The sequence below is a fragment of the Bos grunniens genome, chromosome X, assembly GCF_055505025.1.
Source record: "Bos grunniens cultivar Pamir isolate PY7600 chromosome X, Bosgru_T2T1.0, whole genome shotgun sequence".
NCBI lineage: Eukaryota > Metazoa > Chordata > Mammalia > Artiodactyla > Bovidae > Bos > Bos grunniens.
In genome coordinates, this window is record NC_141194.1 from 78,286,409 (window position 1) to 78,358,497 (window position 72,089).

General features: G+C 38.6%; 1 pseudogene; it reads right to left on the reverse strand.

Annotated features, from left to right (window-relative positions):
• Window positions 1-1,056: 1,056 nt before the first annotated feature.
• On the reverse strand, window positions 1,057-35,710 carry LOC147340739 (protein FAM168A-like; annotated as a pseudogene).
• Between the last annotated feature and the right edge of the window lie 36,379 nt (window positions 35,711-72,089).

Below are 72,089 nucleotides of genomic sequence, written 5' to 3' on the forward strand. Positions count from 1 at the left end.
ATGCCTTGGGAAAGGAAAGAAGAAGAGAGAGGATGTGCCTGGTCAAGTAGGAGGGGGAGTGGAATTGGGAGGGCAGCACCTCAGAGGGGGAGAGTGGGGAGAGGCAGGAGATTAGAAAAAGCAGCTTTTACAAAAGCCAAAATTAAAAACCGAAACCATTAAAGATGCACAAAATGACACTTACACTTCTGTTGTCTCCTCTTGCAAATAGAAGTGGTATTGCTCCAGAACCTGTGTAGGATTTGAGCTCAGTTCAGTTCAGTTCAGTCACTCAGTCATGTCCAACTCTTTGTGACCCCATGAATCACAGCATGCCAGGCCTCCTTGTCCATCACCAATTCCCAGAGTTCACTCAAATTCATGTCCATCGAGTCGGTGATGCCATCCAGCCATCTCATCCCCTGTCGTTCCCTTCTCCTCCTGTCCCCAATCCCTCCCAGGGTCTTTTCCAATGAGTCAACTCTTCGCATGAGGTGGCCAAAGTATTGGAGTTTCAGCTTCACCATCAGTCCTTCCAATGAACACCCAGGACTGATCTCCTTTAGGACAGACTGGTTGGATCTCCTTGCAGTCCAAGGGACTCTCAAGAGTCTTCTCCAACACCACAGTTCAAAAGCATCAATTCTTCGGCACTCAGCTTTCTTCACAGTCCAACTCTCATATCCATACATGACCACTGGAAAAACCATAGCCTTGACTAGACGGACCTTTGTTGGTAAAGTAATATCTCTGCTTTTCAATATGCTATCTAGGTTGGTCATAACTTTCCTTCCAAGGAGTAAGCATCTTTTAATTTCATGGCTGCAGTCACCATCTGCAGTGATTTTGGAGCCCCCCAAAATAAAGTCTGACACTGTTTCCACTGTTTCCCCATCTATTTCCCATGAAGTGATGGGACCAGATGCCATGATGTTCATTTTCTGAATGTTGAGCTTTAAGCCAACTTTTCACTCTCCTCTTTCACCTTCTTCAAGAGGCATTTTAGTTCCTCTTCACTTTCTGCCATAAGTAGCTGCATACAAATGTGTGACTCCAGATTTGGATGGGCTGCAGGCTTCACCAGTGTGGGGCATATATATAGCTGTATGCAAGGATCCCTTGTTCTCTGTATGTTGGCATGAAGACAGGGTATGCCCCAATCGCTGTGTGCTGTGATGCAGTCAGCAGGGTACATGTTGACATCATCACGGTGGTGCCAGCCACCATGCCCATGGCCATGACATTGGTATTGGGAGGGTTTACTGGTGTCTGGTAGATGGCAGAGTGAGTACTGTTAGGCTGGATGACCATGATGTAGTGGATGACATAAGCCTGGGCAGCATACACCAGCTTTGTGTCCTAGGCTCCCAGGACATACAGATTCTGCTAGGGGTAGGCACTTATGATTGGATGCATGACCATCTGATAGGGATTGGGTGAAGAGGAGTAGGGGGATCAGGGCAGTATTACTCTGGGTTGGTGGGACCTTGTATGGTGTCCCCTCTGTATATCTGAAAGCTGCAGAGGATGTTTGGTAAGTTTGGCTCTCGGTCCTGGTGTCCACTGGGAGGTAGAAATAGGTACCTTCAGTGGCACAGGAAGATGAGTTCTCTAGCCAGGTCTATTTCATCAGCAGAGTTGCTGGAGCATAAGGGGAGCTAGTGGCAGGGTACAGGCTGGGATTGTAAGCAGGGGCTGCAATTGGATAGGCTGTGGGATAACTTGTGTAAGCCATGTTCTTTGGGTTGCCATAAGGAGCCACAGGACTGCAAGGGACTATAAACAGGGTTCACGGTGGATGACTGAGAATTCAGCAAGCAGATGCAGGCGAAAATGGCAGCAGCAGCTGAGGTGACAATGCCTTTGTCTTCTCTGAAGGCTATGGAGGTGATGCTCTCACTCCCTCACCAGTGTCCAGTAAGGTGATGAATGGTGCACAGGGACTGGGAGCCTCCTCCTCCTCAGTGACTGAGACCTGAATCCTCTGCAGTAGCTGCTTAGGAGCCCAACATGTGCTGGGAGGGCCAGAGACCTTTTAAACTTACAAAGAGATGCTGTTGTCCACCCATTGAAAATTACTATTATAAATAAATCATAAATCTGGGAATAGAGAATACTATAAAGTTCTACTTATAGTAATCAAAGAGGAAAATGGGAAAGTTGTGGTTCATTTTCTGCATTCTTAATCACATCTGTTTCATTTCCTAAGCACTTACACTGTTCATAGCCAGCTGTTATTTGAAAAGGTATTGGCACACTAATACAAAAATGTAACTGATTGACAGTAAATTTCCTCTCAGAGTATTTGATGTTAACAGAGAATACTCTCTTAAAACTAATAATTTTTAAAATTTTATTTATTTTAATTGGAGGCTAATTACATTAAAAATATTGTGGTGGTTTTTGCCATACATCAACGTGAATCAGCCATGGGTGAAAAGTAATTTTGATGTCAAATTTTTAGCACCGTGGGGAAAAAGTGAAATTTTAGGCAAACAGGCCTTTTGGGGGCCCTTCTTAATAGTTATATGAGGGAATTCCTTTCCTCCATATCTCCCATTCTGTTGATATGTCTTTTTTTCACATCTTAGTGAAGTGTCTTATGGTATGTAGATATAGTCTTGGCACTTAAGTGATATTTTTTAACTATAAAAGAAGATGTAATGGCTTAATGGAGAGGGCGATGGCACCCCACTCCAGTACTCTTGCCTGGAAAATCCCATGGATGGAGGAGCCCAGTAGGCTGCAGTCCATGGGGTCGCTCAGAGTCAGACAGGACCGAGCGACTTCACTTTCATTTTTCACCTTCATGCATTGGAGAAGGAAATGGCAACCCACTCCAGTATTCTTGCCTGGAGAATCCCAGGGAGAGGGGAGCCTGGTTGGCTGCCGTCTATGGGGTCCCATAGAGTCGGACATGACTAAAGCAACTTAGCAGCAGCAGCAATGGCTTAATAAACATTCAAAGAATAAAGAAAAGAGGCAATTACCTTTTCTCAGTTCAGTTCAGTTCAGTCACTCAGATGTGTCCGACTCTTTGCGAACCCATGAATCACAGCAGGCCAGGCCTCCCTGTCCATCACCAACTCCCGGAGTTCACTCAGACTCACGTCCATCGAGTCAGTGATGCCATCCAGCCATCTCATCCTCTATCTTACCCTTCTCCTCCTGCCGCCAATCCCTCCCAGAATCAGAGCCTTTTCCAATCAGTCAACTCTTCGCATGAGGTGGTCAAAGTACTGGAGTTTCAGCTTTAGCATCATTCCTTCCAAAAAAATCCCAAGGCTAATCTCCTTCAGAATGGACTGGTTGAATTTCCTTGCAGTCCAAGGGACTCTCAAGAGTCTTCTCCAACACCACAGTTCAAAAGCATCAATTCTTCAGTGCTCAGCCTTCTTCACAGTCCAAATCTCACATCCATACATGACCACTGGAAAAACTATAGCCTTGACTAGACAGACCTTTGTTGGCAAAGTAATGTCTCTGCTTTTCAATATGCTATCTAGGTTGGTCATAACTTTCCTTCCAAGGAGTAAGCGCCTTTTAATTTCATAGCTGCAGTCACCATCTGCAGTGATTTTGGAGCCCCAAAAAATAAAGTCTGACACTGTTTCCACTGTTTCCCCATCTATTTCCCATGAAGTGATGGGACAAGATGCGATGATCTTCGTTTTCTGAATGTTGAGCTTTAAGCCAACTTTTTCACTCTCCTCTTTCACCTTCACCAAGAGGCTTTTTAGTTCCTCTTCACTTTCTTCCATAAGGGTGGTGTCATCTGCATATCTGAGTTTATTGATATTTCTCCTGGCAATATTGATTCCAGCTTGTGCTTCTTCTAGCCCAGCATTTCTCATGATGTACTCTGCATATAAGTTAAATAAGCAGGGTGACAATGTACAGCCTTGACATACTCCTTTTCCTATTTGGAACCAGTCTGTTGTTCCATGTCCAGTTCTAACTGTTGCTTCCTGACCTGCATACAAATTTCTCAAGAGGCAGGACAGGTGGTCTGGTATTCCCATCTCTTTCAGAATTTTCCACAGTTTATTGTGATCCACACAGTCAAAGGCTTTGGCATAGTCAATAAGGCAGAAATAGATGTATTTCTGGAACTCTCTTGCTTTTCCCATGATCCAGCAGATGTTGGCAATTTGATCTCTGGTTCCTCTCCCTTTTTTAAAACCAGCTTGAATAATTGGAAGTTTATGGTTCACGTATTGCTGAAGCCTGGCTTGGAGAAATTTGAGCATTACTTTACAAGCGTGTGAGATGAGTGCAATTGTGCGGTAGTTTGAGCATTCTTTGGCATTGCCTTTCTTGGGGATTGGAATAAAAACTCATCTTTTCCAGTCCTGTGGCCACTGCTGAGTTTTCCAAATGTGCTGGCATATTGAGTGCAGCACTTTCACAGCATCATCTTTCAGGATTTGAAATAGCTCGACTGGAATTCCATCACATCCACTAGCTTTGTTCATAGTGAGGCTTTCTAAGGCCCACTTTACTTCAAATTCCAGGATGTCTGGCTCTATGTCAGTGATAACACCATCGTAATTCTCTGGGTCGTGAGGATCTTTTTTGTACAGTTCTTCTGTGTATTTCTGCCACCTCTTCTTAATATCCTCTGCTTCATTTAGGTCCATACCATTTCTCTCCTTTATTGAGCCCATCTTTGCATGAAATGTTCCCTTGGTATCTCTAATTTTCTTGAAGAGATCTCTAGTCTTTCCCATTCTGTTGTTTTCCTCTACTTCTTTGCATTGACCACTGAGGAAGGCTTTCTTTTTTCTTTTTTTTATAATTAATTTCATTTTATTTTTTAACTTTACATAATTGTACTAGTTTTGCCAAATATCAAAATGAATCTACCACAGGTATACATGTGTTCCCCATCCTGAACCCTCCTCCCTCCTCCCTCCCCATACCATCCCTCTGGGTCGTCCCAGTGCACCAGCCCCAAGCATCCAGTATTGTGCATTGAACCTGGACTGGCATCTCGTTTCATACATGATATTTTACATGTTTCAATGCCATTCTCCCAAATCTTCCCACCCTCTCCCTCTCCCACAGAGTCCATAAGACTGTTCTACACATCAGTGTCTCTTTTGCTGTCTTGTATACAGGGTTATCGTTACCATCTTTCTAAATTCCATATATATGTGTTAGTATACTGTATTGGTGTTTTTCCTTCTGGCTTACTTCACTCTGTATAATAGGCTCCAGTTTCATCCACCTCATTAGAACTGATTCAAATGTATTCTTTTTAATGGCTGAGTAATACTCTATTGTGTATATGTACCACAGCTTTCTTATCCATTCATCTGCTGATGGACATCTAGGTTGCTTCCATGTCTTGGCTATTATAAACAGTGCTGCGATGAAGATTGAGGTACACGTGTCTCTTTCCCTTCTGGTTTCCTCAGTGTGTATGCCCAGCAGTGGGATTGCTGGATCATAAGGCAGTTCTATTTCCAGTTTTCTAAGGAATCTCCACACTGTTTTCCATAGTGGCTGTACTAGTTTGCATTCCCACCAACAGTGTAAGAGGCTTCCCTTTTCTCCACACCCTCTCCAGCATTTATTATTTGTAGACTTTTGGATCGCAGCCATTCTGAACTGGTGTGAAATGGTACCTCATAGTGGTTTTGATTTGCATTTCTCTGATAATGAGTGATGTTGAGCATCTTTTCATGTGTTTGTTAGCCATCTGTATGTCTTCTTTGGAGAAATGTCTATTTAGATCTTTGGCCCATTTTTTGATTGGGTCATTTATTTTTCTGGAGTTGAGCTGTAGGTGTTGCTTGTATATTTTTGAGATTAGTTGTTTGTCGGTTGCTTCATTTGCTATTATTTTCTCCCATTCTGAAGGCTGTCTTTTCACCTTGCTAATAGTTTCCTTTGATGTGCAGAAGCTTTTAAGTTTAATTAGGTCCCATTTGTTTATTTTTGCTTTTATTTCCAATATTCTTGGAGGTGGGTCATAGAGGATCCTGCTGTGATGTATGTCAGAGAGTGTTTTGCCTATGTTCTCCTCTAGGAGGAAGGCTTTCTTATCTCTTTTTGCTATTCTTTGGAACTCGGCATTCATATGCTTATATCTTTCCTCTTCTCCTTTGCTTTTCACTTCTCTTCTTTTCACAGCTATTTGTAAGGCCTTCCCAGACAGCCATTTTGCTTTTTTGCATTTCTTTTCAATGGGGATGGTCTTGGTCCCTGTCTCCTGTGCAATGTCATGAACCTCAGTTCATCAGGCACTCTATCTATCAGATCTAGTCCCTTAAATCTATTTCTCACTTCCACTGTATAATCATAAGGGATTTGATTTGGGTAATACCTGAATGGTCTAGTGGTTTTCCCTACTTTCTTCAATTTCAGTCTGAATTTGAAAATGAGTTCATGGTCTCAGCCAGAGTCAGTTCCTGGTCTTGTTTTTGCTGACTGTATAGAGCTTCTCCATCTTTGGCTGCAAAGAATATAATCAATCTGATTTTGATGTTGACCATCTGGTGATGTCCATGTGTAGAGTCTTCTCTTGTGTTGTTGGAAGAGGGTGTTTGTTATGACCAGTGCATTTTCTTGGCAAAACTCTATTAGTCTTTGCCCTGCTTCATTCCGTATTCCAAGGCCAAATTTGCCTGTTACTCCAAGTGTTTCTTGACTTCCTACTTTTGCCTTCCAGTCCCCTATAATGAAAAGGACATCTATTTTGGGTGTTAGTTCTAAAAGATCTTGTAGGTCTTCATAGAACTGTTCAACTTCAACTTCTTCAGCATTACTGGTTGGGGCACAGACTTGGATTACTGTGATATTGAATGGTTTGTCTTGGAAATCAACAGAGATTATTCTGTCCTTTTTGAGATTGCATCCAAGTACTGCATTTGAAACTCTTTTTTTTGACCATGATGGCTACTCCATTTCTTCTGAGGGATTCCTGCCCGCAGTAGTAGATATAATGGTCATCTGAGTTAAATTCACCCATTCCAGTCTATTTTAGTTCACTGATTCCTAGAATGTCGATGTTCATTCTTGCCATCTCTTGTTTGACCACTTCCAATTTGCCTTGATTCATGAACCTGACATTCCAGGTTCCTATGCAATATTGTTCTTTACAGCATCAGACCTTGCTTCTATTACCAGTCACATCCACAACTGGGTATTGTTTTTGCTTTGGCTCCATCCCTTCATTCTTTCTGGAGTTATTTCTCCACTGATCTCTGGTAGCATATTGGGCACCTGGGGAGTTCCTCTTTCAGTATCCTTTCATTTTGCCTTTTCATACTGTTCATGGTGTTCTCAAAGCAAGAATAGTGAAGTGGTTTGCCATTCCCTTCTCCAGTGGACCACATTCTGTCAGACCTCTCCACCATGACCTGCCTGTCTTGGGTGGCTCCATGAGCATGGCTTAGTTTCATTGAGTTAGACAAGGCTGTGGTCCTAGTGTGATTAGATTGACTAGTTTTCTGTGAGTATGTTTTCAGTGTGCCTGCCCTCTGAAGCCCTCTTGCAACACTTACCATCTTACTTGGGTTTCTCTTACCTTGGATGTGGGGTATCTCTTCACAGCTGCTCCAGCAAAGTGCAGCCACTGCTCCTTATCTTGGACGACAGTTATCTCCTCACCACCGCCCCTTCTGACCTTGAACGTGGAATAGCTCCTCTACGCTCTCCTGTACCCGTGCAGCAATTGCTCCTTGGAGGTGGGGTAGCTCCCCTCGGCCGTTCCTGTGCCATCGCAGCCTGGCACTCTCGGTTGCTGCCCCTGACCTCGGACGTGGCCTAACTCCTCTTGGCTGCTTCCACTTGGGCATGGGGTCCTCCTGGTTTCTGCCCCTGACCTCAGACGTTGGGTAGCCGCCCGCGCTAAATGTGCCAGTCGCAGCCACCCGCAATACCTTTTCTAAATATAGACAATTAAGAAAATTTCCAGGTGTTCTTTTATGTATTGCAAAATAGGAAAATAATTGCTTTATCTAAAACATTATTAAGTAATGCTGCTGCTACTGCTGCTAAGTCGCTTCAGTCGTGTCCAGCTCTGTGCAACCCCATAGACAGCAGCCCACCAGGCTCTCCCGTCCCTGGGATTTTCCAGGCTAGAACACTGGAGTGGGTTGCCATTTTCTTCTCCAATGCATGAAAGTGAAAGTGAAGTCGCTCAGTCGTGTCCGACTCTTTGTGACCCCATGGCTGCAGCCTACCAGGTTCCTTTGCCCATGGGATTTTCCCGGCAAGAGTACTGGAGTGGGGTGCCATTGCCTTCTTCTGTTAAGTAATAAAATTATTCAATAAGCACTTATTTAAAATTTCTTTTCTGCGTTACATTACAGTTTAGGTTCTATAGTATAACTTTAACGTATAAAAGAGTATCCATACTCTCAGAAAACTTACAATTAACATGTGACAACAAAAATAACACAAATAAAGCAATTAGAGAACAAGTAATGTGAAACCAATAAGCACATGAAAATACATATTATTCATTTTTCCTGTCTCAAAAGTATTTCTTGTTTCTTCAACCTGGAACATTCTTAGACCAGTTGGTCACATTGTTTAGTATTGTCTGACTCTCCATCTATTCTTAATGCCTGCAATCAAACTGTAATACTTTGCCTTTTTTTCCTTCATAGTGTTCATCATTATCTGAAATTATTTCATTTATTCACTTATTTCCTGTCTTTATTGCCCAAAATGTAAGATTCACTGAAAGAAATGCCTTTCTCATTCTTTACCATATATATATATATATATATATATATATATATATAATCACAGCATGCCAGGCCTCCCTGACCATCACCAACTCCCAGAGTCCAACCAAACCCATGTCCATTGTGTCAGTGATGCTATCCAACCATCTCATCCTCTGTCACCTCCTTCTCCTCTGGCCCTCAATCTTTCCCAGCATCAGGGTCTTTTCAAATGAGTCAGCTCTTTGCATCAGGTGGCCAAAGTATTGGAGTTTCAGCTTCAGCATCAGTCCTTCCAAAGAACACCCAGGACTGATCTTCTTTAGGATGGACTGGTTGGATCTCCTTGAAGTCCAAGGGACTCCCAAGAGTCTTCTCCAACACCACAGTTCAAAAGCATCAATTCTTCAGTTCTCAGCTTTCTTTATAGTCCAACTCTCACATCCATACATGACCACTGGAAAAACCATAGCCTCGACTAGACGGACCTTTGTTGGCAAAGTAATGTCTCTGCTTTTTAATATGCTGTCTATTTTGGTCAAAACTTTCCTTCCAAGGAGCGTTTTTTAATTTCATGGATGCAATTACCAACCGCAGTGATTCTGAAGCCCAGAAAAATAAAGTCAGCCACTGTTTCCACTGTTTCCCCATCTATTTGCCATGAAGTGATGGGACAAGATGCCATGGTCTTAGTTTTCTGAATGCTGAGCTTTAAGCCAACTTTTTCACTCTTATCTTTCACTTTCGTTAAAAGGCTTTTTAGTTCTTCTTCACTTTCTGCCATAAGGGTGGTGTCATCTGCATATCTGAAGTTATTGATATTTCTCCTGGCAATCTTGATTCCAGCTTGTGCTTCCTCCAGTCCAGTGTTTCTCATGATGTACTCTGCATATAATTTAAATAAGCAGGGTGACAATATACAAGCTTGACCAACTCCTTTTCCTATTTGGAACCAGTCTGTTGTTCCATGTCCAGTGCTAACTGTTGCTTCCTGACCTGTATGCAGGTTTCTCAACAGGAAGGTCAGGTGGTCTGGTATTCCCATCTCTTTCAGAATTTTCCAGTTTATTGTGATCCACAGAGTCAAAGGCTTTGTCATCGTCAGTAAAGCAGAAATAGATGTTTTTTTTCTGGAATTCTCTTGCTTATTCAATGATCCAGCCTATGTTGGCAATTTGATCTCTGGTTCCTCTGTCTTTTCTAAAACCAGCTTGAACATATGGAAGTTCACGGTGCATGTATTGTTGAAGCCTGACTTGGAGAATTTTGAGCATTACTTTACTGGTGTGTGAAATGAGTGCAGTAGTGTGGTAGTTTGAGCATTCTTTGGCATTGCCTTTCTTTGGGATTGGAATGAAAACTGACCTTTTCCAGTCCTGTGGCCACTGCTGAGTTTTCCAAATTTGCTGACATATTGAATGCATCACTTTCACAGCATCATCTTTCAGCAATTGAAATAGCTCAAGTGGAATTCCATCCCCTCCACTAGCTTTGTTTGTAGTGATGCTTCCTAAGGCCCACCTAACTTCACATTCCAGGATGTCTGGCTCTAGATGAGTGTGAGTGATCACACCTTTGTGATTATCTGGGTCATGAAGATCTTTTTTGGTACTTCTTCTGTGTATTCTTGCCACCTCTTAATATCTTCTGCTTCTGTTAGGTCCATACCATTTTTGTCCTGTATTGAGTCCATCTTTGCATGAAACGTTCCCTTGATATCTCTCATGTTCTTGAAGAGCTCTCTAGTCTTTTCCATTCTGTTGTTTTCCTCTATTTCTTTGCATTAATCACTGAGGAAGGCTTTCTTGTCTCTCCTTTCTATTCTTTGGAACTCTGCATTCAATTGGGTATATATTTTATTTTCTCCATTGCTTTTTGCTTCTCTTCTTTTCACAGATATTTGTAAGGCCTCCTTGGAGAGTCATTTTGCTTTTTTTCATTTCTTTTTCTTGGGGATGGTCTTGCTCCCTGTCTCCTGTACAATGTCACGAACCTCCATCCATAGTTCATCAGGCAGTCTATCAGATCTTGTCCCTTAAATATATTTCTCACTTCCACTGTATAATCATAAGGGATTTGATTTAGATATATAAGTATTAATCAAGATCATAATTATATTAATTATATCTCTAGAACTGACTTATTTTATAACTAAAATCTGTGTCCTCTAAACAGTGTCCACACTCTGAAGGGGACAACAGAGGATAAAGTGGTTGGATTGCATCACTGACTCAATAGTCATGAGTTTGAGCAAGCTCCAGGAGATGGTGAAGGACAGGAAAGCCTGGTATGCTGCAGTCCATAGGGTTTCAAAGAGTTGGACACGACTATTTGACTGAACAATAACAACAACCACCAGTATCTGTGACCATGACCCCCAAATTCCAGTCCCTGGCAACTGCTATTCTACTGTTAATACAAATTCAACTTTTTAAGATTCTACATAATAATGAGATTATACAATATCTCTCTTTATCTGTATGACTTATTTCACATAGCATAATGCCCTCAAGGTTCATTCATATTGCCACAAATGGATAAGGCAATGGCTTATAATTACATACACAAATTGGTAACAATTCAAAAGCTACTGTTTCACCATGCTAGGGGTCAAGTAAACATTTGTGACTGGGAAACAGATTAACCTCCCTAAAACTAACATTTTTTTTTCCTTCATATATTTTATCATTGAGTTTCCTAAGAAGTCTCTAAAATGTAGTTCTACTACACTTGAATTTAAGCAGTTTTTGAAGCACTCACACTGCTTCCTTCTGAATATGTGAAGGTCAGCTCTAAGCAAACACTGTAAGCCTCTTTTTATAAAGTATTAACAAAGTTTCTAGATGAAATTGCATTCTTTTACTCCATATTTAGATAGATGAATACATGTCTTATAATACAATCAAAAACTACTTATTTATGTAAAAGTTAAAAAAGTTAAAAAACAGTTGCTGAACTTCCAGATCAAAACTTTTCATATAGCCATCAAACTCCTTAAATATTTTTTTTAAGATTTAGACTTTAGATACCAGTTTTATAAATGTGAATTTCTTGCCTATTTGCTTTTCTTTGTTTCTTCTCCTTTGTAAACATATGCCCAGTTTCCCAGCAGCTTCAAACACATATGGTTGCCTTATTGTGACAGAAGCAAAAATGTTACATTAATGTTTAACAGTATTAAAAATTCTCTTTGGCAGCAGTGGCATATGTTACTAGTTAATTGTTGCACTGGAAGCTACCTTGCTGTTTTAAAACATGGACTCATTTTACATGCTTTCTTCACAGCAGAACAAAATGTCAAATTTGTTGGGGTAAGTTTTAAATTCAGTTTAACAAAACTTAGTCACTAAGAAGATAATTTTTTCATATTATCTGCATGCCTAAATAAGAGTGGATGTCAATGTTATTTCTGGTTAAAAGAAAGCCTTAATTTGCCTTGTATTGAAACAAACTTATGTGAATGGCACAGTGTGCCCCAGAGATAGTCAGTGATTTCAGTATCTTTTATATATAATTTTACACAATTGACACTATGAGTATAGTAGCTTGCTGTATACTGGAAGTAATTTCAGAGTGAAAAATAAAATACTCTAACCTTTATAAAGAAATATTAGCAAAGTGTCTTTAATACCTTCTCAGCAACAACTATTTGACAATATTGACTAAGAAAATTCTATGACCCATAGAGTCAGTTAATTAACACTGTGCTGAATAATATCATCTTTTGGAAGTCTCTATTCTCCTGTGAATTTTTATGATTATTAGTGCTTATCAAGTGAGATACTGTTCATTCAGTGAAATATTTCACAAAATATAAGGAAAACTTTTGAAAGTTCAAATTTTAATTTTAATAAGTTTTGTTTTAACAATCTAAATCTTTATTTCTTTCCATGGTTCACCAAGTTTTATGTGGAAAAATTTTAGTTGCCCTTCTGTTGATATTAGATACCAACTATCAGTCTAGTTTTTCAATATCTTAAGAAAGCAGAAGATAATTTATAAAAAATATCACCAAGATGGAGTAGCATGGTAATCTTTATACCTATAAACACTACAAAACCAAACAAAATAATACCATGAATGCCCTGGACTACTTTCTGGAGAAAGTTGCCAGTATACTACACAGGGAGGAAAAACCAGACCAAGACTGACAATTCATCTGAGATGAAGGTAAGGATTGGGGAATATCTGTAAGCCAAAATATCTAGAGTTCACAGTATTGAGAAAATAGGCATGTACATAAAGAGAAATCTAGAGATCTATAGACATTATTTGTTAAGTATTCAGTTGAATACTGACCAATGAACATGTGTAAGGAAACTACCCAAGGCCAAGAAAAAAAAAAAAAAAAACACTTAAAAGAATTAGAGAAAATTCTGCATGGAGCTCACCCAAGTCTTAAAATAGTTTCTGTTACCACTAATTAAGAGTGGAAAGGCTTATAATTCAGGGGACATCAGGTGAAGTACTATGAAGGGTCATTAACTAGTTGTAGAGAAGATCAGTTACATACAGAGGGACAAAGATAAGATGACAACAAATTGTTCATCAAAAACTGTATGTGAATGAATAGAGATGGCAAAGTATAAAGATCCTGTGTTTACCTTCTCTCACAGACATACAAAAATCACAACTACTTGGAGAACAACCACTGAAAAAATATAGGAAACCACCAAAAATATATTTTACAGCTAAATACATAAATAAGGGATTACAAGAAAATGGGTAGGAAGGTGAACTCACATTATAGTCAAGTCCTGTACTACTGGGTGGACAGCACTTCAGTCAGACAATTCAGTTGCTTAATTGTGTCTGACTCTTTGTGACTCCATGGACTGCAGCATGCCAGGCTTCCCTGTCCATCACCAACTCCCGGAGCTTGCTCAAACTCATGTCCATCAAGTCGCTGATGCCATCCAGCCATCTCATCCTCTGTCGTCCGCTTCTTCCCCTGCCTTCAATGTTTCCCAGCATCACGGTCTTTTATGAGGAGTCAGTTTTTCATATCAGATGGCCAAAGTATTGGAGTTTCAGCTTCAGCTTCAGTCCATCCAATGACTATTCAGGACTGATTTCCTTTAGGATTGACACGTTTGATCTCCTTGCAGTCCAGGGAACTCTCAAGAGTGTTCTCCAACATCATAGTTCAAAAGCATCTATTTTCAGGACTCAACTTTCTTTATAGTCCAACTCTCACATCCATACATGACTACTGGACTTCTCTGGTGGCTCAGACGGTAAAGCGTCTGCCTACAATGTGGGAAACCTGGGTTTGATCCCTGGATTGGGAAGACCCCCTGGAGAAAGAAATGACACCCCACCCCAGTATTCTTGCCTGGAAAATCCCATGGATGTAGTAGCCTGGTAGGCTACAATCCACGAGGTCACAAAGAGATGAACACAACTGAGCAATCTCACTTTCACTTTTTCACTTTCTTTGACTAGATGGACTTCTGTCAGCAGAGTAATGTCTCTTCTTTTGAATATGCTGTCTAGGTTGATCATAGCTTTTCTTCCAGGAAGAAAGCATGGACAGAACACAAACTGGAAAATGATTGCATTACAGAGGCTTTTCCAAAGGATTGAGAGATCTGAGCCCTGGATGTCTTGCACAGGGAAGATGAGTCACCAGGGCATCTAGCTTTTTTTTTTTTTTTAATATAAATTTATTTATTTTAGCTTTGAATGTGTGCAGCACTTATATTGAGAGACCCAGAAGAGTAGGGGAAATATGGGTTTAACTCTTAAAGTGAGCATATAAAATCTCACATGCCCTGGAACCCAGAGTACAAGCAGTAATTTGAGAGAAGTCTAGGTAAGATCTACTTACTGTTATTGGAGAGTCTTCAGAAAGACAGGAGGCAGCTGCAGCTCACCATCGTAATATACACACTAGTGGAAGTCATTTTAGGGATATCTTTCTACCATGTGGACACTAGTGCTGACAAGCACCATTGTGGAATCCTCCCTCTTGCTCATTAGCACCAAGACATGGACCTACCCAATAGACTGTAGGTGCCAGTGCTGGGACGCATCAAGTCAGACAACTAACTGACCAGAGACACAATCCCACCCATCTGTAGATAGGTTGCCTTAAGACCTACAGAGCCCACAACCATGCCTGGGCATGACCCTACCCACTGGAGGGACCAGGATCCAGTTACAACAACTAGTGGATGGGCACCAGCTCCAGAATTCTCTGGGTCCTGGCCCTCCTTGCAAGGAGGCTACTTTTGCCTTTGGACCAGTCTTTCCATGGAAGGACAGATATCAGATATCAAGAAAGCCACAATCCAATAGCTTGCAGATGCAGTCTACCTGGGACTATCTGAACTCTGACCCTGTCTATAACACGTTTCAAGACACCACAGACCATGTCCTTAAATGTTCCAGGAACCTCCAGTACATTGATCCAACACCCACTCTTGGATCTCTGGGTCTTATAGCCAGATTCCAGAATACAACTCTATCCACCAGTAAACTATCACTAACCCCAGCATGAGGCTGCACTCACAAGTGCATAATCAACAGCCTTAGAATATTCTGGACCATGACTCTGCCTACTAGTGAGCTGGTATAATCTCCAAAGACCATGGGTTCTGCAGTCAGCTGACTTTTCCCAGTCCTACTAACAGGTAGATTTCAGCCTCCATACAAGTCAGGGCCTGGCAAGCAACTGGAACAGAGAACAACTCAGACCTCCACAGAGTGAGTTCACCAAAACAGAAGGACCTCCCACAGCCCTCACAGGGAGAATCCCTAACACATATAACTCAGATGATAACAGGTGAGTGTGCTGCTGGGGTGCACAGGACATATCCTACAACAGATCACTTCTCCAAGGTCAGGAAATATTTCTAACCAACTAGATGCATAAAAAAAAGAAAACAGCAGCTTAGGCAAAATGATGCAACAGAGGAACATATTCCAGTTAAGTGTCTGGAGATAGGCAATCCATCCAAGAAGGAGTTAAAGGTAGTGATTGTGAAGAGTATCAAAGAGAGAAGAATGGGTGTACAGAGCAAGAAGTTAGAAGTTGTTAAAAAATAGTTAGAAAATACAAACAACCAAAGATGATAAATATAACTGCAATGAAAAACACATTAGATGGAATCAGCAGTAGACTAAATGATACAGAGGAATAAATCTGTAACCTGGAAGACAGAATAGTGGAAATCACTGATGCTGAACAAAAAAAGAAAAAAGAAAGAATGAAAAAGAATGAAGACAGTTAAAAAATTCCTGGGACAACATCATGCACACTAATATTTACATTATATGGATCCCAGAAGGAGAAGTGACAAAAAAAGGGATTAATAACATATTTGAATACATAATAACTGAAAACTTTTCTAACACATGAAAAGAGTAACCCAAGTCTAAAAAACACAAAAAGTCCCATGCAGTAGTAAATAAAAGAGGAACTTATCAAGACACATTGTAATTAAAATGGAAAAAAATAAAGTTCAGGAGAGAATATTAAAAGCCGGAAGGGAAAAGTAACAAATAACATACCAGGGAACTGCCATAAAGCTATCAGCTGACATTTTAGCAAAAATTCTGCAAGTGAGAAGAGAGTGGTACAATATATTTAAACTGATCAAAGGGCAAAAGCTACATCCAAGAATATTCTACCAGCAAGACTATCATTTGGATTTAATAGAGAGATCAAAAGCTTTACAAAAAAACCAAAAGCTAAAAGAGTTCAGCACTACCAAAACCAATTTACAATAAATATTAAACAAAATTCTCTAAGCAAAAAATAAAAGGCGACAACTAGAAATAAAATACAAAATAAAAAGAATTCACTTGTAAAGGCAAACATACAGTAAAGAAGAAATAATTCACACACAAAACTTGAAGTTTAAAAGACAAAAATAATAAAATCATTTGTATCCACAATAAGCAATTAAGGGACACAAAAAACTATATATAAAATATGATATCAAAAACTATAACTGTGATGAGAGGAGAGTACAAATGAAGAGCTGTTAAAATGCATTTGAAATTAAGATATCAACAACTTTAAATAATCACAAATATACATGCCTCATAGTAACTAAAACCAAGCATCTTTACTTTATATACAAGCAAAAAAGAGGAATTCAAATACAGCACTAAAGACAGTCATCAAATAACAAAAGTGAGCAAAAGAAGAAAAAAGGAAAAAAAAAAAATCTATGAAAACAACCCCCAAACAAGTAATGATATGGCAATAAGACATACATATCAACAACAACTGTAAATATAAGTGAACTAAATGCTCAATCAAAAGACAGAGTGACTGAATGGATTTTTTAAAAAAGATATGTATAAGTACTGCCTACAATAGTCTCACTACAGATCTAAAGACAAACACAGATTGAAAGGGATGGAATGGAAAAAAGATTTTCCATGCAAATGGAAGTCAGAAAAAAACTAGAGAAGCAATGTTTATATTAGGCAAAATAGACTTTACAATAAAGGCTGTTAAAGAGACTAAAGTGATTATATAATGATCAAAGATCAATCCAATAATTTATAATAACTGTAAATGTATAGCACCCAAAAGAGGAGCACCAATCAATAAATACATAAAAAATATTTACAAACTTAAAGTAGAAAGTTAACAGTAACACAATAATCATAAAAGACTAACAATCCACTCATATCAATCGACAGATCATCCAGACAGAAAAATCAATAAGGAAACATTGACCTTAAATAACACATTAGACCAAATTAACTTAATAGATTTATAGAGTGTTCTATCTGAAAGAGCAGTATACACATTATTTTCAAGTGTGCATAAAATATTCACCAGGATAGATCATATTCCAGGCCATCACTTTGGTAGATTTAAGAAAACTGAAATTATGTCAAGCATCTCTTTCAACCACAATGCTATAAAACTAGAAATAAACTACTAGAAAAAAGCTGCAAAAAAACACAAACACATAAAGATTAAATAATATGCTACTGAACAATAAACAGATTATGGAAGAAATCAAAGAGGAAATTAAAAAAATCCTGAAAGTGAAAGTCACTCAGTTGTGTCCTACTCTTTGCAATTCCATGGAGTATACAGTCCATGGAATTCTCTAGGCCAGAATACTGAAGTTGATAACATTTCCCTTCTCCAGGGGACCTTCCCAATCCAAGGATTGAACGCAGGTCTGCTGCATTGCAAGCAGATTCTTTACCAACTGTGCCACAAGGGAAGCCACTCCCCTCAAAAACAAGTCTTAGAGAAATATAAAAATGAAAACACAACAATCCAAAATCTTTGGTACATAGAAAAAGCAGTTCTAAAGGGATGTTTTTAATAATGCAAGCTTACCTCAGGAAACAGGGGGAAAAAAGAAACCCTCAAATAAACATTCTACCCTTGTGCATAAAAGAACAAGAAAAAGAAAAAGATACAAAATAAAAAAAAATAGTAGAAGGAGATAAATAATAAAGATCAGAGCAAAAATAAATAGAGACCAAATAATCAATAGAAAATATCAATGAAACGAAGACATGTTTTTTTGAAAAAAAGAATCAAAATGGATGAACATTTAGTCAGGCTCAATGAGAAACTTAAAAGAGAAAGGATCCACATTTATAAAATCAGAAATGAAAAAGGAGGGTTTACAACCAACACCACAGAAATAGAAAAGATCAAGAGTCCACTATGAATTACTATATCCAAAAAAAAAAAAAAGACAGCATAGAAGTGGACTGATTTTTAGAAATGTAAATTTTTCCAAGACTGAATAAGGTAGAAATAGAAAACATGAGCACAAAAATTACCAGTAATGAAATTAAATCAGTAAATCTAAAACTACCAATAAACAAAAGTCCAGGACCAGATGGCTTCAGAGGTGAATTCCACCAAACATTTAAAGAAGAGTTAACACCTATCCTTCTCAAACCATTCCTAAAATTTAAAGAGGATAAAATATTTCTGAACTCATTGAATTCATTCTATCTAGCCAGCATCATACTGGTACCCAAAACAGAGAAATATTAGCAAAATAACAAAATTATATGCCAATATCACTAATGAATATGAATACAAAAATCCTCAGCAAACTATTAGCAAGTCAAATCCAACAATTAGATACATTAAATACATTCAAAAATATATCCAATACATTAAAAGGATTATATATAATTTTCAAATGGAAGTTATCTCTTGCATGCAAGGAATAATCAGTATCCATAAACCAGTGTGATACACCAAATTAACATATTAAAAAATAAAAGCCATATGATCATCTCATTTTATATAGAAAAATTTTTGACAAAATTCAAGATCCATTTATGATAAAAAAAAAACTTCAGAAAGTAGACATACGATAAATATATCTTAAAATAACAAAGACTGTATGTGACAAATACAGGTAACATCTAATTTGACAGTGAAAAGCTAAAAGCATCTCTTCCAAGATCAGGAACAAGGCAAAGATGGTAATTCCCACTACTTTTTTTCAACATAGTTTTGAAAGTCCTAGACACCAGAATCAGACAAGAAAAAGAAATAAAAGGAATCCAAATTGTAAAGGAAGCAGTAAGACTGTTTACTGTTTGCAGATGATACATTATACATAGAAATCATAAAGACAATCAGCAGTATACTAGTGCTAATCAATGAATTTGGTAAAGTTTCAGGATACAAAATTATATACAGAAATATTGAATTTCTATACATTAAAAACAGACTATCTGAAAAAGAAATTAAGGAAATAATCCTGTTCACCATTGTATCCAAAAGAGTAAACACTGATAGCTTATGGTGAATGATGTAGCCAGACTCATGGTCTCTGAAGGAGAAGATTTAACTCCAGGACCAAAGACAGTCTCAGTCACTCAGAGCTTTGTGTACAAAATTTTATTTAAAGTGACAGGACAGAGAACGCTTCTGACATAGACATCAGAAGCCGGTAGAAAGAGTATCCACCTCACTACCTTAAGTGGGACTTAGATACTTCTCAACTAGCTGCTGAGACTAGATTAAAAAACAAACAAATAAACAAACAAAACAAACAAAAAACACCTCAAGGCTGTGAAAATTTTGCCTAGACCCTTTCCCATAACATATATCTTGGGATCACATCAGCATGAGATTAGCCAGAAGGAAGATGTTAGCCCAGAGCTCAAGGCTGTGGAAGTGTTTATCCAGACCTTCTCCCATAATATATATCCAAAGAACAACAACAACAACAAAAAAAAACCATGTCCTGAATAAGAGATACTGAGGCCTATGAAGCCTACTTGTCTAAGGCAAAAGAATGTGAAAAAGAAAGAAGAATATTTACCTACTCCTTAAAGGGGCCTCAAGCTTGGGCTCTTTATCAACCTAAGTTAACTCTCTCAACACCTATGAATAAACACACTTAAAGAGGAAAAAGACTTGTACTCCAAAAGCTATAAAAAAATGTTGAAAGAAATTGAAGATGACACAAACAAATGAAAAGATACACCATGTTCTTAGATTGGAAGAATCAATCTCCTTAAAATGTCAGGCAGATACAATGCAATCTCTGTCAAGTTGCCAATGACATTTTTCATAGAATCAGAACCAAAAAAATTAAATTTGCATAGAAACAAAAAAGACCCCAAATAGCCAAAGCAATCTTGAGAAAGGAAAATGAAGTTGGAGAAATCAAGTTCTCTGACTTTAGTCTATACTACAAAGCTACAGTAATCAAAACATTATGGTACATGCATGAAAACAGACACATAGATCGAGAGAACAGAATGGAAAACACAAAAATGAGCCCATGCACTTGTGGTTAATTAGACAAGAAAGGAGGCAATAATTAAAATGGAGAAGAGACAGTCTCTTCACTAAGTGGTTCTGGGAAAATTGAATAGCTACATGTAAAAGAATAGTATCATAACAGCATATAGCACCATAAACAAAAATAAACTCAAAATGATTAAAGAATTAAATTCAATTTGGATACTATAAAACTCCTAGAGGAAAACAGGCATAAATTTGACATAAATTACAGAAATTTTTTTGGATGTACCTCTTGAGTAATGGTATGCTTTTGAACTGTGGCATTGGAGAAGACTCTTGAGAGTCCCTTGGACTGCAAGGAGATCCAACAGGTCCATCCTAAAGGAGATCAGTCCCGGGTATTCATTGGAGGGACTGATGTTGAACCTGAAACTCCAATACTTTGGCCACCTGATGAGAAGACCTGACTCATTTGAAAAGACCCTGATGCTGGGAAAGATTGAGGGCAGGAGGAGAAGGGAACAACAGAGGATGAGATGGTTGGATGGCATCACCGATTCGATGGACATGGGTTTGGGTGGACTCCAGGAGTTGGTGATGGACAGGGAGGCCTGGCGTGCTGTGGTTCATGGGATCACATAGAGTCGGACATGACTGAGTGACTGAACTGAACTGAACTTGAGTAATGGTAACAAAAGCAAAAATAAACAAGTGGTACCTAATTAAACTTAAAATATTTTCCACACCAAAGGAAACCACTGAGAAAATGAAAAGACAACATATGGAATGGGAGAAATACTTTCAAACTATGTGACTTGTGACGAGCAAGAAATTAATTTCCAAAATATACAAAAAATGCATACAGCACAATTTCAAATAAAAAGAAAAAAAATCAAAAAATGGGATGAAGACTTTTATAGACATTTCCCCAAAGAAGACATATAGATGGTCAACTAGCACATGGAAAAGTGCTCAAAACTGCTAATTATTAGAAAGATGCTAATTAAAACTACATTGAGATATCACCTCACAGCAATCAGAATAGATGCTGGAGATGGGCTGGAAAAAAAAAGGAACCCTCTTACACTCTTGATGGGAGTGTAAATTGGTACAGACAGTATGGAGAACAGTATGGAGGTTTCTAAAAGGTAACTTCTAGGTAACTCAAAGTAGAGATAACGTATGACCATGAAATCCCACCTCTGGGCATATACATAGAAACAAACCTAATTCAAAAATATGCATGTACCACAATGTTCATTGCAGCTCTATTTTAAATAGCCAAGACACTGAAGCAACCTAAATGTCCATTGACACATTAATGGATAAAGATGTGCTACATATATACAGTGGAATATGACTAAGCCATAAAAATACTAAAGTGATTCCATTTGCAGCAACATGGATGTACCTAGAAATTATCATACTAAGTGAAGTAAATACTATATTTATTATATGTATAATCTAAAAATAATACAAATGAATTTATTTGGACATATGCAAAACAAAAACTGACTGACTGATAAGGAAAACAAACTTGTGGTTACCAATGGGGAGAAGAAAGTGGCAAGGGACAAATTAGGTGTGTGTGATTAACAGATACAAGCTAATATATATAAAATAGATAAGCAACAAGAATATACTGTATAGCAATGGGAACTATATTTAACTATATTCAGTTCAGTTCAGTTCAGTCGCTCAGTCGTGTCTGCCTCTTTGCAAACCTATGAATTGCAGCACGCCAGACCTCCCTGTCCATCACGAACTCCCAGAGGTTACCCAAACTCATGTCCATTGAGTCGGTGATGCCATCAAACCATCTCATCCTCTGTCGTCCCCTTCTACTCCTGCCCCCAATCCTTCCCAGCATCAGGGTCTTTTCCACTGAGTCAACTCTTCGCATGAGGTAGAAAAAGTATTGGAGTTTCAGCTACAGCATCAGTCCTTTCAATGAACACTCAGGACTGATCTCCTTTAGGATGGACTGGTTGGATCTCCTTGCAGTCCAAGGGACTCTCAAGAGTCTTCTCCAACACCACAGTTCAAAAGTATCAGTTCGTCGGTGCTCAGCTTTCTTCACAGTCCAACTGTCACATCCATACATGACCAATGGAAAACCATAGCCTTGACTAGACAGACCTTTGTTGGCAAAGTAATGTCTCTGCTTTTCAATATATGCTATCTAGGTTGGTCATAACTTTCCTTCCAAGGAGTAACCATCTTTTAATTTCATGGCTGCAATCACCATCTACAGTGATTTTGGAGCCCAAAAAAATAAAGTCTGACACTGTTACCACTGTTTCCCCATCTATTTCCCATGAAGTGATGGGACCAGATGCCATGATCTTAATATTCTGAATGTTGAGCTTTAAGCCAACTCTTTAACTCTCCACTTTCACTTTCATCAAGAGGCTTTTTAGTTCCTCTTCACTTTCGGCCATAAGGGTGGTATCATCTGCATATCTAAGGTTCTTTATATTTCTTCTGGCAATCTTGATTCCAGCTTGTGCTTCTTCCAGCCCAGCATTTCTCATGATGCACAGAAAAGTTGTTGCTGAATGATGCAAAGATGCTGGGATTCTTGCCCTCCGGAAGAGAAGAATTCAGTCTGGTGCCAGAGACGAGGCTTGATGGCTCAAAGCTTTGATGTAATAAAGTTTTATTAAAGTATAAAGGAGATAGAGAAAGCTTCTGACATGGGCATCAGAAGGGGGCAGAAAGAGTTCCCCCTTGCTAGTGTTCACAATGGAGTTATGTACTCTTGAATTAGTTGTTACAGTGAATCAAAAGAATGTCTGGAGGTTGTAAAGACCTCACTCGACCTACTCCCATAATTTACACCTTAATATAACAGGATTAGACAGAAGTTTTTTTCCAGAGACTATCCTCAAGAAGGATACATTGTTGTTGTATAATCCTAAGGAACGTAGAAGGACAAAAAAAGTTTGTCCTTTCTTTCTCCTTGAGAATTCCAGACCCCTCTCCCCTTGGGGACCCCTAGACTTCTTATCAACCTGTCTAGGAAGTGACTCTCTCAGTACTCTGCATATAAGTTAAATAAGCAGGGTGACAATATACAGCCTTGACATATTCCTTTTCCTATTTGGAACCAGTCTGTTGTTCCATGTCCAGTTCTAACTGTTGCTTCTTGACCTATATACAGGTTTCTCAAGAGGCAGGTCAGGTGGTCTGGTATTCCATTCTCTTTCAGAATTTTCCACAGTTCATTGTGATCCACACAGTCAGTATCATGTAATAACCTATAATGGAGAATGCTGTTCCATGGTCACATTTTGTTTCATATATATATATATATACACACATATGTATATATATATGTATAAAACTTAATTACTTTGCTATACACCTGAAACATTGTAAACCAACTATGCTTTACTTAAAAGAAATAAAAAATAAATGTGAAAACCTAGAAATAAAACCATGCATTTATGGTCAATTAATGTGCAATACAGGAAGCAAGAATCTACAATGGACAAAACACACTCTCTTAAATAATTGATGCTGTGAAAACTGTATGGCTTCATGTAAAATAATGAAATTTTTACATTTTCTCTTACCATATACAAAAGGAAACTCAGAAAACTAGAAGCCATAAAAACTAGAGCAAAGCACAGGCAGAACACCCTTTGACATAAATCATAGGACTATTTTTCAAGTCTATCTCCTAAAGTAAAATAAATAAGAGCAAAAATAAACAAACAGAATCCATTAAGGCAACTATTTTGGTACAGCAAAGAAAATCAACAACCAAAATAAAAATCAACCTACTGAATAGGAGAAAACATTTTTTTAATGCTATGACCAACAAGGGGTTAATATCTAAAATGTATGAAAAGCTCATACAATTCAAAAAAAAAAAATTTCTAAAAAATGGGAAGATGGACTAGATAGATTATTTTCCAAAGAAGACATACATATGGCCAATAGGCATATGAAAAGATGCTCAGCATCATGTATTGTCAGAGAAATGCTATGTAAAATCACAATGAGATATTACCTCACAGCTGTTAGAATAGATATCATCAAGAAGACCACAGAAGCCAAATATCAACAAATATGTGAAGGGAATAAAGCCCTCCTACCTTATTGGTGGGAATGTGAATTAATGCAGCTGCTTGTGGAAAATAGTATGGTGGTTTCTCAGAACTAAAATTAGAAATACCAAATGACCCAAAAATTCCACTCCTATGTATGTAATCAAGAAATGGTAATATCAACTTGAAAAAAAATACATCTGCCTCAATGTTCATACTGGCATTACTTACAATTGCCAAGTTATGGTAGCAAGCTAAATGTCCAGTAACAGACGAAAGGATAGATGATGTGGTGTTTATATACAAAGGAATTTTACTAGGTCATAAAAGAAAGAAAATGCACCCTTTGAAACAATATGGATGGACTTAGAGGATATTATACTAAGTAAAATAAGCCAGGTCCTGAAAGACAAATGCTATACGATATCACTTATATGTGGAATCTAAAAAAATTAATGATCCACTGAATATATCAAAAAGAGATATAGAGAAAAAATTTTTGGTTATCAGGTGAGAGAAGGAAGAGTGAAGAGGAAAGATAGAATTAGGGGATAAAGATGTCCAAAATATGATATATAAAATAAATAAGCTGCAAGGATATATTATACACCATGGGGAATAGAGACAATATTTGATAATAACTCTAAGTATAGCATAACCTTTAAAATTGTGATTCACTATGTTGTACACCTTTAACACATAATATTGTACATCAACTATATCTAAATTTAAAATAAACCTCAAAACAGTGTGTGAGATAAAAGAGTGTTGAGCAAAGTCTTGTAAATACTGCAAGGAAAAATATCAGCCTGGAATTATTTACCCAGCAAAAATATCTATCACAAATAAAAGACATACAGATGGCTAATAAACACATGAAAAGATGCTCAACATCACTCATTATTAGATAAATGTAAATCAAAACTACAATGAGATATCATCTCACACCAGTCAGAATGATCATCATCAAAAAGTCTAGAAATGATAAATGCTGGAGAGGGTGTGTACTGTTGGTGGGAATGTAAATTGATACAGCCACTATGGAAGACGGTATGGAGATTCCTTAAAAAATAAAACAACAATGTGACCCAAAAATCCTACTCTTAGGCATATACCCTAAGGAAACCAAAGTTGAAAGAGCCACATGTATCCCATTCTTCATTGCAGCACAATTTATGATAGCTAGAACATGGAAATAACCTAGATGTCCATCAACAAATGAATGGATAAAGAAGTTGTGGTACAAAAACAGAATGGAATATTACTCAGCCATATAAAGGAATGCATTTGAGTCAGTTTTAATGAGGTGGTTGAATCTACCTGGAACCTATTATACAGACTGAAGTAAGTCAGAAAGAGAAAAATAAATATTTTGGTGGACATGGAATACATCTCTCTCCAAGGATACATCAGGAATACACCTTCAGATACAGATGTGCATGCAGAACACCAGCTGAGAGCAGACAGGAGTACTTGACCAGTGGAAAATAATATACAGAACCACGCAAAACTTGGTAGGAGGAAGAAACTAGGGGGAAAAACAAGAGTGTTAGTAGGACTGGACCTGCCTTCAGCGAGTGGGAGAATTGAAGCAGGGGTCAGATCCCCAAAGCAGGGCAACTGTCTGAGTAAGAGGAGAAACATTTAAGGCTGAGAGTGATCTGTGGTAGCCTAAATGGAATGAGAATATGACAGTCCTTGCTGCAGCCATACATAGCCTAGACAGGAACTCTGTTCTCCTGGAAGGTGCAGCAGCTGGGAACTGGAGTTTAGGGATCATGGAGCAATCTCAGGGAAAGGGCTGATGTTGACTGTGCAGAGATGGATTGAGGGGATGTAAGGGAGGAGATGGTGGTGGGAAATGCCTGTGGAGGAAAGTCAGGCAGCCATGGAAGCAAGGCAATACTGCTGAGTCACACATAGTGGGTGGAGCCATCACCGTAGCCTCTCTCGCCCCATACACCAGCATACACAGCTGAACAATAGAGACTGGTCCATCAAACGCCTGATGCACTGAAGTACAGAGTAAGACCTCACCCAGGGTGACCCTTTAAGTGCCTGATGTGACAATCTACAGAAAAGGACCCCAGCCAGGGGGCCTTCTATGTACCTGACATGCCGAAAAACAGAGAAGGACCCCCAGGCAAGGGAGCCCTCTAAGAGATTGAAGGGGTGGAGCTATGGAGAAAGACTTCCCAAATAGGCCTTCTGATTGCCAGCTACAAGATACTGGAAAAAAGACTTTGATAGGGCCATAATTTTTGTGGCCAAGGAAGTCCGTGTCCCTGCACAGTTGGCGCTGCCAGGGTACCTGCAAGCCAAGGAGCTGTGCCATCTTCACTCTCAATTCTCAATGGAGCAGAGCTTAAAGGCAAAAAAAGTTTTGTGTCTATGCACACAGGGTTGCTTTAGTCATGTCTGACTCTTTGTGACCCTGTAAAATTGTGGCCTGCCTGGATTCTCTGTCAGAAAGGGGGTTTTTCATGCAAGAATACTGGAGCATATTGGCCAAGACTGGTTTCTGTACCCTTCTGCTGCTGCTGCTGCTAAGTCACTTCAGTCATGTCCGACTCTGTGTGACCCCATAAACGGCAGCCTACCAGGCTCCCCCATCCCTGGGATTCTCCAGGAGAGAACACTGGAGTGGATTGCCCTTCTAGAGCACTATATTTCCTGCTTCCCTAGCCGCAAACCCCCCTGAGTACCTGGTGCTGCAAGAACCCCTGTGACCCAAGCAGCTGCACCAGCTTCACACCTGGCCCTTACAGGGGCAAAACCAAGCCCTCCAGGGCAGCCTCAGAAGCTAAACCCCAGTGGACAACCCACATGTAGAGGTAGAAATAAAACCACAATTTAAACCCAGGGGCAGTGTGGCTAAGGAAGAAGACACAAAACCTTCCCACCAGCTGTACAAGCTGCATATTAAATCCACGTGATTAACTAATCAGACTCTGTATCTATGGAACATATAAAAGGCCACTAAAAGCTCCCACAAAAGAAAACACACTAGCTCTGATAACTGTGGACATTGGGGGCAAGAACACACAGGAGTAGGACCGGATTAAAATCTGAGTTGGACTCTGGGAGAAGGCGAGGGTGGGACTGAAGGAAAGTTACATGGCTAAAAATAGCCTGGAGTTAAAACTCCCCTCCAGGTCCTCCCCACCATTCTATGCAAAACAAAGAACTCTCTCAACCGAAGAAAAACAAAAAAGGGACATTAAGGTTGATTATGCCCAGCTCCTAGCTGGTCCAGCCTCTGGCTGATCTCCAAAATTCCTTGCCACAGTCATTTAAGAGATAACTACTCCAAACAACCTTGGAAAAGAACAGGCCCCCTTAAGAAAGTAACTTTCCACATACATGCCTATATATACTTACTCTCTTCTTGAATAAATGCAGCAGCTCATTAATCTGACTGCTGCCCCTTCTTGCCTCATTAAAGGTGATCTGTTCCTGTAACGTGCCGGTCTCATTCTTTTTCTGAACCTCAGCTTCTCTAACTGCCTTACCTCACATTTTTGTTGGCAAAGCCCAGGAGGTTCAGGTTCCTTCTCATTCTCTATGGGCAGCTCTTTGGAGCATGGAAGCCTGCTGAGCTCACTTTCTCGCCTGGGCTTTCAAGACCTCCTCAAGAGGATGGATGCTCTGTGCCTTCGTGAGCAGTACAAGTCTTATGTAAGGGCTTTATTGGTTTTCCATGTAACCCAAAGAATATTGGACTCTCTCTCTCTCTCTCTTCCTCTTTTCTCTACACTTTCTTTTCCACAAGACCAGCCAACTCCAGGATAGAGGCCTTTTGCCATTCGACCACTTTACATGCAACACTCCACTCAAGCCAGCCCCTAGATTCAGGTAAGGTCTGAACGGTGTTCTAGAGGCACTCTAGAACTCAGTCCTCTCTAGGTCCCAGGGACCCTTGGCCTAGGGCCACTCTGTAGGCGATAGTGGGGGTCACTCCACCTTGACACAGAGCTCTCTTCTCATCACTCCTACAGGTGATGGCTTGAGCTCCCAATAGGAGCCTCTGCTTTCCTTTCAACTATGGGGTCTGGCCAATCTATACCAAAGGAATCCCCTTTGGCCTGTGTTCTCAAAAATCTCAACCACTCTTACTTACTGAACTCAAAGCTAACTGGTTAAAACAACTCTGTATACAGATCTGGCCTCAATACCAATTAGACAACCAAAACCACTGGTCTGAGTTCGGGACTTTTGATTTCAGTATTTTATCAGATCTCACTAACTTCCTCAAATGGAATGTCAAATGGTCGAAGGTCCCTTATATTCAAGTCTTCTGAGACCTTAAAAGCTGTCCTTTTCTCTACAAAGACTGTTCTACCTATCAAATCCTCCTCTACTCTCTCTCCTCCTCCATTACAAACAAATCCAAATCTAAAGCCCCTAAAAGACCCCCTAAACCCTTAGCCCAAATTTTGACCAGACAGATGAGCCTCCTCCCTACCGCCTCTCCCCAAAAAAGCTTCCAGACAAGGCGAGATCGCCATCCTCTAGCCCTTCCTCTTCCAAAACAGAAAATGATGACTCCAAAACCCCAAAAGAGATTTTCACCCCCTTTTCATCGGCCAAGACCTAAAGCAAACACATTTCCTCTCAGAGAGGTAGCAGAACTGGAGGGCCCTACATGGGTTTATGTGCCTTTATCAATTTCTGATATGAGCCAAATTGAAAAAAAAAAAAAAAAGGTGGGGGGGGGATCCTTTTCAGAAAATCCTGCTAGATACAAAAAAAAAAAAAAAAATCCTCTGCCTTACACAAACATATCATTTAACGTAGAATGATCTTTATTACATCCTAAATGCCACTTTAACCCTTGATGAAAAGAAACGGATATGAAAGGGAGCCCAGACTCATGCTGATCAGCTCCACAACCAAGATAAGACTAATCCGGTGGTTGATGATGCAGTCCTTTTAACTGAGCCACAGTGGACATATCAATCAGGCAATGCCAACATCCAGTACTTACAATATATGATCACCTGTTTACTAAACCAAAAAAGCTAAAAAGCTCTCACATTCATATTAACTATGATAAGATTAGAGAAATAATTCAAAAAAGAGATAAAAATTCTGCCCTTTTTCTTTCACGGCTTACTGAGGCAGTACAAAAATACACTAATTTAGATATTTCCACCCCCGCCAGATTTCTGTACCTACATGTCCAGTTCATAAGCCAGTCAGCCCCTGAAACTATGCCAGCTAGAAAAAGGCACTGAGACCCCCCCCAAAGAGACCTTCTAGAATTAGCCTGCAAGATGTTCAATAATAGAGAGGAAGAGGCTAAGAGAAAAAAAGACCATGAAAGAAAAGCTAAATATGCCTTTTTGGTGGCAACAATTAAGATCAGCCTGGGCCAAGGCATCCCAGACTGAAACTTAACACCCCCCACCCCCAGACCCTGCTTCTGATGCAACCAGTCAGGACACTGGACAAAGACATGCCCAGACCTGTGGCCCCCCACAAACATATGCCCAACCTGTGGTCAGTGGGGGCACTGGAGGGTAGACTGTCCCCAGGGATGCCCTGACACCCCTGGGGAAGTCCCCACCTCCCAGAACTGGAGAGTGAAATGTCCACAGGGATGCCCTGGTGCCACTGGAGAGATCCCACTTCTCCCCAAAACCCCAGCCCAACCCTACGAGAGTTGTTCCAATGATGGGGCCCAGGTTCCAGCCCCCTGGCCCTTGTCCCAGACAAGGTAGACAGGGTAGTAGCCAAAAAAAAAGAAAGAAAAAAAATACCTCCTTTATAGTAGACACTGGAGCTGCTTTCTCTCTTTTAACTTCCTACTCTGGCCCAACTCAAGACTCAAAACTCACAATCAAGGGGGTCTCTGGAGTTCCCTTAAAGCCCAAAAGCAACCCTCCATTACTTTGTCAATTTAGAAAATCGACGCTCTTACACTCATTCCTCATAATACCTCAGTGCCCGATGACACTCCTAGTGAGAGATTTGTTATCCAAATTGGGGGTCTTTATTATCATAACCCCCCTCTATACAGTCTCTGTACTCGGCGTGCAGATGACACCTCAGTTCAGTTCAGTCACTCAGTCGTGTCCGACTCTTTGCGACCCCATGAATCGCAGCATGCCAGGCCTCCCTGTCCATCACCAACTCCTGGAATTCACCCAGACTCACATCCATCAAGTCAATGATGCCATCCAGCCATCTCATCCTCTGTCTTCCCTTTCTCCTCCTGCCCCCAAACCCTCCCAGCTAACAGAAGCAGAAGACATTAAGAAGAGGTGGCAGAAATACACAGAAGAACTGTACAAAAAATATCTTCATGACCCAGATAATCACGATGGTGTGATCACTCACTTAGAGCCAGACATCCTGAAATGTGAAGTCAAGTGGGCCTTAGAAAGCATCACTACAAACAAAGCTAGTGGAGGTGATGGAACTCCAGTTGAGCTATTTCAAATCCTGAAAGATGATGCTGTGAAAGTGTTGCACTCAATATGCCAGCAAATTTGGAAAACTCAGCAATGGCCACAGGACTGGAAAAGGTCAGTTTTCATTCCAATCCCAAAGAAAGGCAATGCCAAAGAATGCTCAAACTACAGCACAATTGCACTCATCTCACATGCCAGTAAAGTAATGCTCAAAATTCTCTAAGACAGGCTTCAGCAATACGTGAACTGTGAACTTCCTGATGTTCAAGCTGGTTTTAGAAAAGGCAGAGGAACCAGAGATCAAATTTCCAATATCTGCTGGATCATGGAAAAGGCAAGAGAGTTCCAGAAATACATCTACTTCTGTTTGATTGACTATGCCAAATCCTTTGACTGTGTGGATCACAATAAACTGTGGAAAATTCTGAAAGAGATGGGAATACCAGATCACCTGACTTGCCTCTTGAGAAATCTGTATGCAAGTCAGGAAACAACAGTTAGAACTGGACATGGAACAGCAGACTGGTTCCAAATAGGAAAAGGAGTACATCAAGGCTGTATATTATCACCCTGCTTATTTAATTTATATGCAGAGTACATCAGGAGAAACGCTGGACTGGAAGAAACACAAGCTGGAATCAAGATTGCTGGGAGAAATATCAATAACCTCAGGTATGCAGATGACACCATCCTTATGGCAGAAAGTGAAGAGGAATTAAAAAACCTCTCGATGAAAGTGAAAGTGGAGAGTGAAAAAGTTGGCTTAAAGCTCAACATCCATAAAACAAAGATTATGGCATCTGGGCCCATCACTTCATGGGAAATAGATGGGGAAACAGTGGAAAGAGTTTCAGACTTTATTTTTTTGGGCTCCAAAATCACTGTAGATGGTGACTGCAGCCATGAAATTAAAAGATGCTTACTCCTTAGAAGGAAAGTTATGACCAACCTAGATAGCATATTGAAAAGCAGAGACATTACTTTGCCAACAAAGATCCATCTAGTCAAGGCTATGGTTTTTCTTGTGGTCATGTATGGATGTGAGAGTTGGACTGTGAAGAAGGCTGAGTGCCGGAGAATTGATGCTTTTGAACTGTGGTGTTGGAGAAGACTCTTGAGAGTCCCTTGGACTGCAAGAAGATCCAATCAGTCCATTCTGAAGGAGATCAGCCCTGGGATTTCTTTGGAGGGAATGATGCTGAAGCTGAAACTCCAGTACTTTGGCCACCTCATTGGAAGATTTGACTCACTGGAAAAGATGACACCTAGACCATTCCTATTCCTCACCCCTGACCTTCCCTTGGATCTACCCACCTTAGACCCCCAAGTCTGGGACACTGATCACCCATCCATAGCCAAACATCATCCTCATGTCCACATTACCCTAAAGGACCCCTCAACTATAATGACCCAACAACAATACTCTCTCACCCCGGAGGCCCACAAGATACCTAAACGTATCATAGACGGTCGACTTTAGGCCTCTGTCTTAATTCCGACCCATTCACCACACAATACCCTTATTCTGACAGTAAAGAAGGGACAAAACTCTTGGAGACTGGTCCAGGATCTGAGAAAAATCAATGAGGCCATCACACCAACATTCTCAGTAATCCCTAACCCTTACACCCTTCTGTCTGCCATACCCCTGACTGCAACCGATTTCACGGTTTTAGATCTCAAAGATGCCTTTTTCACCATCCCTCTCCACACCCTCTCCCAACCCCTTTTCACCTTCTCCTGGCAAGACCCAGAGACTCATGTTTTCCAACAACTAACATGGACAGTTCTCCCCCAGGGGTTCAAAGACAGCCCCCACTTTTTTGGACAGGCTTTACAAAAGGACCTACAGACACTCGACCTAGCCCCTAGTCATCTCCTCCAATAATACATAGATGACCTCCTCCTTTGTAGCCCAACCCAAAATCTCTGCCTCCAACATACTGCCAAACTCCTTGGGGCCCTGGGATCCTGGGGTTATTGGGTGTCCTGATCCAAGGCCCAAGTAGTACAGATAGATGTCACCTACTCTCTATATTCCACCAACAAAAAACTATTCCCCTAGATAGAATCCAGGCCTTAATTAACCATACACTTCCAAAAACAAAAAGAGAACTCCTGTCTATCCTTGGCCTCCTAAACTTTTTCCGTATCTGGATCCCTAACTTCTCCCTTATTGCAAAGCCACTCTATGAAGCAACTTAAAGATGTCTGGATTAGCCCCTCTTTAACCCTTCCTTGCTGGCCAATCTTATTCGCCAGCTCACCCAGAGCCTCCTCCAAGTGCCAACTCTCCACTGCCAGATCACACCAGATCATTCTTTCTCTTTGCCCATCCCAACCAAGGGCAGGCCCTGAGACTTTTATGTCAGCAGGCCAGAGACACATGGGCTCCCATAGCCTATCTGTCAAAACAGCTTGACATGGTGACCAAGGGGTGGCCTCCCTGCATACAGGCCATGGCTGCTATCACAGCTCTTTTACCCGAAGCAAATAAACTCTCTAGACATGCCCATTTAACAGTCTGTGCTCTACACACCTTCTGAGACTTACTGTCACATCGGGCTTTCCTCTCCCTTCCCTCTTCCAGGGTACAGGTCCTACATGCCTCTCTCCTCAACCCTCAGCTCTCATTCTCCCCCTGTTCTCTCCTTAACCCTTCCAGCTTATTACCCACGTCCTCTACAACAGACTGTCTCCTACATAGCTGCAACCATCCTCTTAATACTTGAAGCCCAAAAACTAATCCAAATGCTCCTTTAAGTGTACGCTCACCTCATTCCTTCAAAGATTTACTTTCTCATCGGGCTTTCCTTTCTCTGCCCCCTGCTCGACTGCAAATCCTCCACACACACCTCCTTGATCCATCCCTTTCTTTTATGCTTTGTAAACTTCTTAATCCTGCTAGCTTACTCCCTACAGCAGATCCAGAAACAAAACACCTATTTCATGACTGTGTTCAGACCTTAGTTATGACACTTAATCCCTTTGAACATATAACTGATCAGCCCCTTACTGACCCCAAAGTCCCATCCTGGTTGACAGATGACACTGTCCAAAAACAAGCCCCATCTGGGGCTCAATACGCTATAGTTCAGGGACAGCCCAACAAAGTTATCCCCCTCTCCTCATCAAGTCAGCCACACTCCCAACTCACACATCCTCACAACAGGCTGAACTGATAACTCTTACACAAGCTATGACCCTAGCCAAAGACCAAAAGATAAACATCTACACTGACTCCAAATATATCTATAACATATTACATTCTAACATTATAATCTGAAAAGAGAGGAGATTGCTGACTCAGAAGGGCACACCTATTCTTAATGTTTCTTTTATTTCTGAACTCCTCTATGTGGCTTAGTTCCCAAAACAAGTTTCTGTAATACATTGCTGGAGACGTCAGCGACATAGTCCTATCTCCTTCTATAACTATATAACAGATCACGAAACAAAGCAGCAAGCCACCTCTGTTAGTCATGTCTTTACTATAGCCCAAATTGGTGAGCCTAACATCCACACATCACTTTCATATTTACATTCCCTTTTCCACCCCTCTGCAAAAGTACTTGACACTTTCCTTCAGAACTTTATTAAACTGACTAAGGACGTTATGACTTATTTAAATAATCTGACCCAAATTTATACCATTTGTCAATGGACAAGTCCTAATTCTAACATTCGCCCCCCTCCTTTCCCCACCCACCAAATTCACAAACATCTTTCCACACAAGACTGGCAGGTAGATTTCACCCATATGCCACCTGTAAAAAGGGTTAAATTTCTCCTAGTCTTTGTAGATACATTTTCTAGATAAATTAAAGCTTTCCTGACTAGTAACAAACAAGCCCCTACTGTGGCTCAGCTTATTCTTACTGAAATCCTCCCAAGGTCTGGAATGCCTTCGTCCCTCCAATCTGATAATGGGCCCATGTTCACATCCCTAATCACCCAAAATATTGCACGAGTCCTTCCAGTTCCTTGGAGGATTCACATTCCTTATCATCCTCAGTCTTCCAAAAAAGTTGAGAGAGCCAACCAAGTCCTAAAAGAAACTCTGACCAAATTAATGATCGAACTTCATCAAGACTGAACTAAACTCCTCCCTTTAGCTCTCTTAAAGTTCCAGACCTTACCAAAAAAAAAAAAAAAAAAATCTTAAATATCAGTCCATTCAAGGCCATGTATGAGAGGCCCATAATACCTTTGGGTCTTCCCCACTCCCAAGACAGTCCTGAACTGCCTTCCCACCTGCCTTTTCCTTTACTTGCCCAGATACGAGATGCCCTTTGACATAGATACCTTACTCTCTCGACCACACCCCAATCTTCCATACCAATCCCTTCAAATAAGAGACAAAGTCTATATGACACTTCAATCCCACTCAGATCTAACCTCCAACTGACAAAGCACCTACACAGTAATTCTGCTGACCCCTACTGCTGCAAAAAAAAAAAAAAAAATCACCCCTTGGACACACATCACCCAGTTAAAAAAGATTATACAGCTAATGATGGAAATGCTTGCCAGACTAATACTTATCAATTTTCTCATACAGGCCCTACAACTCTAAAGTTCTCACGGTTTCCACCTGCCCCAACTGGCAATGGATGAGCCTGTCAGTTTCACGGCTACAGTTATTCTTTGAACAACTTCTGACAGATATCTGGGTCTTGAGTGTCAAAAATCCATGCTCAAACACACTGAAGATTATAGCTTCACCCTGTGACTACAAAAAAAAAAAAAAAAACTTTTATAACTTTTACCCCTTCTCGGACCATTCATTTTTATCATCCTCCTACTCACCTTTGGACCTTGTTTGTTTAATCTTTTCCAGAGATTCCTCCAAGACCGAATCTGAGCCATTTCCCGAGACCAGGTCAAGACTGTTCTTTTGCTTGAGACCCTAACGGCTAAAATAAAAAATCAACACTACAAGCCTTAGACTTCCTTCTTCCCAGACCACAAATCCTTGACACTCGTTTATCAGCACAAAGAAGCCCTGAACATTAATGGCACCCATCTCTATTTCTCTTTTTCTATATATTCCTTAGGGTCTGGAATGAAGGAAAGTTACATGGCTCAAAATAGCCTGGAGTTAAAACTCCCCTCCAGGTCCTCCCCACCATTCTATGCAAAACAAAGAACTCTCTCACCCGAAGGAAAAAAAAAATGGACATTAAGATTGATTACGCCCAGCTCTCAGCTGGTCCAGCCTCTGGGTGATCTCCAAAATTCCTTGCCCCAGCCATTTAAGAGATAACTACTCCAAACAACCTTGGAGAAGAACAGGCCACCTTAAGACAGTAACTTTCCACATACATGCCTATGTATACTTACTCTTTTCTTGGATAAGTGCAGCAGCTCACTAATCTGACTGCTGCCCCTTCTCACCTCATTAAAGGTGATCTGTTCCTGTAAAGTTCAGGTCTCATTCTTTTTCTGAACCTCGCCTTCTCTAACTCCCTTAGCTTACAGGGATGATTTGAGAGAATAGCACTGAGACATGTATATTATCATATGTGAAATAGATCACCAGTCCAGGTTCGATGCATGAGGCAGGGTGCTCAGGGCTGGTCACTGGGATGACACTGAGAGATGGGATGGGGAGGGAGGTGAGAGGGAGGGTCAGGATGAGGAACACATGTACGCCCATGGCTGACTCATGTGAATGTATGGCAAAAACCACTACAACATTGTAAAACAATTAGCCTCTAATTAAAACAAACAAACAAACAAAAAGAATGTGAGCTGCTCCCACAGTAGGTCCAGAGATCAGCACAGCATTGGAGGGCATCTTAGGGAGGTAAGGTGGACTGTAACTCCCAGCAAGGGAAAGGACTCAGACAGCAGTGACTCAAGACAAAATTCATTATTCTTATTTTTTGACTTGTTTCCCAGATTCTTTTGGATTTTTTCTTTTTCTTTTTCCCCGTCCTCTGTTGTAGTTTTCAATTTTATTGGCACTAAGAAATCCAATTAAGCTTTTGAGCTTTTTTTTCTCTTTCTCAGTCACATTTTTATTGTTGTCATAAACCTCTGCCTCTATGTTGGGCTTTTGCAGTTCTGTGGAGTTTTCCTTTTTTTTTTCTTTTTTTTTAAATTTTAATGTTTAATTTTTAAACCTATTATTATTTTTCCTACATTTATTCTTTTGCTATTCTTATTGTTCTTTTCCCTTTACAGTTAATCTTTAATGTATATAAATCTTCTTTATCTACCTCTACCTAATCTTGCATATCTGTTTTTTATTTCTTTTCTTTCACTGCTTTCCTCTCTACATATTTCTTATTTTATTTTCATTAATTTATTCCCCAGTTGACACTTTGCTTTAGTTTTGTTTTCCAGTTTGTGCTTTAATTAGTTTTGTACTTGTAGATATAATTTTTTATTTCATTTGTTTGCCAGCTGAATCTATTGCAATTTATTTTGTTGCACTGTATTGATTTTCCTTATGGATGTATATGTGCATATTCAGACAGTTTCTATTGTTGTTATAAACCTTTAACTCTACATTGGGTTTTTGCAATTCTGTGGAGTTTTCCTTTCTTCTTCAATTTTTTATTCTTTTCTCTTTTTTATAATTTTAATTTTTTAAACCTATTATATTTTCTACATTTATTCTTTTGTTTGCCTTTCCTATTGTTCTTTTCCCCTTACAGTTAATTTTTAATGTATATAAATATTCTTAATCTACCTCTATTTAGCTTTGCATATCTGTTTCTTCTGTCTTTACTTTCTTTCCTTTCCTCTCAACACATTTGTTAGTTTTGTCTTCATTGCTTTATTCCCTATGTGGCACCTTGTTTTAGCTTTGTTTGCCAGTTTGTGCTTAAGTTAGTTTTGTTCTTAACTGGTAAATATAATTTTGCTTTCCTTTGTTTGCTGAGTCAATCTACTGCACTTTATCTTTGTTGGATTGTTTTCACTTTGCTCATGGGTGTATATGTATATATTCCATCATTTTTTTATTATTTGCCTGATTTTGTAACTGCCATTTCTCTGGGGTTCATCTTTGGTTTATCCTTTTTGGACATTTGTTTTAATCTCACTTAATGCCATAACAAACCACTTTTGGAATCTTCATTCTTGACCAGAGATTATGTCCTGAGCCTTTGAAGTGGGAACAATGACTCCAAGACCCGAGACTATCAGAAAACAAACCCTAGGGAGTAACAAATAGTGATAACTCACACATAGGAAACCACTTAAATACAATAGCTGGCACCACCCAACCGCCAGTAGAACCCTGTGCAGGAAACCTCATCTAAACAACAAACAAAACAAAAATATAAATCCAATCATCAGCAGACAGGCTTACCACCTCACTCAGCCTTGCCCATCATAGGAAAAACAAACAGGCAAAAACTGAGAACAAATAACATCATATATGAAGCTCACACAAACCACTGGACCAACCTTAGGAGGGCAGAATCCAAGAGGAAGAAACAATTCAACTTTCTTCAAGGAAAGAATCCAGCTTTCCTTGAAACCTGGGAAAAGGAAACCTCAAACACAATAACTCAAATAATAATAATAATTAAAAGACAGAGAAATACTGCACAAATGAAGGAACAAATTAGAAACACAGAAGTCAAAAAATAAAAAAATTAAAAAAGAAAGAAAGAAAGAAAGACAGAACTCCAAATAAATGAAGAGGAAATAGGCAAACTACCTGAAAAAGAATTCAAATTAATGATAGTAAAGATGATCAAAAACCTTGAGAACAAAATGGAGAAAATGCAAGAATCAATTAACAAAGCCTTAAAAGAATTAAATAATAAACAAACAGAGACAAACAACATAATTACTGAAATTAAAAAAAAAAAAATACTCCAGAGGAAATCAATAGCAGAATATCTGAAGCAGAAGAATGAATCAGTAGGATGGAAAATAAACTGATGGAAATAACTTCTGAAGAGCAGAATAAAGCAAAAAGAATGAAAAGAGCTGAGTACAGTCTCAAACACCTCTGGGACCATATCAAATGCACCAACATTTGAATTATATGGGTGCCAGAAGAGGGAAATAAAAAGAAAGGGTATGAGAAAATTTTTAAAGAGATTATAGTTGAAAAATCCCCCAACATGGAAAAGGAAATAGTCAAGTTCAAGAGGCACAAAGAGTCCCATACAGGATAAAACCAAAGAGAATTATGCCAACACACATACTAATCAAACTAACAAAGACTAAACACAAAGAAAGAATATTAAAAGCAGTAGGGGAGAAGAATCAAGTAACATACAAGGGAAACCCCATACACTTAACAGCTGATCTTTCAGCAGAAAGTCTGCAGCCCAGAAGGGAATGGCAGGATATATTTAAAGTACTGAAAGGGAAAAATCTACAACCATGATTATTGTACCCATCAAAGATCTCATTCAAACTGATGGAGAAATAAAAAATTTTTAAAACAAGCAAAAGTTAAGAGAATTCAGTACCACCAAACCAGCTTTACAACAAATGTTAAAGGGACTTCTATAGACAAGAAATACAAGAGAAGGAAAAATATATACAAAATCAACCCAAAACAATTAAGAAAATGGCAATAGGAACATATATATCAATAATTACTTGAAATGTAAATGGATGAAGTGCTTCAACCAAAAGACACAGACTGGCTGAATGGATACAAAAACAAGACCCATATATATGCTGTCTACAAGAAACCCACTTCAGACCTCAAGACACATACAAACTGAAAGTGAGAAAATGGGAAAATATATTCCTCACTAATGGGAAGCAAAAGAAAGCTGGTGTAGCAATCCTCATATCAGAAAAAATAGACCTTAAAATAAAAAAGATTACAAGAAATAAGGAAGGACACTACATAATGATCAAGGGAACAATCCAAGAGGAAGACATAACAATTGTAAATATATATGCACCCAACACAAGAGCACCTCAATACATAAGACAAGCACTTACAGACATAAAAGGAGAAATTGACAGTAACACTATAATAGCAGGATACTATAATAGCAGGAGGCTTTAAAACCCCACTCACACCAATGGACTGATCATCAAAACATAAATTTAATAATGAAACACAAGTCTTAAATGATACATTAGATGAGATGGATCTCATTGATATCTTCAGGATAGTCCATCCAAATGCAGAAAAATACATCTTCTTCTCAAGTGCACATGGAACATTCTCCAGGATAGACCATATTTTGGGTCACAAATCAAATCTCAGTAAATTTAAGAAAATTGAAATCTTATCAAGCATCTTTTCTGACCACAACACTATGAAACTAGATATGAATTACAAGGAAAAAAATGTAAAAAAAAAAAAACCCAAACATAATGAGATTAAACAATACGTTTTTAAATAACCAAAGGTTACTAAATAAATCAAAATGGAAATTTAAAAAAATCTAGAAACAAATGGCAATGAAAACATGACAATTCAAAACATATGGGATTTAGCAAAAGCAGTTCTAAGAGGGAAGTTTACAGCAATACAATCCTACCTCAAGAAACAAGAAAAGCATCAAATAGATAACCTAACTTTACACCTAAAGCAATTGAAAAATGAAGAAGAAAAAAAAATAAGTAGAAAGACAGAAATCATAAAGATCCGAGCAGAATCAAATGAAAAAGATATGATAGAAACAACACTAAAGATTAATAAAACTAAAAGCTGGCTTTTTGAGAAAATAAACAAAATTGACAAACCTTTTGCCAGGCTCATCAAGAAAATAAGAGAGAAGAATCAAATCAACAAAATTAAAAATGAAAAAGGAGAAGTCACAGTAGACAATGCAGAAATACAAAGGATTATAAGAAACTGTTATGAACAACTATATGGCAGTAAAATAGATAACCTAGAAGAAATGGAGAGATTCTTAGAAAAGTTCAATCTTCCAGGACTAAACCAGGAAGAAATAGAAATTATGAAAATCCCAATTAAAAAATCCCAAATTCTTCAATTACTGAAATTGAAACTGTGATCAAAAATCCCCTGAAAAACAAATGCCCAGGACCAGCTGGCTTCAGGGAGAATTTTATCAAATATTTAGAGAACAGCTAATATGTATCCTCTGAAAATCCTTTCAAAAAATTGCAGAGAAATGAACACTTCCAATTTCACTCTACGAGACCACCATTACCCTGACACCAAAACCAGACAAAGACAACACACAAAAAAAGAAATCTATGGCCCAATATCACAGATGAACATAGACCCAAAAATCCTCAACAAAATCTTAGAAAACAGAAATCAGCAACACATCAAAAAGCTCATTCACCATGATCAACTTGGGTTTATTCCAGAAATGCAAGGATTCTTCAATATATGCAAATCAATCAATGTGATACACCATATTAACAAATTGAAAGATTAAAACCATATGATAATCTCAATAGATGCAGAAAAGCTTTTGACAAAACTCAGCACCCATTTATGATTAAAACTTTTCAAGAAATGAGAACAGAAGGAACTTACCTCAACATAGTAAAGGCCATATATAATAAGCCTACAGCAAACATTATTCTCAATGGTGAAAAACTGTAAGCATTCTCCTTAAGATTAGGAGCAAGACGAGGGCTTCCACTTTCACCACTATTATTCAACATAGTTCTGGAAGCCTTAGCTACAGCAATCAGAGAAAAAAAAGAAATAAAATGAATCTAGATCAGAAAAAACTAAAGCTCTCACTGTTTGCAGATGACATGATACTGTACATAGAAAACCCTAAAGATAGCATCAGAAAATTACTAGAGTTAATCAAAGAATTTAGCAAAATTTCAGGATACAAAATCAATACAGATATCACTTGCATTTTCATACGGAAACACACACACACACACACACACACACACACACACACACAAATAGCCAAAGCAGTCTTGAGAAAGAATGGAGCTGGAGGAATCAACCATCCTGACTTCAGATTATACTACAAAGTCATCAAAACAGTATAGTACTGGCACAGAAACAGAAACAGAGACAAATGGAACAAGATAGAAAGCCCAGAAATAAACTCATGCACCTATGACTACCTTATTTTTGACAAAGGAGGCAAGAATATACAATGGGGCAAAGAAGATAACCTCTTCAATAAATGGTGCTGGGAAAACTGGCCAGCTACATATAAAAGAGTGTAACTAGAATACTTCCTAACACCATACACAAAGATAAACTCAGAATGGATTAAAGACCTAAATGTAAGACCAGAAACTACAAAACTTTTAGAGGGAAATGTTTGCAGAACACTCGATGACAGAAATCAAAGCAAAATCCTCTCTAATCCACCTCCTAGAATAATGAAAATAAAAACAAAAGTAAACAAATGGGATCTGATTAAACTTAAAAGCTTTTGCATAGCAAAGGAAACTATAAGCAAGGTGAAAAGACAACCCTCAGAAAGGGAGAAAATAATAGCAACTGAAATAACTGGCAAAAGATGAATTTCCAAAATACGCAAGCAGCACATACAACTCAATACCAGAAAAACAAACAACCCAGTCAAAAAGTGGGGAAAAGACCTAAACAGACATTTCTCCAAAGAATACATATAGATAGCTCACAAACACATGAAAAGAGCTCAACATCACTCATTATTAGAGAAATCCAAATCAAATCTACAATGAAATATGACCTCACACTCGTCAGAATGGCCCTCATCAAAAAGTCTACAAACAATAAATGCTGGAAATGGTGTGGAGAAAAGAGAATGCTCTTGCACTGTGTATGGGAATGTAAATTGATACAGCCACTATGGAAGATGGTATGGAGATTCCTTAAAAAGCTAGGAATAAAACCACCATATGACCCAGCAATCCCACTCCTAGGCATATACTCTGAGGAAACCAAAATTGAAAGAGACACATATATCCCAATGTTCACTGCAGAACTATTTACAATAGTTAGAACATGGAAGCAACCTAGATGTCCACTGACAGATGAATGGATAAAGAAATTGTGGTACATATACACAATGGAATATTACTCACCCATAAAAAGGAACACATTTGATTCAGTTCTAATGAGGTAGATGAATCTATTATACAGACTGAAATGAATCAGAAAGAGAAAGATAAACACCATATTCTAATGCATACATACGGAATCTAGAAAAATGGTACTGAATAATGTATTTACAGGGAAGCAATACAGAAACAGGCATAGAGAATAGGCTTATGGACAAGGGAAGAGAGGAGGAGGATGAGATGTATGGAAAGAATAACATGGAAACTTACATTACCATATGTAAAATAGATAGCCAATGGGAATTTGCTCTGTATTGTTTATACAGGGGCTCTGTATCAACCTAGAGAGATGGGATGGGGAGGGAGATGGTAGGGAGTTTCAAAAGGGAGGGCATATGTGTATACCTATGGCTGATTCATGTTGAGGTTTGACAGAAAACACCAAAATTCCTTAAGACAATTATCCTTCACTAAAAAAATAAATTAATTAAAAAATATATTTCACAAATAAGGATGAAATAAAAAGGTTTCAGTCATATATAACCTGAAAAATTGATCAGTAACAGACTTAAAGAAATATTAAAGAAAGTGTGTTAGGCAGAAGGAAATAAAACCAACAGAAATATATAATACACAAGCAACAAACTGTATTTGAAGTATAACTATATGGTTAAAAATGTTTTTTGACTTATGTTTCTTTAAATTTAATTGAATATTTAAGGCAAATTAATGTCTTTGAAATCATCATATGTAGAATTAAAAAGACAAAAATACTGGGAGGATTTAATTAGAAGAACAATTTGTAAATGTTGTTATAATATCAGTCATTTCAGTCACTCAGTCGTGTTTGACTGTGCAACCCCATGAACTGCAGCAGGCCAGGCTTCCCTGTCTATCAGCAACTCAGGGAGTTTACTCAAACTTTAGTCCATCAAATAGGGATAACATCTTCCATCTTTTTCTCTGTAGCCCCCTTCTTCCTCCTGCCTTCAAACTTTCCCAGCATCAGGGTCTTTTCTAATGAATTAGTTAATCACATCAGATGGTCAAATTATTGGAGTTTCAGCTATAGCATCAGTCCTTTCAATGAATGTTCAGGACTGATTTCCTTTAGGATGGACTAGTTTGATCTCCTTTCTGTGTAAGGGATTCTCAAAACTATTCTCCAACACCACAGTTCAAAAGCATCAATTCTTCAGCACTTAACTTTCTTTATGGTCCAACTCTCACATCCATACATGACTACTGGAAAAAACATAGCTTTGACTAGAAAAAAATTGGTTGGCAAAGTAATGTCTCTGCTTTTTAATATGCTGTCTAGGTTGGTCATAGCTTGTTTTTCAAGGACCAAGAGTCTTTTCATTTCATGGCTGCACTCACTATTTGCAGTCATTTTGGAGCCCCCCAAAATAAAGTCTGTCACTGTTTCCATTGTTTTTCCATCAATTTGCAATGAAGTGATCAGACTGGATGCCATGATATTAGTTTTTTGAATGTAGAGTTTTAAGCCAGCTTTTTCACTCTCCTCTTTCACTTTCATCAAGAGGCTGTTTTTAATTCTTCGCTTTCTACCATAAGGGTGGTGTCAGTTGCATATCTGAGGTTATTGATACTTCTCCCAGAAATCTTGATTTCAACTTGTGCTTCATCCAACGGGGCATTTCACGTGATGTACTCTGTTAGAGCCTTGACATACTCCTTTCCCAATTTGGAACCAGTCTGTTCCATGTCTGATTCTAACTGTTGCTTCTTAGTCTACATACAGATTTCTCAGGAAGCAGTTAAGGTGGTCTGGTATTCCCATTTCTTTAAGAATTTTGCACAGTTTGTCATGATCCACACAGTTATTGGATTTGGCATAGTTAATAAAGCAGAAGTAGATGTTTTCTGGAACTCTCTTGCATTTTACATTATCTAAAGGATGTTGGCAATTTGATCTCTTTTTCTTCTGCCTTTTCCAAATCCAGCTTGTACATCAGGAAGTTCATGATTCATATACTGTTGAAGCCTGGCTTGGAGAATTTTGAGCATTATTTTGCTAGCATGTGAGATGAGTGCAATTGTGCCTTAGTTTGAACATTCTTTGGCATTGCCTTTCTTTGGGATTGGAATGAAAACTGATCTTTTTCAATCTTGTGACCACTACTGAATTTCCCAAATTTTCTCTGCATTCTCTTGGCAAAACTCTGTTACCCTTTGCCCCGCTTCATTTTGTACTCCAAACCCTAATTTTCCTGTTACTCCAAGTATCTCTTGACTTGTTACTTTTGCATTCCAGGCCCCTATAATTAAAATGACATCTTTTGGGGGTGTTAATTCTAGAAGGTCTTGTAGGTCTTCATAGAACCGTTCAGCTTCTTCAGCACTACTGGTTGGGGCATAGACTTGGATTACTGTGATAATGAATGGTTTGCCTCAGAAATGAACAGAAATCATTCTGTTGTTTTTGAGATTGAACCCAAGTACTTCATTTTGGACCTTTTTGTTGACTATCAGGCCTACTCTTCATTTCTTCTAAGGGATTCTTGCCCACAGAAGTAGATATAATTGTCATCTGAATTAAATATGCCTATTCCAGTCCATTTTAGTTCACTGATTCCTACAATGTTGATGTTCATTCTTGCCATCTACTGTGACCACTTCCAATTTACCTTGATTCATGGACCTAATATTCTAGGTCCCTATGCAATATTGTTCTTTACAGCATCAGACTTTACTTACAGTATACCAGAAGTCAAACTGACAGCATACATTGGATCATAGAAAAAGCAAGGGAAATATAGAAAACAAAATTCTACTTCTGCTTCATTGACTATGTTAAAGCCTTTGACTTTGTGAATCATAACAGATTGTTAAAAATTATTCAAATGATGGAAATACCAGACCACCTTACCTGCCTCCTGAGAAACCTGTGTGCATTTCAAGGAGGAATAGTTAGAACCTTATATGGAACTGAATGGTTCAAGATTGGGAAAGCAGAATGACAAGGCTTTATTTTTTGAACCTTTTTATTAAACTTTTATGTAGAGTACATGCTTGCTGCATAATGCCCGGCTTGGTGAAACACATGCTGAAATCAAGATTGCAGGAGAAATATTAAAAACCTCAGATATGCAGATGATATCACTCTAATAGGAGAAAGTGAAGATGAACTAAAGAGCCTCCTGATTAGCATGAAATAGGAGAGTGAAATCGTTGGCTTGAAACTCAACATTCAAAAAACTAATACCATGGCATCCAGTCTCATCACCTCATAGCAAATAGAAGGGGAAATGTGGAAGCAATGATAGATTTTATTTTCATGGGCTCTGAGATGACTTCAAATTGTAACTGCTTCAATGGAATTAAAAGGCATTTGTTCCTTATGGCTAATTCATTTTGATGTATGGCAGAAATGGAATTAGTACTGTAAAGCAATTGTCCTTCAATTAAAATATTTTTTTAAAAAAAGTTAAAAAAAAAAAAAAAAAGAACAGATACTTGCTCCTTGGAAAGAAATCTATAAGAAACCTAGGCAGTACATTAAAAAACAAGAGGCATCACTTTGCCAACAAAGGCCCATATAGTAAAATCTATGGTTTTTCCAGTAGTCATGTATGGATGTGAGATTTGGACCATAAAGAAGGCTGAGCGCTTGGAATAATCAATGCCTTTGAATTGGGGTGAGATGCTTGAGAGTCCCTTGCATAAGAAAGAGATCAAACCAGTCAATCCTAAAGGAAATAAACCCTGAAAATTCATTGAAAGGACTGAGGCTGAAGTTGAAGCTCCAGTACTTTGGCCACCTGGTGGGAAGAGGTGACTCATTGCAAAAGACCCTGATTCTGAGAAAGATTGAAGGCAAAAAGAGAAGAGGGTGGCAGAGCATGAGATGGTTAGATAGCATCACCAACTCAATGGACATGAATTTGAGCTAACTCTAGGAAATAGTGAAGGCCAGAATGTCTGATAATATGACTTAAATAAACTGTGATGAATTTAATTTAAGTTCAGTCACTCGGTCCTGTCTGACTCTTTGCAACCCCATGGACTGCAGCACGCCAGGCCTCCCTGGCCATGTGATGGATTTAAAGTTCGACTCTAATGCAAATACTAAATAAAGCCTGAATGTTCTTTGGAAGGACTGATGCTGAAGCTGAAACTCCAATACTTTGGCCATCCAGTGCGAAGAACCGACCCACTGAAAAAGACCCTGATGCTGGGAAAGATTGAAGGCAGGAGGAGAAGGGGACAGCAGAGAACGAGATGGTTGGATGGCATCACTGGTGCAATGGACTTGAGTTTGAGTAGGCTCCAGAAACTGATGATGGACAGGGAAGTCTGTTGTGCTTCAGTCCATGGGATTGCAAAGATTCCAACATGACTGAGCGAATGAACTGAATTGAACTGAAACACTAAAACATGAAAGTGACAAAATGAAAGTAATTAATAACTTTACAAAAAGATAAAAGTATAAAACAAACTTAATCCAAAAGCAGACAAGTAAAAACAGATGAAACAAATGTAACAAGATAGAATTAAAACCAGTGATAATAATTGCATTCAAAGTAAGTGGTCTAAGCACTTAATTAAAATGCAGAGATTGTCATATTGGATCAAAAATAAGATTGGCTTACCTGGTGGCTCATTCAGTAAAGAAACCGTCTGTAGTGCAGGACACCCAGGTTCCATCCTTGCATTTGAAAGATCCCCTGGAGAATGGAATGGCAACCCACTCCAGCATTCTTGCCTGGAGAATCCTGTGGAGAGAGGAGCTGGGGAGGCTACAGCCCATGGGGTTGCAAAGAGTCAGATAGGACTAAGAGACTAACACTTTCATTAGTACTGTATAAAATAATTAACTTTAAACACAGATCATGTCAAATGAAGTATAAATATATAAAATATTAACATTATCAAAAATAAAACAGAAATGGCTACATTAAAAAGAAAACTGTTGTGAGGCAGAGACCAGAGCATTGTAAAAATTAAAAAAAAACATAATAAGAAAATAATATAAAGAATATTACACCATTAATATGATAATGTAAATGAAAATAAAAATTCTTTGAAAGACACAGACTACAAAGTCAACTCAAGAAGAAACAGATTTCCTGAATACATTTATATCTAATGAACAAGTGTGTTTTCAGTTATAAAACTTCCCACAAAGAAAACCTCAGTTGCAGATGACTCTCTTCATAAATTTCACCAAACATTTAAGGAAGAGATACTGCAAACATAAACACCAATAAAAAGAAAGGCAAAATGGTTGTCTGAGGAGGCCTTAAAAATAGCTGAGAAAAGAAGAAAAGCTAAAGGCAAAGGGGAAAGGAAAGATATAGCCATTTGAATGCAGAGTTCCAAAGAATAGCAAGGAGAGATAAAGTCTTCCTCAGTGATGAATGCAAAGAATTAGAGGAAAACAATAGAATGGGAAAGACTAGAGATCTCTTCAAGAAAATTAGAGATACCAAGGGAATATTTCATGCAAAGATGGGCACAATAAAGGACAGAAATGGTATGGATCTAACAGAAGCAGAAGATATTAAGAAGAGGTGGCAAGAATACACAGAAGAACTATACAAAAAAGATTTTCATGACTGAGATAACCATGATGTTGTGATCACTCACCTGGAGCCAGGCATCCTGGAATTTGAGTCAAATGGGTCTTAGGAAGCATCACTAAGAACAAAGCTAGGAAATGTGATGAAATTCCAGTTGAGCTATTGCAAATCCTAAAAGATGATACTGTTAAAAAGTGCTGCATTCAATATGCCAGCAAATTTGGGAAACTCAGCAGTGGCCAGAGGATTGGAAAAAGTCAGTTTTCATTCCAATCCCAAAGAACGGCAATGCCAAAGAATGTTCAAACTACTGCACAATTGCACTCATCTCACACCCTAACAAAGTAATGCTCAAAATTCTCCTAGCCAGGCTTCAAAAGTACATGAACCATGAACTTCCAGATTTTCAAGCTGGTTTTAGAAAAGACAGAGGAACCAGAGATCAAACTGCTATTGTCCATTTGATCATAGAAAAAAACAAGAGAGCTCCAGAAAAACATCTACTTCTACTTTATTGACTATGCCGTTGATTGTGTAGATCACAAAAAACTGTGGGAAATTCTTAAAGAGATGAGAATACCAGATCACCTTACCTGCCTCCTAATTAATCTGTATGCAGGTCAATAAGCAACAATTAGAACTGGACATGGAACAATGGACTGGTTCCAAATTGGGAAAGTAGCTCATCAAGGATGTATATTGTTATCCTGCTTATTTAACTGATATGCAGAGTACATCATGAGAAATGCCAGGCTGGATGAAACATAAGCTGGAATCAAGATTGCTAGGAGAAATATCAAAAACCACACATACGCAAATGACACCACCCTTATGGCAGAAGTCAAAGAGGAACTGAAGAGCCTCTCATGAATGTAAAAGAGCTGAATTAAAAATCAAGATAAAAAAAATCTAAGATCATGGCATCTGATCCCATCACTTCATGGAAAATAGGTGGGAAAACGAAACAGTGACAGACTTTATTTTCTTGGGCTCCAAAATCACTGCAGGTGGTGAGTGCAGCCATGAAATTAAAAGATGCTTGGTCCTTGGAAGAAAAGCTATTATAAACCTAGACAGCATATTAAAAAACAGAGATCTTACTTTGCCGACAAAGTTCTGTCTTCTCAAAGCTTTGATTTTTTTCAGTAGTCATATGTGGATGTGAGAGTTAGGCTAAAAAGAAAGCTGAGAACTCAAGAATTGATTCTTTTGAACTGTAGTTTTGGAGAAGAGTCTTGAAACTCCCTGGGGGCAGAAAAGAGATCCAACCAGTCCATCCTAAAGGAAATCAGTCCTGAATATCCATTGGAAGGATTGTTGCTGAAGCTGAAGCTCCAGTACTTTGGTCATCTGATGTAATGAGATGACTCATTGGAAAATACCTTGATCCTGGGAAAGACTGAAGGCAAAAGGACAAGGGGATGCCAGAGGATAAAATGTTTAGATAATGTCACTGACTCAATGGACATGAATTTGAGCAAACTCAGGGAGGTAATGGCAGACAGAGGAGTCTGGCAAGCTATAGTCCATGGGGTCACAAAGTGTTGGACACAACTTTGTAACTAGTGTCTTCCCTGATAGGTCAGTTGGTAAAGAATCTGCCTGCAATGCCAGAGACCTCAGTTCAATTCCTGGGTCGGGAAGATACCCTGGAGAAGGAATAGGCTACCCACTCCAGAGGTCTTCCCTTGTGGCTCAGCTGGTAAAGAATCAGCCTGCAATGCAGGAGACTTGGGTTTGATCCCTGGGTTGGGAAGATCCCCTAGAGAAAGAAGAGGATATCCACTCTAGTATTCTGGCCTGGAGAATTACATGGATGCATCCATGGGGTCACAAAGAGTCGGACATGACTGAGTGACTTTCACTTCACTTCACTTTGTGACTAGTATTTATTTTAAAGTTAATATTCTTGAGCTTCCCTTGTGGTTCAGCTCGTAAAGAATTTGCCTGCAATGTGGCAAACTGAGGTTCGATCCCTGGGTTGGGAAGATTCCCTGGAGAAAGGAAATGCTACCCACTCCAGTATTCTGGCCTGGAGAATTCCACCAACTGTATTGTCCATGGGGTCACAAAGAGTAGGTCACGACTGAGTGACTTTCACTTTCATTAATATTCAGCAGGAATCTTATATATGTTATGTCAAATATTATTTGTGGAGGTATGAAAATGTCTGTCCAACTGAAAACATTTATCACTGGGTGAAAAGTCTATTGAGGCACTTATAGGCAACGTTGAAACTGTTCATCAAGAATGACTTAGTAATTGATCTTAAATACCACAGAAAAATGCTTTTCTTCTGTTATAATCCATATTGAATGTTGGCCAAATTTTTGATTATACTTTACACAAATTGTCAGTTCTAAAAGATAGACAATTTTCACAATTTTCCTCTTTTATAGTAGCTACCTGTATGCATAAGTAGGTAAATAGATATAATTGTTGCTGTTGCTGTTGTTATTTAGTCACTAAGTCATGTCTGACTCTCTGTGACCCTGTGGACTGTAGCCCACCAGACTCCTCTGTATATGGGTTTCTCTACGCAATAATACTGGAGTGGGTTGAAATTTCCTCTTCCAGTGGATCTTCTTGACCCAGACATTGAACTGGCATCTCCTGCATTGGCTAGCAGATTTGTTACCACTGAGCCACCAATAATATTAATGAAATTATCTCATTAAACAAAAGTACTATGTTTACATTTTTCTCAAAACATTTTGAAATTCAGAAGCAGTTACTACATTTCCTTCTGTTTATTATTTTCAAATTATTATTTTAATAGATAAATTATATGAATGAAATATTTAGATTCACCTTCTCTGGCCATTCTTAGAATCCTAAAAAAAATCATTACAGGAAAACTTAACCTCCCTAAAAATATTTATTTAAAAATAGTTGCTCAGAACCAAAGACATTTATTTATTCCATGACACAGTAGTCTTTTTGAGGTATATAACCTTTAAAAATCAATCAGTGAGTTCCCCATACTTATATTTTCTTTCCAGTGTGAGAAACTGATGTCTCTGGAAGTAGTTTATTTCATTATCAGATTTTAGTATAAGGTGGACTCTAAACTTGACAAAGATTCTTTCCAGGTGACAAAATGTCTGGTATGTTAATATATGTTTGGGTGGTTTGTGATCATCTAATCCACACTACAGAAACTGCCCTCCTTTTATGATTTATATCTACACTTAAACTCTTCCCATGCCGTGGAGATTTATGGAGAAACAATTCAAATGCATGAGTTTTTGGAGTTTGGTCTCATTCTGGTGATACATTCTTACCTCTAGCACAATGCATTGTATTAAAACATTGGGTAGAATTCCCTCATACGAAGGTGTTTGTTGGAACAGTTACTATTGGGAGGTGTCATGCAGAAAATCTCATTTGAATAAATAAAAAAATTTCAACATTTTACCAACACTGATGCCTTTGTAAGACTGATATATATATGGTTACATCTTGAGGCAAAGATAAATGCTCACTTCCATTCTGTCAGGTACTTTTCAAGCAGTGGCAAGAGGGTCCTGAGAATTAGAATTTAGCAAACTATGACCCATGGGCCAAATCTGTTCCATTGCCTTTTTCTGTGAACTAATAATTTTTTTTTTACATTTGCTTATATTGGATACTTTAAAAATATGTTTGTAACATATAAGATTTATATAAAACTTAAATTTCTTGTCCATAAGTAAGTTAAACTGTTCTCATAAAATAGTCACGCTTATCGTTTATGTGTTGCTCATGGCTGATTTCACATCATAAGAGTAGTTGTGACAGAGCTCAAATGGCTTGCAAAGCTTAAAATATTTTCTATTTAGCCCTTAATGGAAAACTTTTCTAACCCCTGATCTATTTCCTCCTCAAGCCCTCCTCATCATATTGCCTTACACCCAACAGTTTGTTTGCATGGATCTATATCCTCAGATAATTGCTTATAAAACTTTCTAGAATAAATGTAATCACTAATTTCACTATAAAACAAGTGGAATAGGACAATAAAAACTTTAAAGTGAAAAAAAATTCATGGTATTTCTTGCTGCAAACAGCACAGCACAGTTGTTCTTGATGAATACATTAATACATAGTTCGCAATAAAATGTCTGTAGTTTTTTCTTTATAAGATCTAGTGGTTCTAGATTTCCTGGCTTGTAATTAAAAACCAAAACCTCCTAGTGGCAATAATAGAACCAGACTTTATACATTTTAAGTAAAATTGTTGATCACAAGTGGTCAATGAAAAAACATCAATTAGAGAGGGAGATTTGTTAAACCCAAGGGCAAGAATTTCATTAAAAACAACTTGGAAAGTAGTTTAACTCCTTGATGATAACCTGCTCTCAACACACAGCATTCAAAGCAAATTCATTACTTCCCAACGTTGAAGAGAATAATTACTTTGTGCTTCTTGTTAGGTGGCTCCTCCTTCCTAAATATCATCACCCTGTTTAAAGCTAATTTGGAGGAAATGTAGGCAGAGGAGATAGAGGTCTGTCTTGTTATTCTATTTCAAAATATCTAATCCTGTATTTAGGGGATGTGAGGGGCCTTCAAAATTCTTTGGAAGGTGGCAGACATGTGCCTGTCCAACACGAACTTGAAGGGACAGGTATCATACACCATATCTCAGGAAGAGCTAAGCATTTATGTGCAGGAACCAACTAGGAAGGACACTAAGAAACCAAGAGAAATTCCAGAAAGAGAACCAGGAAATGTCTTATATAGAAATATGCACCTTCTAGTTTATATATATTTTCAAACATTCAGAATGAGAAAATGTGTGCAATCAATATGAACTAAAGCAATGCAACACTCACATACTCATTTTTTCAATCATTCTGTTATCTTCTATATAAAAACTTTTAAAAGTTATAAGCATACCTTATTTTGTTGCACTTTGCAGACATATTTTACAAAATAAATAATTGTGGCAATCCTGAATTGAGTAAGTCTATTGGTGCCATTTTATCCAATAGCTTTTGCTCACTTCATGTCTCTGTGTCATATTTTGGTAATTCTAGCAATTCTTTTTTAAATTGTCCATATATAAAACGGTTGTGAGTTACTGAAGGCTTAAATGATGGTTCAGAGTTTTTAGCAATAAAGTTTTCTAAATTAAGGTATGTACACTTTTTTAAACAAATGCTATTGTCCACTTAACAGACTACAGTATAGTCTAAACATAACTTTTATAAGCACTGGAAAACCAAAAAATAATTGTGTGACTCACTTTATTATGATATTCATTATATTGCTGTGGTCTGGATCTGGACTTGCAATATCACTGAGGTATGCCTGTATTGAATTAGACTTAATCACTGCCTCTTCATTATTCTCATAGTTTTTCACACTTAGCTTTCTTTCAACACATATGGCATTCAATATTGTACCAACTTGCTCTTAGTGACACACTTCAGCCTCTAAGGAGAGTTCAAGTCCCTTAATTCTGAATGGAAAGAGTTCTGTTGTGATATGTGGGTCAAGAACACAGATTGAACAAAGGTGTCTGACATGAAACATTTGATGAGAAAAGCAATTAGGTTCAAAGCCCTTGCTCCTGCCTGGAGTGCTCACCACAACTCTCTCCCCTTTCAGAATTTCCCTTGTCCCCTTAGCTTTTTAAAAAGTAAAACTGAAACTCCAATACTTTGGCCACCTAATGTGAAGAACTGATTCATTGGAAAATACTTTGATGCTGGGAAAACTTGAAGGCAGGAGGAGAAGGGCATGGCAGAGGATGAGATGGTTGGATGGCATCACCAACTTGATTGACATGAGTTTGAGCAAGCTCTGGAAGTTGGTGATGGACAGGGAACCTGCTGTGCTGCAGTTCATGGGGTCACAAAGATTCAGACAGGACTGTGTGGCTGAACTGAACTGAACAAGAAGCAGATGAATCCAATATCATAGTTGGAGTCTTTGAATGGACAGGCCTATGTTATTAGTGAAATAGAATCAGTAAGTAATAACTTTTCAAAAAAGAAAACACCAGGATCAGATGGGTTCATAGCTGAGTTCTACCAGACATTTAATAAATTTTACTTATTCTTAACAATATCTTTCAGACATTTGAAGCAGAGGAAATACTTCCTAAGTCATTCTCTGAGGGCTTGTTTGTTTTTAGTTGCTAAGTCATGTCTGACTCTTTTGCAACCCCATGGACTATAGTCCACCAGGCTGTGGAGTGGATTGCCATTTTCTTCTCCCTGGACTGAACCCATGTCTCCTGATTGGCAGGCAGATTCTTTAACACTGAGCCACCTGGGAAGACCTTTATGAGGGCACTATTACATAAACATCAAAAGAAGGCAGGAGACCCAAATGGCAGAGGAGTACGTGGACATGCAGTACATCTCTGCCCACAGATACATCAAGAATATGCTTCCAGATACAGAGGATCTTGCAGAACAACAGCTGAGAGCAGGCAGGAGTACCTGGCAACGAGAAAAGAATATATAGAACAATGCAAAACTCGGTAGGACAAAGAAAGGATAACAGAAAAGAGGAGAGTGAGTAGGACTGGATCTGCACCTAAGGAGTGGGGGAACTGAAGCAGGGATCAGATCCCCACATTGAAGTAAATGTTTGGGACAGAGGTGAAGCATTTGACGCTGTTGGGGAGTAAAGCAGCTGATCTGTGACAGTCTGAATGGAATGAGAATCACACAGAGTATCCTTGCCTTATGTACCTGAACAGAGACTAAGTTCCCTAGAAAGCATAGTGACTGGGAACTGAAGCATAGAGGAATGAGGGTAATCCCAGGGCAAGGTCTGCTGTTGACTGTGGGGAGACATCCCAAGGGAATCTGAAGGAGGAGATCACAGTGGAAAATGCTTGTGAAGGAAAGCCAGGCAAACCTGGAGGCAGGGCGACAGTGCTGAGTCACACACAGGGGACTGAGCCATCTCTGTAGTCTCTCTCCTCACATGTCAGAACCAGACAGCTGAAAGACCCCAGAGAGGGTGGCCCTTTAATCACCTGACACACAAAATAACAGAGAAGGAACCCTGCCAGGGTGGGCTGTCAAATGCCTGAGGCACCAAGAAACAGAGAAAGACCCCAACTAGGGGGTTGTATAAATGCCTTAATGGGCCAAGCATCAGAGAAGGACCAAAGAGACCCTCTGATTGCCAGCTGCCAGAGGTTAGGAAAAGACTCTAATAGGATCAGAGCTCTTATCACTGAGGCAGTTGGTGTCCCTGAACGCTTGGTGCCCCCAGAGTTCCCATGATGCAAGCAGCTGTGCCACATCCATGCTCAGTCCTCACTAGGCCAGAGCTGTCAGAAGCTAGAAAGAAAGAAAGTAAAGTCGCTCAGTAGTTTCCAACTCTTTGCGACCCCATGGACTGTAGCCTACCAGGCTCCTCTGTCCATGGAATTTTTCAGGCAAAAATACTGGAGTGGGTTGCCATTTCCTTCCCCAGGGTATCTTCCCAACCCCGGTCTCCTGCATTGCAGGCAGATGCTTTTACCATCTCAGGCACAAGGGAAGCCTGTCAGAAGCTAGGAAAAAACCTTAATAGCACCATACCTCCTGTAACAATTGCTGCCAGCACCCCTGGGCATCCAGCATTGCCAGGATCCTCATGATCCATGCTCCTGTGCAACCCCCTCATGTAATCCCCAATGGGACAGATAAGCCAGAGGCTAGGAAAAGCCCTAAGAGCACCATATTTACTGCTGTCCTAGCCACTGGCTCCCTTAAGCACTTGGTACTGCCAGGGGCCCTGAGATCCAAGCAGCAGAATCACCTCTACACCCAGTCCTCACTGGGGCAGACTCAAGTCCTCCAGGACAGCTTCAGGAGCAAACCCCTGTAGATGACTGACACACTGAGGTGGAGATAAAACCATAACTGAAACCCAGGGACAGTGTGGCTAAAGAAGAAAAACCAAAGCCTTCCCACCAGTGGTAGAAGCTTCACATTAAATCCACATGATCAACTAGGCAGACTTTTGTCTATGGAATATATAAAAAGACAATGAGAGGTCCCACAAAAGAAAACACACTAGCACTGACAGATGTGGACACTAGGAGAACACACAGGCAAGAACACACAATAATAGTCTGAGCTGCCCCAACAACAGGTCCAGAGACCAGATCAGTATTGGAGGGCCTCCTAAGGAGGTGAAGTGGACCATGACTCAGAGAGAGAGAAAAGATGCTGACAGCTGATATACACAAAAAACTTTTATTATTCTCATATTTTAACTTGTTCAGTAGTTGCCTCTGGATTTTTTTTTTCTTTTTTCCCTCCTGTTGCTGTGGTTGTTGATTTTATTAAGACTATTAAATCTATTTACGATTTTGAACATTTTTCCTTTTCTTTGTTAATCACATTTTTTGTTTCCGTTAAATAAGTCGGTCTCTACATTGCCCTTTTGTGGTTTTGAGGGTTTTTTTTTTTTTCCCTTTATAATTTTTTAAAAACATTATTATTTTTCTACATATATTCTTTTGTTTGCTTTTCTTAATCTTTTCCTGCTATAGTTATTCATATATATATATATATATATATATATATATATATCCTTTATCTACATCTATTTAACTTTGCTTTTATATTCTTTCTTTTCTCTCATTTTTTCAACATGTTATTAGTCTGCTTTGCTTTCATTTCTCATTTGGCACATGACCTTAGTATTCTTTCTAGTTATTCTTTAGTTAACTTTGTTTTTAACTGGTTGATATTATTTTTGTTTTCCTTTGCTCACCGGGTCAATCTTCTCTACTTTTTTTTTTCTTTTTGGACTGTTTTGGTTTTGTGTGTATATATTCTTTATATTCTTTTTTTTTTTTTTTTTTTTTAGTATTTTGCTGATTTTGTAATTTTCATTTGTCTAGAGCTTGAATTTTATTTCTTGTTTTAGTATGCTTGTTTTAATCTCATATAATGCCATAACAAACTACCTGTGGAAAATTAGTTCCCTGGCCAGAGATTGGGCCCTGACCTTTTGGAGTTGGAGTGCAGACAACAAGACTCTAGACTGCTAGAAATTTCCTAACCCTAGGGAGTGTTGATTAGTGAGAATTCCCATGAAGACCTCCACCTATATATAAGACACATCATCACTCAACTGTTAGCAGCACCCAGGAAAGGATGAATGCCCCCAAGCAACAAATAAGACAAAAACACAGACTCAATCATCAGCTAATAGGATGACCACCTCACACAGTCCTGCCCAACAGAGGAAAAAAACACAACAACAACCACAAGTTACCTGCTCCCACCAGAGCACAAGCAGAAGTCACATGCAACAGAAGCCTACACAGACCACTAGACCAATTTTACCCACCAAGGGCAGAAAGCAAAACAAAGAAGGAATTTGGTCTTAAAGCCTGAAGAAAGGAGACCACAAACACAATAAATAAAAAAAAAAGAAAAGGCAAAGACGTATTGCACAAATGAAAGAACAAACTAGAAATACACAAGACCAAAAAAAAAAAAAAAAATTGAAGAGGAAATAGGCAAACTGTCTGGAAAAGAATTCAGAATAATGATAGTAAAATGTTTCAAAAACCTCAAAAATAGAATGGAGAAAATACAAATAGCAATCAACAGAATTAAAATAATTACTAAGAACATATAAGAAATAAAGAAAAAATAAGCAGATATGAACAACACAATTACTGAAATTACATATACTGTATAAGGAACCAATAACAGATTAACAGAAGCAGAAGAATGAATAAGTCAGCTGGAAGATAGAAAGGTGGGAATAATTGCTGAAGAACAGAATAAAGGAAAAAGAATGAAAATAATTGAGAATAACCTCAGAGATTTCTGGAACAACTTTAAACACAACAACATTCAAGTTATTGGGATGCCAGAGGAAGAAGAGAAAAAGATGCAGTGAGAAAATTTGTGAAGTGATTATAGTTGAAGACCTCCCCAAGATAGGAAAGGAAATAGTCAATCAAGTCAAAGAATACCAGAGTCCCATAAAGGATAAAGCAAAGGAGAAACACATCGAGACGCATATTAATCAAGCTAGCAGAGACTAAACACAAATAAATAATATTAAAAGAAGCAAGGGAAAAGTAACAAGTAAATAGAAGGGAAAACCCATAGAATTAACAGCTTATATTTAGCAGAAACCTTGTAGGCCAGAAGGGAATGGAAGGATATATTGAAAGAACTGAGAGAAAAAAGTCTACAACCAAGACTACACTATCCAACAAGGATCTCATTCAAAATTGATGGAAAAAACAACAGCTTTACAAAAAAAAAAACAAAAGGTAAGAGAATTTAGTACCAACAAACCAGGTTTACAATGAATATCAAAGGGACTTATATAGGCAATAAACACAAGAGAAAGGAAAGACCTACAAAAACAAGCCTAAAACAATAAAGAAAATGCCAATAGGAACATACTTATCAATAATTATTTTAAATATAAATGGATTAAACCCTCTAACCAAAAGACACAGACTGGCTTAATGGGAAAAAAAAAAAAACACCCAACATATGCTGTCTCCAAGAGACCCTTTTCAGACCTAGAGACACATACAGACTGAAAGTAAAAGGATGGAAAAAAGATATTCCATGCAAATGGAAAACAAAAGAAAGCTGGAGAGGCAATTCTCATTTCAGAAAAAATAAACTTTAAAACAAAAATATTACAAGAGAAAAAGAATGACACTACATAATGATCAAGGGGTCAATCTAAGAAGAAGACATAACAATTGTAAATATCTATGCATTCAGCATAGGAGTACATCAATACATAAGGAAAATACTAACAGACATAAAGGGGAAATTGACAACAACACAGTAATAGTAGGGCACATTAACACCCGAGTTACACCAATGGACAGATCATCAAAATTTAAAATTAATAAGGAAACACAATCCTTCAATGAAACATTAGACCAAATGGAACTAATTGATATCTTCAGAACTTCCCACCCAAATGCAGAAGAATACACTTTCTTCTCAAGTGAACATGGAACATTTTCCAGGATAGACAACATTTTGGGTCACAAATCAATTCTCAGGATTTTCAAAAAATTGAAATTGTATCAACCATCTTTTCTGACACAACACTATGAGACTAGATATCAATTACAGGCAAAAAAGCTGTAAAAAACACAAACACATGGATACTAAACAATAAATTTCTAAGTAATCAACATGTTATTGAAGAAATCAAAAAAGGATATCAAAAAATTCCTAGAAACAGATGACAATGAAAACATGACAACTGAAAACCTATGAGAGGCAGCAAAAGAAGTCTAAGAGGGAAGTTTATAGCAATACAATCCTAGTTCAAGAAACAAGAAAAACATTGAATAGACAACCTAACTTACACCTAAAACAACAGTATAAAGAATTAAAAAAAAAAAAAAAAAAAACTAGTACAAGGAAAGAACTCATGAAGCTCAGAGTAGAACTAATTGAAAAAGAAGTGAAGGAAACAATAGAAAAGATGAATAAAACTAGAAGCTGGTTCTTTGAGAATATAAACAAAAATTGACAAACCATTAGCCAGACTCATCAAGAAAAAAAGGGAGAATAATTAAATCAACAAAATTAGAAATGAAAAAGAATAGGTTACAACAGACAAAGCAGAAATATAAAGGATCATGAGACTATTACAAGCAACTATAAATCAATAATAAGGACAATCTGGCAAAAATGAACAGGTTCTTAGAAAATTTCAGTCTTCCCAGACTGAACCAGGAAGCAATAGAAATTATGAACAAGACAATTACAAGCACTGAAATCAAAAGAGTGACCAAGAATCTCCCCCAAAATTAAAGCCCAGGGCCAGGGTGAATTCTATCAAACATTAGAGAATAACTAATCCTTATCCTTTGATAACTCTTCCAAATAATTGCAGAGGGAAGGACATTTCCAAACTCATTTTTGAGGCCACCATCACACTGGTATCAAAACCAGACAAAGACAACACAGAAAAAGAAAATTATAGGCCAATAGGGAGGCTTGATATGCTGTGGTTCATGGGGTTGCAAAGAGTTGGACATGACTGAGTGTCTGAACTAAACTGATCAATATTGAACATACATGCAAAAATACTCAACAAAATTCTAGCAAATAGAATTCAACAGCACATTAAAAATATCATACCCCATGATCAAGTCAGGTTTATCACAGGGATGCAAGGATTCATCAGTATAAGGAAATCAATCAGTGTGGTACACCATAGTTAAAATTGAAAGATGAAAACCTTATGATAATCTCAACAGATGCAGAAAAAGCTTTCCACAAAATTAAACACTGATTTATGATAAAAATCTTCAAAAATCGGCATAGAGGGAACAAACCTCAACATAATAAAGGACACAGATGATAAACACTGAAAACATTATTTTCTGTGGTGAAGAACAGAAAGTATTCCAAGATCAGGAACAAGAAAGGATGCCCAATCTCACCACTATTAGTCAAAATAGTTTTGGACAAGTTAGCTATGGCATTCAGAGATGAAAAATAAATAAAAGGAATCCAAATAGAAAAGGAATAAATAAAACTCCCACTGTTTGTCAAATGACATGATATTGTACATAGAAAAGCCTAAAGATACCATCAAAAAATTAATAGAGGTAATCCACGAATTTAGAAAAGCGACAGGATACAAAATAAATACGCAGAAATCAATTGCATTCCTATACACTAACAGTGAAATATCAGAAAGACAAATTAAGGAATCAATCCCATTTACCATTGCAATAAAAAGAATGAAATACCTAGGGATATACCTATTTAAGGAGAAAAAAAAAAGCTGTATATAGAAAACTATATGACACTGCTAAATTAAATCAAAGACAACATAAACAGATGGAGAGATATTCCATATTCCTGTGTTGAAAGAATCAATATTGTTAAAATAACTATATCACTAAATGTAAACTACAGGTTCAGTGCAACCCCTATCAATTACAAATGGCATTTTCCACAGAAATAGAACAAAAAATCACAATTCATATGGTAACACAAAGACCCCAAATAGCCAAAGCAGTCTTGAGAAAGAATGAGCTGGAGGAATCAACCTTCCTGATTTCAGATTATACTACAAAGCTATAGCCATCAAGAAGGCATGGTAATGGCACACACACACACACACACACACACAAAACAGAGACCAATGAAACAAGATAGAAAGCCCAGGGATAAACCCACACACCTATAGATACCTTATTTTTGACAAAGGAAACAGTAATATACAATGGGGCAAAGAGTCTTTCAATAAATGATGCTGGGAAAACTGGACAGCTATATGTAAAAGAATGAAATTAGAACACTTCCAAACACCATACAAAGACAAGCTCACAATAGATTAAAGACCTAAATGTAAGGTAGAAACTGTAAAACTCCTACAAGAAAACATAGCAGAACACTGTATGACATAAATCAAAGTAAGATCCTCTATGATTTACCTCCTAGAGTAATGGAAATAAAACAAAAATATAAAAGTGAAATCTAATTAAATTTAAAATGTTTTTCACAACAAAAGAAACTATAAACAAGGTGAAAATACAACCCTCAGAATTGGAAAACATAATAGTAAATGAAACAACTGACAAAGGATTAATTTCAAAAATATACAAGCAGCTCATACAAATCAATACCAATAAAACAAACAACCCAATCAAAAATTGGCCAAAAAAAATCTAAACAGACATTTCTCCAAAGAAGACATGCAGATGGCTAGCAAAAACATGAAAAGATTCTCAACACTGCTCATTATTAGAGAAATGCAAAGCAAATCTACAATGAGATATAACCTCACATTGGTCAGAATGACCATCATCAAAAAATCTACAAACAATAAATTCTGGAGAGGGTGTGGAGAAAAGAGAACCCTCTTGCACTGTTGGTGGTAATGCAGATGATGCTACTCTGAAGAGAAGTATGAGATTCCTTAAAAACTAGGAATAAATCCAACACAAGGCCCAGCAATCCCACTACTGACAGGTTACCCTTATGAGCCATAAATGACGCCAGGATTCTTGGCCTCCAGAGGAGAGGAATTCTATCCGGGACCAATGACAAGGCTTGATCTCCCAGAGCTTTCGTGTAATAAAGTTTTAATAAGTGTAAAAGAGATAGAGAAATCTTCTGACATAGACATCAGAAGCGGGCAGAAAGAGTGCCTCCTTGCTACTTTACAGCAAGAAGTTATATACCTATTAGCAAGCTGCTAATTAGAGAAAGGAATGCCTCAAAACTGAGAGAATGGCACCAGGCCCCTCACCCACAACATGCATTTTCAGATAGCGTTGGCAAAAGGTGAGTCATCCCGGGCTAAAAAACAATTGCTATGAAACTTGAAGAAAGGCACGTTTCTGAGCAAATACATAGTTTCATTAATATAGCTTAAGAGAACACTTCCATGAATAAAACATAATGGTTTGTTGAGCTGTTATCAGTTCTGAGTATTAGGTGGAACTAACGTGAGATGGGAATATCAGACCACCTGACCTGCCTCTTGAGAAATCTATATGCAGGTCAGGAAGCAACAGTTAGAACTGGACATGGAACAACAGACTGGTTCCAAATAGGAAAAGGAGTTCGTCAAGGCTGTATATTGTCACCCTGCTTATTTAACTTATATGCAGAGTACATCAGGAGAAACGCTAGGCTGGAAGAAGCACAAGCTGGAATCAAGATTGCCAGGAGAAATATCAATAAACACAGATATGCAGATGACACCACTCTTATGGCAGAAAGTGAAGAAGAACTAAAAAGCCTCTTGATGAAAGTGAAAGAGGAGAGTGAAAAAGTTGGCTTAAAGCTCAACATTCAGAAAACTAAGACCATGGCATCTGGTCCCATCACTTCACTGGAAATAGATGGGGAAACAGTGGAAACAGTGTCAACTTTATTTTTTTGGGCTCCAAAGTCACTGCAGATGGTGACTGCAGCCATGAAATTAAAAGATGCTTACTCCTTGGAAGGAAAGTTATGACCAACCTAGATAGCATATAGAAAAGCAGAGACATTACTTTGCCAACAAAGGTCAGTCTAGTCAAGGCTATGGTTTTTCCAGAGGTCATGTATGGATGTGAGAGTTGAACTGAAGAAAGCTGAGCACCGAAGAATTGATGCTTAAAATTAAAAAAAAAAAAAAAGAAAGAAAGAAAGAATTGATGCTTTTGAACTGTGGTGTTGGAGAAGACTCTTGAGAGTCCCTTGGACTGCAAGGGGATCCAACCAGTCCATTCTGAAGGAGATTAGCCCTGGGATTTCTTTGGAAGGAATGATGATAAAGCTGAAACTCCAGTACTTTGGCCACCTCATGTGAAGAATTGATTCATTGGAAAAGCCTCTGATGCTGGGAGGGATTGGGGGCAGGAGGAGAAGGGGACGACAGAGGATGAGATGGCTGGATGGCATCACTGACTCGATGGACGTGAGTCTGGGTGAACTCCGGGAGTTGGTGATAGACAGGGAGGCCTGGCACGCTGCGATTCATGGGGTCACAAAGAGTCGGACACGACTGAGCAACTGAACTTTACTAAACTGACTTGAACAAAGACAGAGTCTAAAGTAAATACATAGATCATTAGCATAGCTTAAGAAAAATATTTCCATAAGAAAAATGCATTGGTTAGCTCAAGGTTTGAGAAAAGTTAAGTTCAGGTGGAACCAGATGTCATTACAGCAACACAGAATTTTAAAAGAAGCCTCCTTTTAATTTTGTATACAGAAAGAGAAAAAAGTCTGACACTTGTAGTTTGTTTCCTCCTTCCACTTAAGAAAGAGATTTAAAAACGTGTGACACTTGCAGCCTATTTCCTCAGTTTGGGGACCCCTAGGTTTCTTGCCTGTTTCCCTCTCACTACCAGGCATAAACTATGAGGGAGCCAAAATTGTGAAAGACACATGTTTTTGCAATGTTTATTGCAAAAATGTTTATTGCAATATCCCAATGTTTATTGCAACTCTATTCACAATATCTAGAACATGGAAGCAACCTAGGTGTCCACTGACAGATGAATGGATAAAGAAGCTGTTGTACATGTATACAATGGAAAATTAATCAGCCACAAAAGAAGGTATTTGAGTCAGTCTTAATGAGGTTGATGAACGTAGAGCCTATTATACACAGTGAAATTAGTCAGAAAGATTAAAAAAATAATTATCATATACTATGATATTATATTTATCATATAAAATATAATTAAATATATAAAATAATTATCCCCGGTGGTTCAGAGCATAAAGAATCTGCCTGAAGTGCAGGAGACCCACAATTGATCCCTGGGTCAGAAAGATCCGTTGTAGAAGGGAATGACAACCCTCTCCAGTATTCTTGCCTGGAGAATTTCATGGACAGAAGAGCCTGGCAGGCTACAGTCCTTGGGGTCACAGAGTCAGACGCAACTAAGCGACTAACACTTTCACTTCACTTTCAATACATATATATGGAATCTAGAAAAATGGTATTGATGAACTTGTTTGCAGAGCAGCAATGGAGACACAGACATTGAAAACAGACTTATGGTCACGGTTAATGGTCGGAAGAAGGAGAGGGTGGGAGGTATGGAGAGAGTTACATGGAGACATAAATTACCATGTGTAAACTAGATAGATGATGGGAATTTGCTATATGACTCAAGGAACTCAAACCAGGGCTCACTGACAACCTGGAGAGTGGGATGGGGAGGGAGGAGGGAGCGATGTTCAAGTGGGAGGGGACATGGGTAAACCTATGCCTGATTCATGTTGATATTTGCTAGAAATGAACACAATACTGTAAAGCAATTATATTTCAGTTAAAAATAAGTCAATTAAAACAAAAGGAAGAAACTTTACAAGAAAAGGAAACCTCAGACTGATATCTCTCATAAAGTTAGATGCAAAAATCCTCAACAATGTATTTGCTAATTAAATCCAAAAAATACATAAAAATAATTATATACCAATGTAAAGCAGTATTTATCCCTAAAATGAAAGGCTGGTTTAACATTCAAAAAGAAACTATCACATTAACAGGCTAAACAAAAGAAAAATCATGTAATTATATCAATGTGAAAGTTGCTCAGTCGTGTCTGACTCTTGGCCAAAATACAGGAGTAGGTAGTGATTCCCTTCTCCAGGGGATCTTCCCAGTCTAGGGATCAAACTCAGGTCTCCTGCATTTCAGGTGGATTCTTTACCAGCTGAGCCACGAAGGAAGCCCTATTATATCAATAGATGTAGAAAAAGCATTTGACACATTCCAACACCCATTTATGATAAAATTAAACACCTTCAGTAAGCCAGGATATAGGGGAAACTTTTTCAACTTTTTAAAGCTTGTCAACAAAACCTGAAGCTAACCACATACATAAATAGTGAAAAAGTTGAATCTTTCCTATTAAGATCAGGTACACGGCAACACTTATCAGCATTATATTAGAAGTCCTTGCTAATGCAATAAGATAAGGAAAGGAAATAAATATTATACAGAATGAAAAGGAAGATTTAAAACTATTTGTATTATTATGTGACAGGATCATCTAAACAGAAAAATCTTAAATAAATTGCAAAATATTCCTGGAGCTAATAATCAATTATAGCAAGGTGACATAATATAACATTAATATACACAATTTATTTCCAAAATCCCAACAATGAACAAGTGGAATTTGAGATTGAAAACACAGTATCATTTATTCTACCTCCCCCCAAAATAAAATATTTATGTAAAAACCTAACATAATATAAACATTATCTATGAGGAAATCTTTAATATTCTGATAAAGAAAATCAAAGATAAAAAAAAAAAAACAAATTAGAGATTTTCCATGTTCATGGACAGGAAGACTCAATATTGTCAAAATACTATTTCCACACTTCACCTATAGATTCAATGCAAACTCAATCAAAACCATGGTAAATTCTTTTATGGATATTGGAAAACTTATGTGCTGGGAGCCACCACGGGAGATCCCACCCATGACAAAGGTCATGTGGAGGAGGCCTGACAGGCAAAGGTGGATCAGGCCTTGAGGGACCCCCTGAATCTGCTCGAGCATCTACCCCAAAACCAGAATCTGTCTGTCTTACTATTTTGTGTCTTTCACCAACTCTTCTGACATTAACAGGGGGCTATCCCCGACCACCTTTCTCTGGAAAAAATCAACTAAGGGCTTTAGTTAATGGCCATGATAGGAGTGTTTCAATTCAAACCCCTCTGTTGGTTTTCTAGCTTTCCTGACATGTTTATCCATACTCTTGCAATTAACACACATGATTGTTCACAACTCCCCAACCTTGAAAGGCATGGGAAGCCAAAACATTCTAAAAGTCCTAATGAGCATAGAGTCCTTTAAGGGATGAAACATTATTAGAATAGATAGTACTGGTAAAGGGCTTCATTATTGGGCCAATGCTTGCTGCCAAGTTCCCATACCCCTTATCCATTGTGCACCTGGGAGTGCATTAGTTAACATAGTTGGAATGTAAGAAAAACAAGTAGCAGCCTTGGAATTAACCATATCAGACCTTTGAGCTAATTGGTTCTTTCTTTGTTGTGACCCACTGCACCTTTGCTCCGTGAGAATGTAACTCTGTTCAGTACTTTCTGAGGCTGAGAGAAATAAAGAAGAAACACCAAATAAGTTTTCTGGCTGAGCAGCCTTTATCAAATAAGTGTCATAAAATGTCCACAGGCCTCAAAGGCCAGAAGATATTGTATACAACATTGTTTATGGGAAAGGTGTTCAGAAAAAATCCTGGTTTTGATAAACAGATGTAATGTTTGGGCTGACTCTGTATGACTTTGCATCTTTCATTTCCCTCTTGTACAAGTCAAGGTATAAAAGTTCCTTTTGAAAATAAAGTGATGGGCCTCACTCACCAAAGCTTGGTCTCCCCATGTCGTTCTTTTTTCCTTTTCCCTCCTTTTCTCCCTTTTCCCTCCTTTTCTCTCTCTGTTCTTCTTTCAGGATGACTCCTTGAAACACAGGAGCTTTATTGGCTTTCTGTGTTTATCAAGGAAGATCAAGCCCTGCTCTCCGCTTTGCTATCCTTATTACCTAGGCCGTCATCCTGGGGGTACCCCTGGATCCTGTTAGGGCTGGACCCTGGCACTTATGCTAAAATTTATATGGACAGGAAAAAACTCAGAATAGACAACTCCATATTGAAGAAGAACTATGTTTTTACTACCTAGCTTCAAGTCCCACTATAAAGCTATAGTAATCAAGGCAATGCAAAAAACAAAATTGTTGTCTAAGGGTGCCTTACAAACAGCTGAGAAAAGAAGAGAAGCTAAAGGCAAAGGAGAAAAGTAAAGATATACACATTTGAATGCAGAGTTCCAAAGAATAGAGAGGAGAGATAAGAAAGCCTTCTGCAGTGATCAATACAAAGAAATAGAGGAAAACAATAGAGTGGGGAAAACCAGAAATCTCTTCAGGAAAATTAGAGATATCAAGGGCATATTTCATGCAAAGATGGGCACAATAAAGGACAGAAATGGTATGGACTTAACAGAAGCAGAGGATATTAAGAAGAGGTGGCAAGAATACACAGAAGAACTATACAAAAAAGATCTTCATGACCCATATAACAATGAGGGTGTGATCACCCACCTAGAGCCAGACATCCTGGAATGCAAAGCCAGTGGGCCTTAGGAAGCATCACTACAAAAAAAGCTAGGAGAGGTAAAGGAATTCCAGTTGAGCTATTTCAAATACTAAAAGACGGTGCTGGAAAGTGCTGCACTCAAATTGCAACCAAATTTGGAAAACTCAGCGGTGGCTACAGGACTGGAAAAGGTCAGTTTCCATTCCAATCCCAAAGAAGGGCAATGCCAAAGAATGTGCAAATACCCCCACAATTGCACTAATTTCACAGGCTAGCAAAGTAATGCTCAAAATTCCCCAATACAGGCTTCAACAGTACATGAACCAACAGCTTCCAGATGCTCAAGCTGGATTTAGAAAAGGCAGAGGAACCAGAGATCAAATTGTTAACATCCGTTCGATCATCAAAAAATCAAGAGAATTCCAGAAAAACATCTACTTCTGCTTTATTGACTATGCCGAAGCTTTTGACTTTGTGGATCACAATAAACTGTGGAAAATTCTTAAAGGTAGGATTACCAGACTGCCTTACCTGCCTCCTAAGAAATCTATATGGTAGTCAAGAAGCAATAGTTATAAATGTACATAGAAGAACAGATTGGTTGCAAATTGGGAAAGGAGTACATCAAGGCTGCATATCGTCATCTTGCTTATTTAACTTAAATGTAGAGTACATCATGCGAAATGCCAGGCTCGATAAAGCACAAGCTGGAATCAAGACTGTTGGGAGAAATATCAATAATGGCAGATATGGTGATGACACCACCCTTATGGCAGAAAATGAAGAACAACTAAAGAGCCTCTTGATGAAAGTGCAATAGTAGAGTGGAAGAAGTTGGCTTAATACTCAACATTCAGAAAACTAAGATCATGACATCCAGTTTCATCACTTCATGGCAAATAGATGGGTAAACAATGGAAACAGTGAGAGACTTTATATTCTTGGGCTCCAAAATCACTGTGGATGGTGACTGCAACCATGAAATTAAGAGATGCTTGGCCCTTGGAAGAAAAGCTATAACTAGACAGCATATTAAAAAGCAGATACATTACTTTGTCAGCAAAGATTCATCTAGTCAAAGCTATGGTTTTTCCAGTAGTCATGTATGGATGTGAGAGAGTTGGGCTATAAAGAAAACTGGGCACTAAATAATTGATGCTTTTGAACTGTGGTGTTGGAGAAGACTCTTGAGAGTCTTGGATCCAGCAGATCCAACCAGTAAATTCTAAAGGAAATCAGTACTGAATATTCATTGGAAGGACTGATGCTGAAGCTGAAATGCCAATACTTTGGCCACCTGATGTGAAGAACTCAGTCATTGAAAAAGACCCTGATGCTGCAAAAGATTGAAAAAGGAAGAAGAAGGGGAAAACAGAGGATGAGATGGTTGGACGGCATCACCAACTCAATGGACATGAGTTTCAGTAAGCTCTTGGAGCTGGTGATGGACAGGGAACCCTGGCGTGCTGCAGTCCATGGGATCACAAAGAGTCAGACATAACTGAGCGGCTGAACGCACTTTTTGAATCAATACAATGTGGAATTCATGAAAGGATAGACCAGAGGAACAGGTAGATCTGTCAGGACTAATTCCTTATACAATTATTAACTTATCTTTGACAAAGGAGTAAAGGCAATACGATGGAGCAAAGATAGTTGCTTTAACAAATGGTGTTGAACAAGTAGACGTCACCATGCAAAAAAAAAAAAAAAAAAAAAAAAAAAAAAGGACATAGACCCCTCAGACTTAACAAAAATTAAAATACATCATAGCCCTGAATGTAAAATGCAAAATGACACAAATTCTAGAAGATAACATAGGATAAAACGTAGACATTTAGTGTGGTGATGCCTTTTTAGATACAACCTCAAAGACACAATCCATGATACAATTAATTGGTGAAGTGTACTCTATTAAAATTAAAGACTTTTGCTCTATGATAGACAATACAAAGAGAATGAAAAGAAAGGCAACAGGGGAGCAGAGGAGTAGGAGGATGTGGAATTCATCTCTCCCCAATACATCTACAAATGGAACAAATCTCACAGAGCACTGACTGAACACTAACAAAGGTCATTAGACACCTTAGTGAAGTTGCTCAGATCAGATCAAATCAGTCGCTCAGTCGTGCCCAACTCTTTGCGACCCCATGAATCGCAGCACACCAGGCCTCCCTGTCCATCACTAACTCCCAGAGTTCATTGAGACTCACGTCCATCGAGTCAGTGATGCCATCCAGCCATCTCATCCTCTGTCGTCCCCTTCTCCTCCTGCCCCCAATCCCTCCCAGCATCAGAGTCTTTTCCAATGAATCAACTCTTCACATGAGGTGGCCAAAGTACTGGAGTTTCAGCTTTATCATCATTCCTTCCAAAGAAATCCCAGGGCTAATCTCCTTCAGAATGGACTGGTTGGATCTCCTTGCAGTCCAAGGGACTCTCAAGAGTCTTCTCCAACACCACAGTTCAAAAGCATCAATACTTCAGCACTCAGCCTTCTTCACAGTCCAAATCTCACATCCATACATGACCACAGGAAAAACCATAGCCTTGACTAGACGAAACTTCGTTGGCAAAGTAATGTCTCTGCTTTTGAATATGCTATCTAGGCTGGTCATAACTTTCCTTCCAAGGAGTAAGCGTCTTTTAATTTCATGGCTGCAGTCACCATCTGTAGTGATTTTGGAGCCCAGAAAAATAAAGTCTGACACTGTTTCCACTGTTTCCCCATCTATTTCCCATGAAGTGGTGGGACCGGATGCCATGATCTTCGTTTTCTGAATGTTGAGCTTTAAGCCAACTTTTTCAGTCTCCACTTTCATCAAGAGGCTTTTTAGTTCCTCTTCAATTTCTTCCATAAGGGTGGTGTCATCTGCATATCTGTGTTTATTGATATTTCTCCTGGCAATCTTGATTCCAGCTTGTGTTTCTTCCAGTCCAGCGTTTCTCATGATGTACTCTGCATATAAGTTAAATAAGCAGGGTGACAATATACAGCCTCAACGAACTCCTTTTCCTATTTGGAACCAGTCTGTTGTTCCATGTCCAGTTCTAACTGTTGCTTCCTGAAGTTGTTCAGTCTTAACCAACTCTTTGCCACCCCATGGACGGTGGCTACCAAGCTCCTCCGTTTATGAGATTTTTCCAGGCAAGTGTACCAGAGTTGATTGCCATTTCCTTCTCCAGGGGATCTTCCTGACCACGGGATCGAACCCAGGTCTCCCACATACAGGCAGACGTTTTACTCTGTGAGTCACCAGAGAAGCCTTAAAGGACAAGAAAGATCTCCACAGAAAAAGGTAGGATGAAAGAAAGAATAAAGGACAGGAAGCATCCCCTGGGAAGGTAGCAGCTGCAGGAGAGGAAAGATTCCTGCATCCAGTGAAGCCCTGAAAACTGTAGAGAGAACTGGGAGAGAAGGGGACGTTCAAGGGCTATCAGAGGACAGTTCACTAACTGATCTGTGTCAGGCAGGACAGAGTGAGACCTACAAAGATGATTTGAACACAGCCCTGCATGCAACAATCTGAGACCTTTGTCTGTCAGAGCATAAGGGGACTTTGTACTGGACAGTGGGATTTGAAGAGTATACTTTTGAAGAGAACTGCCATTGGCTGTGAGGAGACAGCCTGAGGGGATGGAAGCAAATAAATCTGTAACTGTAAATGAGTGTAGAGGAAACTCAGGCCTTCATAGAAGTGAAGTGCCAGTGTTTAGTGATGCACAAGGGATGAGGCTGATAATGTAGCCTGTCTCCACACACTCCAACCCCCTGCATCCTTGGGCACTAGGAAGGGCTCCTGCTGGAGCCAGCTCTCTTGCAACCATGGCAGTCTGCTCCCCCTATGTGCCCCATTCCCTGTGTGACACATATATGTGCTCTGGGGCAGCCTTAGGATCAGACCCCTGTAGGTGGCCCACATGCAGAAGTGAGACTGAAACCACAGATGAGCCCCCAGGGCCCCTGTCACTAAGAAAGAAAAGCAGAACTCGCTCCTCATAGCTAAACAAATCATTAATTGACACTCTGGCAACCAACTTTGTAAAGTTAGCACCAACAGTACATCTCAATGGACAAAGAGTGTTCCTTCAAATAAGATAGGTCTAGTTTTAGCAGCTGTAGACTTTGTGCACACATAAACGTAAGAGTAGGGCCAGGAAAGAATATAAGTTTCCCCACAGCAGCCACAGTGGATATATATCCATGATTATTGTAATCAT